Source organism: Poecile atricapillus, chromosome Z (assembly GCF_030490865.1).
Source record: "Poecile atricapillus isolate bPoeAtr1 chromosome Z, bPoeAtr1.hap1, whole genome shotgun sequence".
Classification (NCBI taxonomy): domain Eukaryota; kingdom Metazoa; phylum Chordata; class Aves; order Passeriformes; family Paridae; genus Poecile; species Poecile atricapillus.
Window position 1 is genome coordinate 51,474,383 of NC_081289.1, and position 72,089 is coordinate 51,546,471.

General features: G+C 38.7%; 1 protein-coding gene across 2 annotated transcripts; it reads left to right on the forward strand.

The window, feature by feature from the left end:
• The first annotated feature begins 11,958 nt into the window (after positions 1-11,958).
• Positions 11,959-56,613, forward strand: LOC131573770 (testin-like). Of its 2 annotated transcripts, XM_058828002.1 has the most exons (8): positions 11,959-12,061; positions 22,814-22,899; positions 31,665-31,914; positions 33,044-33,379; positions 36,676-36,891; positions 37,420-37,578; positions 53,784-53,925; positions 56,590-56,613. In XM_058828002.1, exons 1-7 carry the CDS (start codon positions 12,035-12,037, stop codon positions 53,880-53,882), a joined length of 1,173 nt encoding a protein of 390 aa, XP_058683985.1. In that variant the 5' UTR covers positions 11,959-12,034; the 3' UTR covers positions 53,883-53,925; positions 56,590-56,613. The 2 variants fall into 2 exon arrangements, with proteins under 2 accessions (XP_058683985.1, XP_058683984.1); XM_058828001.1 differs by lacking the exons at positions 53,784-53,925; positions 56,590-56,613 and adding an exon at positions 38,806-40,176.
• The last annotated feature ends 15,476 nt before the right edge of the window (positions 56,614-72,089 follow it).

A 72,089-nucleotide genomic window follows, 5' to 3' on the forward strand; every position in this document is an offset into this window, starting at 1 on the left:
ATTTGAATTGCAAATTGAATTTAAAGGAAAATTCAGCATTCTTCTGCCAAAACCAGTGGAATATGTATTTGCAGGGCTGAGCAGACCTTTAAAAGCATAGCAGCGCTTGATAAAAAAACTTCTTGTTGTTTGATGTAGCTGGCCATCAGATGCAAGGCACACTGGTGACAGAAAAACTTCTCATAATTATCTCAGTGGATCAAAATCTTAAATGAATTATCTGATTTAAACAAGGCATCCTCACAATAAGAAAGATAAGGTAATAAATAATAAATAAATAAATATAATTTATTTTACTTAAATCAGAAAATAAGAAATGTTGAAACCGAGTCTCTATTTAATTGCTCCAGAGCAAGGTGTCTATTTCAGATATTAATGAAGTTTGTCCCTTGCTGCATGTGAAGCTCTTGGATTCTTGATTTTTTTAATTCATTTTTTTTAAATATCATGGATTTAAGGAAGACTTGTTCTTAATATTTTAGACATGAATACTGAAAAACAGAAAAATCAGATTTTAAGAGATTAAGTTACGTGACTGTACTTCTTAAATTTTTTATCCCAAATGCATTATTCAGAGTCATGTATCCTTTGCAGGTTACTGAGCTTATGGTGAACGCTAAACTACATGGTATTGACAGGTTTCAAACTGTGACATGTTTTTGAGAGTACAATTTTTCAAGCGCTGTTACTATTATTATTATTATTATTATTATTATTATTATTATTGTTGTTGTTGTTGTTGTTGTTGTTCTTGTTCTTGTTGCTCTTGTTGTTATTATAGGCTTAAAAATTATAATTGTCTTAAGCACTGCTAAGACCACCAAAGGACTTTGCCCACTGCAGCAAACTGTGCAAAGAAGAAACTGCTCATCTACAACCACTGAAGCTCAACCCTGTGGATATACGCCTTGTGATTTCAGGAAACTGGACAGCGAGTTCAGCCACCTGACAGGCACTTGAGTTAAGATAAAGGCCGTACTGTTGTCCAAGTATCTCAGGTCTAAGGAGAGGTCCTGAGGCCTTCCACCAGAGGACCGCACTTGATTCAGGTGTTGCAACAGATTCATTGTTGCAAAAGACAGTGTAAAACATCCCCCACCTCAGGGGAGGTGCTTGGGCATTCCCACCTGTGCCCGAACTACATTAATCCAAGAACTCTGTGTTACAAGGGACCTCCAGCACCAACAAGCCCAGGGAGAAAAGGACCAACGGGATGCCACTGGATCCACAGGGATGGTGACTCTCTCTACTTAAGCTGTCTCTCCTACTCCCTCCTGCCCTCCCTTTCCTATTTCTTTCTCTCTTTCTCTATTTCATACTCACAGTTAAATAAAATCTGTACTATTGGCTTTGGCATACGGTCTTACTTGCATCTTAATTTGAGCAGAGGCATCTCTCTCTATTAATCATAATAATCGTATCATAACAATTATAAGATTATAATTAAATTCATTTGTTCTTTACTAAACATGAAAAGAGAAATCCCAGACTTATTTTCTGCAAAAAATTCGAGTATTCATTAAACAGATTAGAAATATTAGAATTACAGTTGGATGCACTTTTGGAGGGAATAATTGATTTAACAAAAAAGCAATTTTACATTCAACCCTAATGGCATCTATGATGCTGGGCTGAATCTGACAAATAGGCTTTATTAAAAAACCCAAACCAAAACAGCCATTTTCAGGGGTCATTTACAAAACCAGGAAAGAAAGGTTTATTTTCTTCTCAAACTTTACCCACTAGTGCATAATAAAGTTGCCAGGGAATATAGAAATGGCCCAGTTTATATATTCTAAGTGTGACTACACTCACAATTATTCCACATTAAATGCAATGGGTAATTATCCCAAAGCAGGAGTTGCTCCTTCACAGCAGGGATTCTGTACAGAAAGGGATATATTAGAAAAAGAACATTTCTTTGTCAAAGATGTTCTGTTCCATACAAAATATTTTAAGTACATACATGATGGGACAGATTGTTTCCTTACCTTAAAGGTTACAGGATTTGTGTGGGAGATGTGGTATAAAAATAAGAAGTATTAGACGAGGCTGTCCCATACTTCAAGAACAGCTGAAGGCCCTAAACACAAGACTATCCAAGAAGAGATCAGTACTTCCATTTAGGTTGTTTGCTGAATATAGCCATTGACTACTATTCAAAATGCCTTCAAAATGAGACTCTAGCTGCCAGAAAAATTTTCAGATAAAAAGGCACAAGAATTGTCAGCTCTTGCAAAAGAAGGAAAAATATTCTTCACTATTCATGTTCTAGGAAATACCCTAATTATCTGGCATTAACAAGAAATCAAATCAATTTCTTTCTCTCCTTTAATGTTAAAAAAAAAAAAAAAACCCAACCCAAAAGAAACCAGTCAACAAATGTTAGAAGAAGAATGGAATACTTATGCTATCATGATAGGTAGGATGTGAAGCCGTAAAGCTTTCATCTCAAATGGCTAATGCTTGATAAAATTATAACAAGCTGAAAATAGACCAGGAAGCATTGGATAGCCTTGGCTCCTGGTACTGTATTTTGTCACTGGTGGGAAAATAAGCAACAAAATGAATGAAAAAAGCATTTGAAAGGTAGGCACATACATGGGCACACTGAATTCTAACTTGCTCTTCTTGTGTACCTTTTTGTATATATTCCCTTAGTAACAGACAAATACAAGATGTTATCAAGTTATATTAAAATACTTTTTTTGAGAATGGAAGGCAAAACATGGATGAGAAAAGCAAACTAAGACTTCAGTCACTCCTTATAAGGGAGTGGGAAGAAGATGGAAACCAAATACAGAGCACAAAACATAGAAAAAAGGCATACATAGAGAAGGAGGGAAATATATGAAAAGCTCTAATCTGATGAACCATGTTGTTCATACAGTTTCTTTTCAATAATGTTTTGTGAATCCTTTAGTCTTTTCCAGTAAAGGAGTACAGTTGTTGCATACATAAAACAGCTGTGATAAATTGTGTTGTAATGTTTCATGCCTATTATACACAGAAAAGAAGAAATACACCATACAGGCAACGAAGAAGTGAAAAACTTTAAATGAGGTACAACATCAACAGTTTCTGTTTTCCTCGGCACTCATGCATCATATTCAGTCCAACAGCTTTTGAGACACAATATACCCATTGTTCATTAGTACTAAATGCTTGAACCATGATACAGTTTTCAGTTCTTAGCTAACATACCGTTGTAATTTTACTGCTTCCTACTGAACAAGCCAGAATCTAGACAGTACTGTATGTAGTTCAATATGTGCAAACATGCTGATAATCTTTGTGAATCAGATTTGTTTCTTGGTCTGTGGTATATACAACAGACAAGTTCCTCATGACACCATACAGAAGACATGAACTCTATCTAGAGTGTCTCCTGAAAAACTAGATGTTGTCCCATGCTTGCCTCCACCTACTCATCTTCAAGGGCCAATCCCTAATCCCTTCTGGACATAACTTTGTCATAAAGCTGTCTAACAGCTGTATTTAAGAGTCCTCTTAATTCTGGTTCTGCAATGACTTCTCCCATTATCAGTCTCCCTCACTTTGAAGTTCCATGAGAACTTCTCTGCTACCAGCCAGAATGCTCCTCTCCTCCTGCTCTCTCTGGTGTTTGATTTCTTCCACAGCCAGTTACAGTCCCTAAATTCAGCTCACTAAGAGCTGAAAATAAAATAATCACAAGATTAATACATTTCTTCTGGCTACAGAGTTGAACTGGCTACTCAAGGAATTAGGTAAGAACCAGAGATGGCAAGGTCATTAGACTGAGCAAAGGGCAGAAATGAAGGAAGAAAGAAAAATCAGAAGTGCTGCTTTAGCCAGAAATGGATGTTAGGACCAGATTCTTCTCTCATTGCTCCTCAGCTACACAGCCACCTTTACTGAATAATTTTTTAATCATGCAAAAATGTTTTTATTTCTCCCCAAAACACATTTTTTAATGGCATACAAGTCATTAAACCACTTAAAGTCAATTGCACCATATGGTTGTGTAAAGCTAAAAGCATAGGCAAACTACATGTAGGACAAGCCTTAAGACCAAATTCAGTAAACAAATACAAGCATCCAGCTGTGGCTGAACTTATGCCTCTGTAGGCTCTTTGTCACAGGAAAAGAAATCAGATTTTCAGAAAACTTTTAAAAAATGTTTTTATTGGCTGAAAAAGAAGTTTGCTCTGATTCTTGAGACATCAGCTGCAGTCCTGCATATTGAGCCATGCTTTTCACCTGTTTCAGACCTAGAAAACATCTACACTAAAGGCCTCCAAGCCAAACAGCAGAATAAAATGGCCAAAGTGAATTATATGCCACATATTTTCATTTTAAATGAAGGCACAGATGTAGGGAAATTACCTCTGTGACTGACTTATCACTCTCAGCTAGCATTTCCATCTGCTGGATCAGAGCCTAAACTTGTATTTCAATAGAGGCAGCAAATGCTAGACTCATATCAAGACCATATTATATTATGACATTATTATATGAAGAAGGATTAGAGTGCAGTATAAAGTCTTCCAGGACCGATAAAAACAGAAGTGGCAAGCCCAAGGAGGAAGTTTACTAGGTAGTTCAGATAATTGTCCTAATTTTAATTTTTCTTCCAGTATACCATATATACCATCTGAAACTATAAATCATATCCCCTGAGACTAGTCCTTTGACAACCTCTAAATTAGCGGGTAAGACCTCAAGTGGGTATCTTTTTGGCTGGGCTAAGAGTAGGTTTGATCAGTAGAAAAAGCAAGAGTTTTTGATCTATCAAAGTGACAGTTTGGAGACCTATGACCCTAATGACAACTTCAGTCCATTTAAGAGAAAAATTCATGCTTGCAGAGCAAAGCCAGGAAATTTTTTTGATTGCTCTAAAAGGAGTCTGGTATGCAGAAAGTCTGATCATCAAAGCCTGTTTCCTGAGACTTAAATTATTTGCTTGTCTCAGATGTGGGTGGCAAATATCACAAGATACATAATGAATTCAATTAGCTATTAATGTTCCTTGGCATCTGTAGTGATAAAAGCATGATCTCATATGCTGCAGCTACTTTCTTTCAATAGCATTAGACATCATCTCTTCAGCTTAGGCTGAAGTTATTAAATACAAATTATAGCAAAAGAGTTGCTATGATTCTATCCAGATGGTACTTAAATTATCCTTCTCTAGACGTATACAATCTCTATGTAAATTATTACAAATGGAAAATCTGAGAACCACAGAACCTTTGCAGGAGCTCTCTTGCATGGGAAAGAAGCCAAACAAGTGCTCATAACATTATAACAGCAGAGCTGTGTAGGAAATTAGTTCCTATTCCACAGTTTTTTTGAGAGTATAAATAAAAAATTGTCTCTCATTGCATTGGAAGAAAACCAAGAATGTTCCAAGTGAGAAACTTGTCAGAAACAGCCTTCACCTTTTATTGAACTAACTACTCCCATGGAAGTATTCCCCTTGGTTACAGTCTTCTACTCTGACCTAAGCAAAGCAGCATCAGACACTGCTCTTTGCAACTCATGTAAATACCATAGTCCTAATGAGATGGAAATTGCTTCTCTGTGTACTCTACTGTGACCAAATATTCTACTCCTAGTATTTGAATTCATGCAGAAATTTTTGATTTCAAAGAACTGCTCTGTTGTCATGACAAAATAAAAAACTCTTTGCCATAAAATTTCTAAATAATCATAATTTTCAAAATTTTGCCTCTGTATATTGAAAGACCTCTGACATAATTCATGACAAAAAAAATAAGATAAACTTATTGACTTAGATAAATTTCATGTAGCTTATAGATAAACATCAAATTTTTGATCTCTTATCAGATGGAAAACACAAGTATGTAGACACCTTTTAAAAGTAATCCTGTTTCTTTTGTCTCAGGGAGCCCAGATCTCAACACAATACTTCCCATAAGGCATCAACGTAGAGGGGAAGGATCACCTCCTTCAACCTGCAACTCAGGATATCGTATGTCTTCTTTGCCACAAAGTGCATGATCAACTTGGTGTCCACCAATACCCCCATGTCCTTTTCTGCAAAGCTGCTTTTCAGTGGCTCAGCCCCCAGCAGGTAATGGTGCCTGGGGTTGGTTGTTCCTCCCCAGCTGCAGGACTCTGAAATTCCTGTTGAATTTCATGAGGTTTCTGTCAGTCCATTTCTCCAGCATGTCCAGATCTCTCTAGATGGCAGTAGGACCCTCTGGTGTGTTACACCCACTTGTTTTGCATCTTCAGCGAGCTTGCTGTAGATACACTCTGCTCCATCACCCGGTAATGAGGATGCTACTCTCATCTACCGAGCCAGTTATCCCATGGAGGCACCTGAGGATCATATCAGATTGGTCAAGCATGACTTGGCAAATCCATGCTGACTACCTTTGTCCTTCATGTGCCTGGAAATGGTTTATGGGATTAGCTACTCTACCAATCATCACAGGGATAAGAGTGAGGGTGACCAGCCTGTAGTTCCCTTGCTCCTCCTTCTCCTGATTTTTTTGAAGATAAGAGTTACATTTACTTGTCTGCCATCTTCAGGCACTTCTCCCAGCCACCATTATGAAATCAAAATTATCAACTGGTCTCACAATGGCATCATCCAGCTTTCTTGGCAGTCCTGGATATCTCCCAGTAGGACCTGTAGACTTACATATGTCCAGTTTGCTTCTGTGTGCTCTGACCTCACCTTCTTCTACCAAAGGTTTTTCTTCTACCAAATGTTTTCCTTCCACTCTTTCCCACTAGTATCTGGGATTTCTGAAGGCAGGTCTTATTAGTAAAGACTGAGGTGAAGATGGCAATGCCTTTTGCATATCCCATGTCACCAGGGCCACTACCCCATTCAGCAATATGTCCCCATTTCCCCTACTCTTGCTTTTGCTACTTGTGTACTCAAGGACTTCACCTTGCTGCTTTTGGCATAATTTCTCAGATTCAACTACAAGTGGACTTTGCCTTTCATAGACATATCTTTGCATTCCAGACAATGCCTCAGTATGCCTCTCAGGCTACCCATCCTTGCTTCCACCTTCTATAAACTCCCTATTTATGTTTGAATTTTGCAAGGAGCTCCTTGTTCATTCATGAATTAAATATTTTTGGAAGCTTACTATACAATAAGCTTTTCAAAGAACAAGAAGTGCTTTACTTAGTATTTTTCTAATACCATACATTTAATTTCTTATAATTTATAATACATTTTGAGTAGGTGTTTGAGAAGGTGTTGAGTATGGTTTTTTGCCTGAGTAAATTTACCTCTATTAGAGATTTAATAATGCAGGAACCTTCTTTGGGTTGTAACTACTGATGTTGAGACTGGGACTTAAAACCAGAGAGGAAATAAAGAATTAGCTCTCTTCTCCAGTACATAATTTCTGAGTTATATCCAATAATTGACTTAGAAATCCAAAAGTGGGACATGTTTAGTTTCTATGCTAGGGGACCTAAGGCACATTAAGCTCTTGGAGTAGCCCCATGATTCAGAACAGGCTCCAAGCCAAGAAGCATATTGAGCAAAAAAGAAATGATAGTCAGTAAACAGCTGTCTCCTAACTTAGCTGAATCATGCATACTTGATAGAAAACATCTCTGCTTGTTGGGAAACAGAGACTCCTTTTGCAGTTCTTTCAAAGAACAGAGCACAGTTTATTCTTTCCTTTTAGAGGAGGTTGGTTGGTTTTTTTTTGTTTTTTTTGGTTTTTTTTATTGTTTTCTCTTCTGCTCTTTATGCCCCTAAAACTGTCTACAAAGAGGACAAGTTCAAGTTCCTCTTCTGGTTGAAGGAAGCTTTAATTTTCCCAGCAAGTGTTATAATCATCAAGCTACACCACATTTTTCCACCATTTTGCTTTGCCACTGTTTCAGTAACTGAAAAGTCACAGGGACAGTCAGGGAAAACAAGAGCAAACATGACTGCAGCCTGTGTTAAGGGTTCGTTGGATAACAAGCCCTCATTTCTAAAACTTTCAACACCTGGCTAGTGTAGGCCTTGGGACTGCATAGCCACGTAGACAGATCCACTCTGTCACTATTTCAGCAAACACTTTTTCTTTTCTGTACAGTGGTACTACTTTAAAAGCATAGTTAATACAATGTAGCCAAAGTCTGGCAGCTAATCCACAGTCCTAACAGATGGAAGCTGTAGTTTGATTCCCCATCATGCTGAGGAAAACTTAGGACCTTCTATTCCGACTTGGGGGAAGGTTCCTAACTATTCAGGCTTTATAGAAAAAGTGGAGCAGAACCCCTCTTCTTTCTACATTCTTTTTAAAAGGCAATAATTGTTACTAAACTTCACAAGGCTCTTAAATCAGCCTCTATTTCATACATGGTCATAATAAGCCTCTGTGTAGGGTGAAATACAGTGAAGTTTAGTTTCTAGATTTTGAATGGATCAAGCATGAAACAATTATCAAAATTACTGTGTCAAGATTAACACTCAAGGTATCTGAAATCTGAGACAGTAAAAAGCAGAAGAATTAAAGTACAGTGGAGAACCATGTATATGCTTACCTTGTAAACAGATTATCAGTAATGCCTCCAGACTTACAGCTTTTGATTTCTGCATCCAAATTCTCCTCTAGGTTTTTATTGGACCTGCCACAAGACATTTCATGTAACATTCCTTTGTTTTATTCAAATGGATACAGAAAGGCAAATGTTATTCCCTTCTTAAACTGATTTTTTTTTTAAACTAAATTAGTGTATTAAGCCACTTTGAGGCAAGACAGACTCCTTATATTTATATCACACTTCAGATTATATTTACTAAAGAAAGATCTTAAAAGCACAATGTCATTATTTCTAACATATAAAGCACTGAGTAAACAGCAAAACTAGAAGAATTTAACTGGAAGCTAGTCTCAAGTATTTGCTTGAAAAGTTTAAACAGAAGAACTGTTTATTAAATAACAGCTTTACTGGAAACAAATTTTCAGCATTGCTAAGTTATGATACCTTGCATCTGAGGATGGACATAAAAATCACCTTTACAATCTACATATCTAATGTTTGGAGAAATGCAGCTACATTTATCATTACAGTGTCTGAGTGAAAAGAAAATTGTAAAACCAGGGAAGTTATCTGACTGACCATCCACTCTGTGCTGTCCACGTTCCCAGAAATGTTTATGGTAAAAGTATTAGCCTTTTCCCATCTTCTGCCTGTTGGGTTTATGAACATTGCTGTGGGAAAGTTAGTGCTGGGATATATCATGCTCTTTCCTTACAAAATACTAATATTTAAAACAGGTATTGGATATTTCCCAGATAGTTATGATAAAGCCCAGCTCTGTGCCCCGGCATGTCAATGTTGTTCTCCTCGCAAGTTCAGAATCTTTAAAAAGAAGAGTCATACAGGATCACATTCACAGAATAGGAAATTATTTCTACCAGCCAAATTAAAGCCATAGAAAACACAGAAAACAGTTAGAATCTTAAAATGTATCCTGTATTGATCCAGGTCTCAGAGAAAGTGTGTTCCATCAGCAATCTGCTGGTTTGCAAAATAGAAGTTTTATATTACTGTCTGCATTTTCCATTTTATACATGAATTTGTAGGCTTCATATATGAATTTGTATATAGGAAAGTTGTTAGAAGATTACTACATTCTGGTACCAAATGACACAACTGAGATATGCACAAATCACAACCAGAGCATCTCCAACTCAAGAAGTTTAGGAAAAATATAAGGAAATGAGATAATTATTAACTAAGCAGTGCTATAGCTTAGTAGGGAAAAAAAATAAAAATTACATGATCAAAACCATTACTATGCTATTATACTCAGAGAGATAAGGATAAGCAAAATATGCTTAAACCATACAAGATTTTCTTTCTTTCTTTTTTTTTTTTTTTGTTTCCTAAAATGAAAATATGCTCCTACATCCATTCCCACATGAAAAGCATATAATTAGGACCATGATGGTTTCATTTCTCTGCTTACTATGGTCAAAAGTACCTATCTAGTCTTTGCAATTGCTGGCATTCGACAGCACATTTACTGAGCAGGAATAATCTCCTGCTTACTCCTTTGATCTTAAGTCTGAGGAAATTATGAGGCTTGATGGTATTCAAACTATAGGGTCCCAGGTATACCACCATCAGGCACTCTTAACTTCCCCTTGTCTTTCAACCCCCAAACCAGCAGGAAATAACCACTAAACCAAACAGACTGAGAACCAGAAATGAAAAACAAAAGTTCAAACCCAACCAAACAAAATACATGCAACAGCTCCTGTTGTTCACCTCTTTTAGGGAGACACTCTAAACACAGCAGCATTAGCTGGTGGACTGTGTTCTCTCATTTTATCTAATGATACAGCTTGAGCCCACCCTCTCTTAGCTTTTTACTGAACTTCTTGGCCAAGGTCTGCTGCACAGATTCACCTGTAGGAGCTGTTGACCCATAGCATACACCATGAGGCCAGTCCTAGCAGGAAAGTCAGTTTTACCTTTATCTGCTAACAGACAACAAACAGACCTGGTCTCATTTTTGCTTTGTTGCGAATATCTTTCAACGAGTGGTGTTAGACAAAACAATGAAACACTGAAAGATAAGTATCTCTGGCCTCTGGGGAAGAAAGAAAACGACCTAAGATCTACTTGAGAAAAGCTGGTATGTATGGAGAGAAAACATTAGATTCTGAAAATGAATAACAAAATTATCTACCAACTTATTCACCACCACTTCCTAGGGTAGCTATAAAGTCCGTATGAATGTTTGCTACTTTTTCCAAAGATAAATATGAAACATTAAAATATTTTACGTTAGTATTCAGTCTTTCAAACGCTTCATTTTTCAGTCATTTTGCATTACGTGTATATTATAGGTAAAATATATTTTGTATAGTCAGTGGCAGCCCAGGACCGAACACACGCATAAGAATTTGTAGGCTGGGATCAGTCTCAGTTTCGTTCCGCCAGCAGGCAGGTAGGTGGAGTCTGGAGCCAGCCCCCGCGGGCACGGCCTTGCCCGGGAAGCCGCTGACTATTCGGGAGCAATCTCGGCCAGGCGGGGCTCGGCAGGACCGTGCTCGCTGCCGCCTCCCGCTCCTCCTCAAGTCAATAAACCACTGAATCACAAAATTGTCAGGGGTCGTAGGGACCTCTGGTGATCATCTAGTTCAATTTCCCTGACAAGGCAGAGTCATCTAGAGAAGGCTGCATAGGAACCTGGCCAGGTGGGGTTTGAATGTCTCCAGAGACTCCACGACCTTCCTGGGCAGCCTGTTCAGTGCTCTGGCATTAGTAAGTTCTTCCTTACGTTGAGGTGAAACTTTTTATGTTGTAATTTATAGCCATTGTTCTTCGTTATGTCGCTGGGCACCGCTGAGAAGAGCCTGGTACCATCTGACACACGCTTTGAGCTATTTATATGCATTAATGTCATCCCCTGTCAGTTCTCTCTAGACTGAACAGGCCCAGCTGCTGCAGCCTCTCCTCATAAAAGAGATGCTCTGGACCCCAAATGATCTCTGTGGCCCTCCACTGGACCCTCTCTTTGTCTCTCTTGTTCTGAGGAGCCCAGAACTCAACACAGCGTTCCAGATGTCGCCTCACTAGGGCCGAGCAGAGGGGCAGGATCATCTCCCTTGACCTGCTGGCCATACCCTTCCCGATGCACCCCAGGTCACCACTGGTCCTCCTGGCCTCAAGACATTATAGCCCTCCCATTATAGCCCGAGATTTTCCCTTTTCTCAGGCTTCGGGAGGCTCCGCATTTGCAGGCGTCTGTACCTGCAGGCGAGAGGCCACACCATCCCCCCCGTCCCCGCGACCTCCTGCCCCGCCGGGGCTGACTCAGGGCGGGGCGGGGCGGGGCGGGGTGGGGTGGCGGGGATTGGCTGCGGGCCGGCAGCGGCTGGCGGGGATTGGCTGTCGGGCCGACAGCGGCTGGCGGGGATTGGCTGCCGCGCGGCCTTTGTTCGGCTGCAGCCACTGCCGCAGGGCAGCGGAAGTTTGAGCGTCGCGGAGCGCGCGAGCCGTGACTCCTCCGTGGGAGCTGCCTCACAGCCGGACCCGCCCCGCCATGAACCTGGAGAATAAAGTGAAGAAGGTAAGGAGGGCTGCTCTCCGCGTTGTCTGCCGCGCACGCCGGTGTCCGCTCTCTGGGGATCGGCGCACCCGTCTCGTCGCTGCAGCCCCCGCGGGGACTGCCCTGGGGTCCCCCGGGTGCCGGGATCAGCTCTTGCCGGCGCCCCGCGCTTCCCGCCCGGGCCCCGTGGCAGAGGTGGGAGGCAGGAGAGCTGTCTGCCGGGTACCCCGGAGCTGGGCTGCCTCGCTGCTCCCGCACCGTAGCTAGTCGCCGCAGCTGGTGCCCCAGGTGGGGACATACTGTCATGCAAGTAAAACATGTGTTCGGTCCCTCCTAGGAAAAGCCTGGGATCTGATAGTTGTTTCTATGTACGTGCGCTGTGTATGTTGGTATGAAACTTAAATTACAAACAGCCAAGTCGCTGTTTGTGGTTATGTTAGTGATTGATTTCAGACCTATGATGTGACTGACTCCTTAGAGCTGTGTTATCAGCGTTCTTATGGATTACCCCCTTGAGCGAGAAGCCTGAGCTTGAATTTGCATTCTTTTTAAAGGTATATTGACTACTTAGTTGTGTCAAACTGTCAAAAAACAAAAGGTAAGTAAAAGAAAGCAATAGGTAATCCAATTGTATTCAGTCTCTTTCAAAAACTCACTATTTAAAACTGGCTTCAGGTAGGAGGCTCACGTAAATCTTTGCTTCTAGTTCTTTCACAAATTATAGTGCTAAAGCACTGACCTTTTTTAAAAGTAAAAGCTTATTTGTATCACTTTTGATACTATTTGATAAGGGGAAAATGAGCTTTTTATGTGAATATGGGTTAAATCTATACATAACAACCTTCACTGATACCTGAAAAGTAGTCTTTTGAAATGCACGTTGTAATAATGTGTATGGGGTTTACTCCTGAATTATTTTATTTAAAGGTAGCAACTTGTTTTAAAATACACATATACACTTTGATGTACCTGTGTGCTTTTCCAGCTTGCAGACTACAATCTGAGTAGTTGTGTGTGTGGTGAGGAAGACTACCTGTTGAGGCTGAATCCTAGCAATGCCTTGAGGTGCAGCTTGCTTCAAGTGATGTCACCATGTGATAATGTCACTTGGGTGAGGATCCTGCTTTGGAGGAGCTGCCTATCTCAACCCCCGGTCATTAGGCCATCAGCATATAGAGTAGCTAAGTACTGTCGCTGTGTTTAGAAACTAGTTGTATGCACAGGGTCATTCCCCTTGTATGACTCTGATACAATGAAAATAAGCTTCTTAAGTACATTTGCTTATGTTTTCTAAGCACAATTTAAAACTTGATGGCATCACAGAGCTTGTTCGCTGGAAGTTTTTGAACTCCAGGAGGTGAGATGCATTTTTGTGGAAGATAACACATTCTAATTCAGATTTTATTCATCTAAAGAGAAAATAAATATGGGGTGTAAAATGACTGATAAAATTCTGCAGTTAATGGAGTCTTGGTTTGAGTGACCTTGCAGTTGCAGAACGTCTGCTTTAAATTGAACTGTAGTTATTGGGTAGTTGTGTGTGTTTTAAATTTATTTCACTATTTTTGTCGTATTTTTCTTTGATCATCTTTTACTTTTCTTCATCAACTTTGAAGATTCCTGAAGACTTTTCTGAATCTGCTTAGATAGACACAGAAGCTACTGCCACAAAAGAAACCAGCAAAGCTCCATTTAGTGAAAGTAATATTTCTATTCTGATCTGCTTTATTGTTAATATGCAAAGATGTCAGTGATTTGAAAAACTTCAAATATTCTCTGTTCCTACTATATGTATATTCAGAAAACTATTTCTGTTATTGTGCTGTTCCCTCTCCCCTGCTCACATTTTCTGCTCATCTTCTTTCTGTCTGTAATTCCGGTGAAGCTTATTTTCCAAGAGAAATGTGAATGTCCCTACAGGGAGAACTGGGAAGCTTTGCTAGGTACCAGCGAGTTTGGTACAAAATTCTTTTTTGACTATCGAGATTTATTTAATCAAAACTTCTTTGATTTTGTACGCTGAACAGAGTAACAGTTCATGTCAACTCTGGAGTAACTGTGTGTCTTCCTTTTCTGTCCTTTAATTCCAATTCTCAACCTGTTTATTTTCTTTTTGCTTCTGTCTTTTTTTCCAACTTCCTTCTTTGTTGAAGGGTGGAAGAAAATACTGAGAAGTTTCAAATCAAAGTTATTAAAACCAGTGAACTACTTGGCTTTTAGAAAAAACTTGTCCTGAGGTGGAGATGCCTGTGTCAGATTTTTAGTCCACCAGCAGCAATGGGTTGCTCAACCACATGCTGTAGTTCTCACCTATCTTTGTCTTGCAGCCTGAAGTGAAAATAGTTTGAGTTCCCTTACAAAATGTACTTTGTACTTTATGTAACTATTTATTTTGTAGTGACTTGTACGTATTTATTGCCTGGGGAATAACCTGGTAAACATTACAGACTGGTAAGTGGATATCCTGCCTGTTGGGCAGGAAGTTCTTAGAACACTGGGCAGAAGAAAGCAGGAATTGTCATGTTGTCCCCAGATCAGTAATTCCATTGCATTTTTGAACTCTGAGTTTAGATGTTGGCTGTTGTGTAGCCCTGGTGTTCAGCAGAGCAGAAGGAAATGAATGCCTGTTGGAGCAGCATGCCATGTGGAGGCTCAGACACTCAGCTGGTGGTGTAGAAAAGCTTCTTCCCCTACCTACAGCTGCTAATTTATAACTGTACTGGGTAATATATTGGGATGTTTTCTATTTCTGGAAAATTTGATAGATGAAGTTTCCAAAGTTGACATTCCTAAGATTTCTCTAAGTGTCAGTAATCCATGAGTCTATTCTTCAGTTTTGAGCTTCTGTATTGTCTCTTTGGAAAGCTGCTATGTACATTTTTATCTATATGCCTAGGTTTGTATGAAGAAAAAAAGCACTCAGAGAGAGTCTGTTTTCAGTGTTCATATCAGGTTTGGTGGGTTTTCTTTCTCCAAATGTAACAGTTGTAGCACAGTCTGTCTGACTGGAATTGCTTCCCTCCACTGCAAGACCACTAGGGCTCCAACAATGTACTTCAGCAGGAAGAACTACTGCCCCATCTACCACAATTGCTAACTTTTCATCCTTTTGGCAGTGGATACCTTACATATTTGCTGCCCGTGACAGAAAAGCAACAGTCCTGTTTAACATACCCTTCTTAAGGAATCTTAAGGGCACAATTGCTTTGGTTCAGACTTTTAATTTAGCTATTGTTTGGTTTCTTTCATGTGTTTTAAAACTCATCTTGCTGTCTTAACAAGTGGCCAAAGGAATCAGTACTGCCCTGTAGCCAGATGTCTCACTTGCTGTGAATCTTGGGCTCTGGACAACCACAGCCTGCCAGAAACAAATTTCAGCACTTTCTATACTGAGCAACAAACATGCAGAGCATATGCAAATGTGTGGAATAACGTGTAAATTTTTTAGTCAGTTCATCATGTTTTTTAAAGCTATTAATTAGCTGGCAAACATCTAGGCAGTGAATAGTGTCTTTTTGGCTGCATGTGAATACTGAGACTTTCCTGGTCTGTTACAATTTTCCTTTCAAGAGGATGGGGAGTTTAGGGAAAACTGTACAATTTTCTTTTTCTCAGGAGGAATTGGATTTGCTCTTGCATTTGAGGGTCATGAAGGTGGTGTTTGTATTAAACGATTGCACAACAGAGCTGAAGGGTAAAAACAGTAGCTCCAGCTTGAGAAGTACTTGTGAAAAAAACAGACCACAGTTTCTCCCAAATACAATATATGCTGTGTTCTCAAACCTTTCTTTGAGGCTATGAGGAAAATGAAGATTTAATGCTTTGTGTTGAATACTGTAGCAGAACTTTGTTTCAACAGCCTGGATTCCTGCCCTGTCTGCCACCTCTGTGAACTTGGTAAAATGAATCAGTAGGTCATGGTCCTGCTTTTCAGTTCTGCTGGCAGCATGGTCTCATGCTTCACTAGAGAAAATAATCTGGCAGTGAGTCTGTTCTATATAAACTTTCACAGTATAATACTTGCTTTATAAAAAGAACTTTGCCTGCGGTGGAGAAGGGTCAGGGCAGTTTGGGGGAAAGGGGTGCAACTTCTCTAATGTGGAATTTGTGTGTGGTTGTTTTTCAATGGTGTGAGACTTAGCAATGTCTAAATCACTCAGTGTTTGGTTTTCCAACTAACAGAAGAAACCAAATCAACAACCGTTGATCTTTGATAAATGAACGGTGAATAAAGTATGTATAGGAGCAAAGTCAACTTTTCTGTGTTTTGCAAAGCATGATTTAATGTCTGCTGGGCTGCACTTCCTGTTGAGGTCACTGTTTGTTTTGGTGTTACTGCTATGGAAACCCATTATAGCAGATCTTTTTTGCTGTTTCATGCATATAGTAAGATCAAGGAAATGTACTTTTATTCAGGGGTGAGTTTTGCCTGCAAGTGGAAGAATGAAAACATATTTGTAGGCATGAGAGGAACTACTTCAGGCTTGTTCACAAGAAAACTAAGTAACTGCTTCCTGCATATGCTAAGGGGTTTGAGGGTTTTTTCTCCCATCAAAGTTTAAAAAAAAAAAAAAAACAACAAACCATGTGAATAGTGTTTTGGAACATCTGTCTGAATCCACACCTTTAGTTATTTTTTGTCTGGCATCCCTGGATAGAAGCTTGGCAAATATGGCAAGGCTAAATTTAACAATTTAAACAGTCAAAATAAACATTTTGACTGTTTTGGGGTTTTTTTCCCTATGGTAAAAGTATTCCCCACGTGTCTGACAATAAAATATCATGAAATGCCTGAATAACAAGTCAAGAAACTCTTTAAATTCAGGACTCCATGACTTTTTAATATCAGATGAAACTTTCTTGGATAGGGTATAATTATTAGCTAAGTATTTTACAGCAAGAAGGAAAATTAACTTAGTTTGAGTTACAGTGTTCTGTCATAAAACACAGATCTGCTTCTGCAGTTGTTCCTGTAAAAAAAGAAAGAAATGTTTCTGTTTTCCACTAAGTAATTAATAGTAATGGTGAGTAGCAATTGTTAGTGAAATTTTATTGGTAAAAGTTGCTTAAAATGACCTTTTTTACTTAAAGAAAATATACTGAACATGTCATGCCAATTACTAGCTTCTTCCTGGCAGATACAAAGTTTTTCAGTTATAAGGGTGTAGATTTAAATATCTATAATGTAGTGTATTTTAAAATTGTATTTTATAATCTAAATAGACATACGTGTTTCATTTATATATAACTAATTCTTATGTGTATGGGTTGTGTATATATATATATATTTATATATATGCATGTTTTTTTATAGGAGTGTATGTGTACAAACCCCCCTAATATGTAGCTGTTGCTGATGATCAAAGTTGGTGTGGTTCTTTTAGGTCCTGGAGACCTTCAGGAAGAGCAGGGCTGTTAAGATGAAAGCATGTCACACCTGTTAGCTGCTGTCCTAAACTTGGTCAAATGAACAGGTCAGGGGAGTAAGGAGGCTTCTGTTGTGACTTTTCCAGAATGCACCAGACCTAACTGTACTCCAGTACTGCTGTGTGTGTGTTTCTGGTTTTGTTGGGGGATTTTTGGTTGTTTTTAAAGACTGCCTAACTCTTTACTTGTGCTTTGTTTTCAGTCTGAGGTTGTCTAGCTACAGCTTTTAAAAGCAGAAAAAAGCATGCACTTTCCTGCATGGCTAAAAATGAATGTGTAGGTGTGGAGGTCTGTTTCTCAAATCCTAGGTCCTAATGTTAGCAGACACAACTGGGTAAGAGTGCTGATGTCAAAACAAAATACATGGAGTATTGTGAAAATGCCTCTGCAGTACTGGAGGATGGATAGTGTTGTATTGGAGATTTACAGATATTGTTATAGTGTGTGTCAGGTGCATTCAAACTTAGCTAGTGTAATGCTGGACTTTGTGAAAAACAGCACTTGTTTTCTATCCAGCTGAGCTATCTTTAATAGCTGTTAGTCTTTTGAAGGTACACTATGTAGCAGTGTCTTAAATATTTAATTTCTGAGCTATTTGATATTTGCTAGAAGATATCACAATAAAATAAATTCCTGAGACTTGTATGGTCAGCCTACTGCAGCTACTTGATTTATCCCTCTGCCTGTCCTGCCTAAGTATTTTCTTGGATGCAACCACTTTTTGGCATCCTTTTTTTTTGTGCAAAATGGACTTCTGTATCCAGATTTCTTAATTCCAGTCAACCTTAATTCTTAATTCCAGTCAACTTTTCCCCAGATCAAGATGCATATTAAAAAAAACCAAGGTCACATTTGCCATCAATTTTAATAGACATGTTAAAAACAAATATAAAGTGGTTCGTGGGATACTGCTCTTTCTTACAGATCTGATTTTTTTTTTCCTTCTCATACAGTGTATGTCAAAGTTTATAAGAGCATTGTCCAGATATTCATATGTCTTTTGGAGTGGTTTGTTCTTTTTTTCATTCTGAAATCAAAAGAAGTATCATTCTTCTTCTGTTTTTAAAGTTTAAATGCTGTAACCTATTTTAATTTTCTATTTGTTGTGTTTCCCTGCTAAAGAGGACTTCTGATGGTACAGAATATAGTGAGACAAGATCAGGTCTCAGCAATAGAGCATGCACAGCAATGAGATTTCTCATGGTTTTTTGGGTTTTTTTGGTTTGTCCTTCCTGGTTTACCTTCCCTTCTTTAAAAGTGCCATCACATTAAGATCTACTAGAAATCTGCTCTGCTCTGCAAGTGCTTTCCCACTCAAACATCCAAATAGATCAGTAGTTAACTAATATTCAAACCAGAACATTCCTAGAATTTTATGGTAAATCCAAGAATAGCTTTAGCATGGATCACTTCAATTCTGTGCTTGGAGCACTGAAGAGCATAGGAGAGAGATCTGCAAAATGGATAGTGAAGAGGATTTAGTTTTAATCTGAGGCTCACTGATAATTGTTGCAGTCCCTTAATGACAATATTCTCACTGTATAGCCACATACTTTCAAATTCCAGAGGGATCTGTAACATTTGGATAGGTTTTTGATCTTTTGCAGAGGCTCAGTACTGTGTCTTACTGCCTGTGGCAGGGTGAAGTTTACCTGTCTGGTGGTACAGGAGTCCTCTTGGGATGAGGAAGGAAAAGAAGCTGAGGCCCGAGTTAATTCTGGTCTCCTGGTAGCACTGAGGAAATAAGAAATGTTCAATAAACTTAAGAGTAAATCCTTCTGATAAGCCAGATTTGAACTATTTCATAGGAACTGCTCTTTCTCTTACACTTCTGAACAAACTCTTAGACACTTGAATATGACCATTTGGGTTTTTAAGATGATGGTGTCTATACATGACTCCTCACTGTAAAGTCAGCCAGCTTTTGTCACTAGATTCCAGTGTGAATTGAAATGGGGAAATCTTTCATTAATTATCGCTTGGCTATAACCACTTAAAGCTTTTTGCCCTTGGGTACTGTGTAATCTTGAAAGCAGCATGCAACAGATGATGTCAGTCAGTTATATCACTTTCTGAACTCAGGCAATTTAAATCAGTACTGGGTATTTTGGTAATACCAGATGGGTTTAGTTAGCTTTTGTTGTAAAATGAAAATTAATGGTGGTAGACAGACAGGAACATTCTTCTGGCAGTATTTCTGCTGTCCTATCTGTACCATTTCTCCCATAACGCCATTTATGGGGAAAATGGGTTCCTTGCTGTTCTTAGGCACACATTACCTCTCCAGTGCTCAGCCTGCTCTGTATCTCTGGGTGCTTCTGCTTGGAGCTGGCCATCTTCTGCAGAAGACATGGGGACAGATATGGCTAGCAGTAAAGAAGGACTACACTGCAGTTTTAGACTTTATGAATTTCCTAAACTACAGCTGAATTGGCTGCTGAAGAAGAAAGTAATTTCTGAGGCTGATGCTTTCTTATATTTGAAGGATGTCCTGTTACAGGACTCTGGAGAAATATGTGTAATGCCCTGACTTCTGGATAGCAATAGCCTGCAGTGCTTTTGAGTTTGGCTATTTTATGTCTTAATTTTTGGCAAGCAGCCATGTAGATTCTCTGTCAGAACAAAGGCTGAGGCTGTGTGTGTATCTAGAATCACATCTATTTTGGTTTTTTTGTGTGCCTTTCAGTCTTGAGCCTAAACCTTTTCTATAAGATGCCCAGACATTATGTATAGAAAGGTAATTCCCTTCTTTCTGTTTCACAGAAAACTGAAAAACCTGTTTCAAAACAAATCTCTCTGATTTTCTAATTCAACTTATTAGTCTTGAGCTGCACAAGCATTTGCATAATGATGTGCTCTTTATTTCTTGGGAGGGAATGTAGAATGCTGTATTTCTGAAGAAGTCTGCACTAAGACTGCTGGCTGTGAAAGTACAAGTAGACTGGCTGGTTGTCATCCCTGGAGGGAGAGTATGTTCTGGGTGGAGCATTTAGATAGCACATATTTCCTCTCATTAATTTGTTTCTGAAGAGGTTTTTTTTTTAGCTTAAAAAAAACCCTTAAGTGTTAGGAGGCTTGGAAATGATAGTTAAAATGGTTTTTGCAATTTTTTAAAAATATTTCTTACTTGAATTTCAGATTCTGTTTTGGAAATTCTTGAAATGTCAAGCTTATTTCTCTGTAGTATAAAAGAGTACTCTCTAAACAAGTACTCCTATGTTTCTATGTCTTCTAATGACAATACTAATGAGTTTATCGTTATTTCCTTTTCTTCTTTTCATTCCACTTTTTGAAGGAAGGGAGAACCTGAGCATAAAGAAGCAATGCCAGCTGCTACCGAAGTAGCAGCAAGACAGAATGGGTTAATGTTATCTTTGTTTGGGGGGAGGGGGGAGATCAGGATTTTGTGGGAATTTAGTTTGTTTATTAGGGCAGTGCAATCATATTTTAACAACTTTTGGGAGAGGATGACTTTAAAAACAGGACAAGCAACACCAAATAAAAAACAACCTGTCTTTCCCTCCTCCCCACCCCGCCCCCCAAAAAAAAAAAAAAAAAAAAAAAAAAGTTGGTTTATGTTGCTTTAGCCTTCCTTTTTCCCTTTAGAAAACATCCTGGCCAACATCTTGAACATCTTGGTCTCTTGGGGTGTCAACTGGGAAGAGTGCTCAGTTTTCTTGTGGTTCGTGGTGTGGGGGTGTATGTTGGTGTGGGTGTGTACATATGGGAGATGTCTGGAAGACTCCTACAAATGCCCATCTTCGGTGAAGAAGAACTTTTATTAACCAGTTAGCTTATCAGAAATATAGCTGATGAAGAACCTGATCTTTAAATTTATGCTTATTTTACGTATCTACTGATAGACTTTAGGTTGGCACCTATAACGTGAACTTCTTGAGCCCTTAGGTTGATGAAGATGTCACCATGATCACAGCCAGCTTGTGTTTCATCTTCCAGATATGGAAGGAATAATGTTGTGTCCTGTCCATCCCTGTAGTAGTTTAATAGCTGCTAGCATACGTCTTTTCTCTAAATAGATCATTACTGTCTTCAGGGAAGGTTTCCTCAGGGATGTGTGATGACTGTTGAGGCAATGATCCTTTAAATTATAAAGTAGCTGAAAACATGGTGTTCCCTGCATTTTTCTGTGTGATTTGTATTAAACAAGTGGTTTGTGAATAATCTGTTCTTTATTTTGGACAGAAACAAGTTAAAAGTTGACCTGATTTATATACTTGTACATACAACAATAGTAGTATGATTTCTCTCAGTAAATGGCAAACTTAATAATAAAAATGTATCACTACATCTAATTAACTTTGGCATTGTGTTGTTGTTGCCAGAACTAAACTTAGTAGCAGAACTTGTCAGTAAAAGCTCAACTGCAGGTGAGTTGTTTCTACCTGCAGGTAGTTTTAAGTGCCCCTCCTGCATCAGGGTGTGGGGATGCGTTCCTCTCTGCATGTTGGTCATGGGCCTGCATACCCAGCTGTGGACACATTTCCATGGTCCTTCATCTGTCTGCTTTGAGAGCCATGTTCCTCAAAGGTTTAAAGTGCTGGAGTGAGACATTTTTATTTTACTGTGTTATATGAATGTGTAAGTTGTCATACTTCATATTTGTTTTTCACCTCAAATTTCAAGTGGCTGTTACTAGGTTAAACTTGCTGATGTGCTGATACATTGTGTGAATACCTTTACTCTGCACTGCTTTCTGTATTCTCTGATATTTCCTCTGCATTGTGAATTGGTCATCCATCCTTTTGAAACCCTTTGCATAATGCTTCTGGTCATTGATTTTGCTAACTGTGCTCTTTCTCTTTCCCCTCAGAAAGTAAGCTGGTATGAGGCCAGCTGAAATGTAATTATAAAGGGTATATGCTACTCTCAGTCATTATCAGAGTAGCCTCAAATATACTTGGAAATATTAGACAAACTTGATTGTTTTCTTTATTCCAGGTTAGTGCATATAAATGTGGGGTCTGTTTATTTCTTGATCTCTTGTATTTTGCCAAGCCATATACTGTGAATCACTTTGTCCAGACAGCTGGATTAAATGGCCTTTGACTTGAGGTCTTCTGGCCTCTCTTGATCTCATTTCACAGCCTTATCAAGGCTATCTCTGCCTGCTTAGCTCAACTCTGTGTACAGGCTTGTGTGGACACTGCTGCTTATATAGATACAATAGGAAGGTGAGTGGACCCCAAAATGCTGTCCTTATATCATCTTAGTCAAATGCTTAATCTTTTGTTTTAGCTGTTGATTGCAGATTATAAAGGCATCAGTAGGATCATTCATGCAGCATAATTCTTGAAGCTGACTGTAGTCATCTTTCTCTGTACACAGATGGGCTTGGGCCATGAGGAAGGATTTGGTGCCCCCTGCTTAAAATGCAAGGAAAAGTGTGAAGGATTTGAGCTTCATTACTGGAGGTAAGTGGCACCAAATGTATCCTAAGCTGTGACTCAGCACTGCAGACGTTGATGTATGTATGCAAATGTAATAAATAATTAAGTAACCTTTTTTGTTCTCTCTCTCAGTTAAACTATGATGTTTTTAAAAAGCTGACACGGTTCAGGGCCAGAACTTTTCAGCTGCATTACAGTGTAGTATCTAATCACCTGTGAATATACATTTCATCTGCCCTGAAGTGAATGGTAGTACTTCTACTGCAGCATTTGCTTTAGCTGACTAAACAAAAAAAATGTAGAAATATGTAAAAATTGTAATGCAGTAAGAGACATGACAGGGAAGAAGTGTGTTTTCTCTGTAATAAAATGATTTTTCAACTCCTGACCAAATATGTAAGCTTTGATCTGAGATGCTAGGTAAAATTATTTTGAAAATATTTGAAACTTTGAATACACCTACAGCTTACTTACATGGGGAAGAGGTGTCACTTGTGTGTGTGTCAAACAAATTCAGTTAGGTTGAATAATACTGAGCTTTGGATGGTGTACTGTTCCTAAATCAGAGAGTTGATGATAGCAGCAAATAGTATGTCATTACTGATGCAGAAACTTTGTATTACATTAAAACCTTTCTTGTTTTACTGAAACAAGATGTATATATGTATATTAATGTGTTTATGTATCATTGGCCCAGTTCATTCATAATACTGGTGATTAATTAGGGTGTGTTCTAAGATGTAGCTTAGTAATTCTGATTTTTTAGAAAAAAGGTCCCTCTCAAAGGGAAAAGAACAGAAAAATAGTAGCACTAGTGCATGCTGTCAGTGAAAATTCTTGCATTTAACCAATGCTAACTAGCTACAGTGAAAATTGCATTTGCAGTAGAATTTTATTTTGTTCTGTTTTATAAGGTAGCCTTTGTATCCCAGCCATAGTGGCATCAGGTGCTGATAAGGCCTAGAAGATTTTACTTGTTGCCCAAACATTTGACTGCAGATGAGAATGTTTAGAAAATAATCGGGCAAACAAAAATAAAACACAGCAAAAGCTTGTTATAAGTTGATACATAATCACAATAATTCAATATAAATATACATAATCATAATAATTCTACATAAATCTATATTCTTATCTGTAATATGTAGCTATTGAAACAACTTTAGAATAACGACATGGATCAAGAAATGGTAACGCACTAGTAAGTAAACGTGATCATCTGAAGATAAAAAATAATTTATGGAAAGACTTCTTCAATATGAGGGGTCGTGTGTAGAAGTGAAAGTAAAATAAAACAGAATAAATGTAAGTAATGCAATAAAAGAGAATTTTAAAAAGTGCAAGTGTCAATAGTGTTTATCCATGGTTAGATGAGAAATGGTATTACTTTCTGCTTAAAAGCTCTTTTGTTCATAGTCACGGTGCCAGATGGAGAAATTACAAGTGAAGGAGGAAAAGGTCCATTTAATCCATTTAACTTTCTCTCTTTTTCTTTTTTTTTTTTTACTTTAATTGCCAGTGTTACACATTGTAACTGCTAGAGTATTCTTTAACATAAAATAATTTGGAATAAAAAGAAATAAAATGGCTGAAGTGGTTTAGTCACATCATAGTGTGATTGCAAAGTTGTCTGCTTTGTCTGTAAAAGGTGTCTACTTCTGTGTGGGTATTGGGGTTTTCTGCCTGTATTTTTTTAATCCATATTTCATATTCTGTATCTTCCTGTGGTTAGGGGCTCATTGTGCCCTGTCCTGAATACATAGGTCATCAGAACACTTTCTCCTAGAAAGTAAGAGTTTGTAGACAGCACTGGATTAAAGAGCAAGTAATAAAAAAGATGTAAAAACATTTAGCTAAGATTTAATTTGGAAATTGAGTCCATATAGGATATACCAGATAAGTAAGGTGGCTGGAAGTAGTCTGAGAAGCTTCATATAAGTGTCAGACAAATGTGGTGTATACCTCTGAAACAGTCAAAAAGTTAGCAATTTGAAAGAATTCAAGAATGGGTTGGAAAATAGCTGCTACTAGGGGCAGTAAGAGTGTGAAACTGAAGTATTAATTCAGTTCTGTGTAAATAGTTTCAAAGGAAAAAAATATATTAATATGCTTTGCGTGATGCATATCTTTTGGTAGTCCACCACGTAAAAGGAAAGTGATGCATCCCAAATATCTGTTTATTTAGTTGTTAGCCTTTAAATCTGAAACTCGCTTTGAAATAGGAACAAACTGTAGCAGAAGTGGACAGTATATTGTCTTTATAACATGAATAATCAAAATCAATTCAAGTTTATTTCATTGCTACTCATCCATAAAAGACAAGACTTGAAATAAGAATTGTAACTAGAGAAATAGTTACACATTGGGAGAATTATTATGGGTAGGGCTTGATCCTGGTCAGCAAACACCAACATTGCTGCTCACTCCCTGTCCCAGACAGCAGGGTGTGGGACACAAAAAAGGAGAAACAAAAGTGAGGCAATTCATCGGTTTAAATAGCTTAATAGGTGAGGTGGTGGGTAAGTGATGCAAAGGGAATCAGCACCAGCACACTGATGCCCAGCTAGTAACTACTTAAGAAGTCAGAAACCCTGATTTCTTCATCCTCTATTTCTGTTTTATTGGTTAACATGACATTATATAGCGTTTAACCCCCACTGACCAATTTGAGTCAACTGTGCCCCTTCCCAGCTTCTGTACTTGCTGGAGTGGCAGCAGAGTTCAAAAACGGGAAAGCCTTGACTTTGTGCTAGTACTGCCCAGTAACAGCAAGTCCTGTGAAAGCTGTTTTAGCTACGAACCCAAAGCTCCGTAAGGGTGTTGTGAAGACTGTGACCTCCATACGAGGCAGCTGCAGCCCAGCAAGCCGGGCAGTAGCAGCCGCGTGTGCCGGGCGTGGTTCTGCTGCGGGCTGTGCAAGGCTGACACTGCCCTCTCCTGGGGACAGCCCAGGAGCTTCAGCACATCGTGCAGCTCTTGGCCTGATACGGGAAAACGCTGTTCCTGAAGAAGACAACTTGTAATTTCGTTTTGTATTTCCATTCAAAAGAGCCTCAATTCTTCCTCTGGGGAGTCAGATTGTAAAGTACACAAAAAACCCAAGTGTACCTATCTAGTACCAGGTCTTTACAAGGAGCTGCTACACACTTCTTCTCTATGCTTGGAGTATATCTCTTCTGAGGTGGCACATACAGTTTTATGACATTTGTGCTGTAAATCTTCACACAGTGTGTGGGTAGGTTTTACAGGTGCAGAACTTTAAATTGAAGCTAGTATAGAAATGGTGGTAAACCAAGCCTTCAGTAAAATTTATTTCTAAATTTAGAAGTTGTGGTAGCCTCAGTGTTGTGAGCTGGACACAAAATGGATAAAATGAGAGATGTAGTCTACAATGATAGTTGAATGGTTAGCAATGGTCTGGTTTATCTTAGTGTATTAATAGCTTTTGTTTTTAAAATTGCCCTCAGAATCATGCTTCTACCCAAGTGTAACAGCAGCAGAAGGTGCAAAACAGCCCTCACACATGTCCAATGGGTCAGGCTCGATGTACGAAATTCCTACTCAGTTACATTTTGCTCTTTGGGAATGTTCCCCACTAGAGGGAACTATGGGACAGGAGTAAGAAGTCGCTAAAAACAGGAGAGAAGGTTCTGATTTATCTTGGTTGCATATATACCAGAGAGTGGTAACTGTCTCTGATGTGACTTGCTAAGGTGTTAAAAAAACTTCTGAAAACAAGAGTCTTAGGTTTGGAAATTATCTTTTTCAGCATGTGGCTTCTCTGCACAGATACAGTATGTGGAAGGCAGGGTGAGCCTTAAGTTTGCTTTAAGATTTTCTGATAATACAGCTGGCAGGGAAGCACTGAGGTGTAGTTCAAAGCAGTTGCAATTACTTACAGCTGCATTAATAGCAAGAAAACATAACAGAAGGAATCAGAACATCATAGACTTGGATGAAGAGGCAAAGTGCCTTCTCAGTCATTTGACTGATGACGCAAAGCTGGGAGAAGTGGCCTACACGCCAGAGTGCTGTGCAGCCCTTCAGAAGGATTTTGACAGGTTGAAGAGATGGGCAGAGGTGAACCAACTGAAATTCAACAAAGGCAAATGCAGGGTCCTGCACCTGGGGAAGAATAACCCCAAGCACCAGCCCTGGCTGGAGGCTGACCTGGTGGAAGGCAGCTCTGTGGAGAAGGCCCTGGGGATCCTGTGGAAAACAACCTCTCCCTGAGCCAGCAGTGGGCCCTGGGAGTCAAGGCCAGTGGTATTCTGGGGTGCATTCTGTATGTGGAGTCCTGTGTCCTGTTCTGTGCTCCTCAGTACAAGAGAGATACAGAGCTCCTGCAGTGGGTTCAGTGGAGGACAGCAAAGATGATTAAGGGACTGGAGGGACTTCCTTTCTTAAGAGGAAAGGCTGAGGGAGCTGGGCTTGTTCAGCCTTGAGAAGAGATAAATGGGTGAGGACCCCATCATTGTCTATCAGTATCTGAAGGGAGGGTGTCAAAACAAGCAATAGGACAAATGACAATGGCAGAAACTGATGCACAGGAAATTCTGCCTGAATATGAGGAAGAACTTCTTTACTGTGCAGGTGACTGAGCACTGGAACAGATTGCTCAGAGAGGCTGTGTAATCTCCCTCACTGGAGATATTCAAGAACATCTGGATTTCTGTAATAGGGAACAGTCATTCTGCATGGAGGGCACAAGCTTCAGGACTTGCCAGGTCTTTGTTGAGGATTTCTCTATGCTTGGAGCTGCTACCTCCTGTCACTAGGAGCCAGCATAGGAAGGACCATGATCAGTCTTATTTTTCCTCTCCATACACCAAAACATAGACAATCAGGAGGGTGGCTAACATTTGATTTTGGAGAAGAAAGTGGAAGTCTTTGATCCTTCCTGTCAGTAGACATTCAGGACAAGAATTCATCACTTGAGAGGATGGAATCTCTATACCTTTCTTCCTCGTTCTTTCTAACTACTCAAGACCTGCTAGCAAGACACTATCTAATAAAAAACCTGTCTTTACCTGTGATATGCCACTTCTCATTCCACAAACTTTGAAGTTTCCTTCATATCTTCCATGTTCTGAGTGGGAAAAGCTTTTCAAATTGCTAAGATGTGTGTGGAGGAACCTTGCTCTGCTTTGATGAGGTCCTGAGAGCTGTGAAGACAAACAGAACACCTCCTTCAGCAGGTATCTTGCTGAATGTCCTCAAGTGAAGAGAAAATGTTTGCAACAATGCAGATGGGGAGAACAAGAATTTTTCAACTGCCTGTCCTCTTCATGGAGTCAAAGGAGATAAAATTGTCTAAGCATATACATTTTTATATGTTTATATGTCTGTGGGTGTATATAATGACAGTTGTTTTTTCTTGCACATGAGGTGTTCACTTTAACAGCAAAGATCAAGTGTCAATTGTCAGACAGACTTGTGAAATACAAACTTGAGGTAGGGGAATGGGGTCACTTCAGTGAGATAGCTGTGTTAAACAAATTACCAGCTAATCTATTCTAAAGAGATAATTGGCCATATGCCTTCTGCAGAAGGGACAGTGAGTGACTAATGAGCAGGACTGTGCTGTGGCAACTAGTGAAAGATGTTAGGAGTAAATTGTAAACCATACTATTCAAGAATAGTTACATGTGTAAATATCAACTGGATATCTTTTAGTACTGGAAATTACTCAAGAGGAAAGGTTATAAATCAGGACAGGATACTTTTTGGGCAGTTAGCAGCTGTATGGATATCTTCATGTGGCTGAGAGCCAGGGGGAGGGTTGGGGAGCATGGGAAATGGCAACAGCCATGGGGATTTTCCTTCAATTTACTGAGATATGCTGACATCAGGTATGACTCAGCATTCTCCACATTCTTTCTGTATTGTTTTGTCCTTTATCCAGAGGCATAATGGAACATGAATTCTAATGCCAAGGCCACTATTACACTTGTAACATAGGCCCTGTAACAGCTTCTTGCAAACTGTTGGCAAGGAATTATTCACTTAACTTTGAAGGCGCAAGTAGATTAAACTGAAATGTACACAGTCAAATTCTTAATTTCGGTGGGTGCAGGGACAGGGAAGATTAGTGAGTACCTCATTATTTTCAGTGCAAACACAAAGTGCAGTAGTTCTGGCCAGTTTTCCAGGAAGGACCTAAGGACAAATTGCATGCTTTCACTTCTGCTTAACTACCTATTTATGAGGAAAGCAAAAAAAATCTCTCACAGATACTGCAGTCAGTGAAACATGTTAAGCCTGCAAGAATAATGACAGCAGCTGAATCAGTGTGTTCATCTAATTGAAGGTAGAAACAGGATCTCTGAGCTATTCTGCATTCTGAAGGAATTCTGTTAGGAGAAAGATACACAATTTCATGGCATAATGTGAGTAAAAATAAGGTGCTCTTACAGTTTTTCCAGCACATGTGAGAGTCTTAGGATAAATTCCACTACAGCTTGTGGAGGGTCGGCTGGTCTGACTGCTGTCAATGCTGCTTTACTGTAATTGGCGTCTGTAGAGTGGGGAGAGTGCACAGCCTGTCATGTGGCATTTGTGACCACACAGCAATACAGCAGTATGAACTGTCCTTACTGAGGTGTGTCTTGCAAGCGGAGTGGTTCTGGACAGCTTGATGATATTGTGTAAATCTCTGTAGGGAACCCCAGAACAGCTGGTCTTCACCAATATTATTAAATCACATCCTATCAAGACACGAGACTAAAACCTTGGGTTACTATTTCTAGAGTAAATAAAGTTCTAAGAGTAAATAAAGTGTTTGGTGTCATTGTTTGGATGGACAAACTGCTTCAGTTCCAGTAGCATGTGTGCTGTGAAGCATTAACTGCATGTGATTATGATATAAATTATTAAATCTGCAAAACACAAGGTCTGATTCTGTCACCTGTTATTAGATCTCAAAAAAGATATGGCTGAGAACTGGTAATAAGGTATGATCACATGCGTGCCATAAAAGATGAGCAAAGTGAATATGAATTGCTTTGTTAGTATATTAAATAGTCTCTAAGTATAACCTACATAAAGGACTTGTGTAGACAGATGCTGAAGATCTTGCAAAATTTTATGTTTAGAGTGCTTGAGGTGCATAGTAAAGCTTTTAGGCTTAATGGGCAGTGCTAGCTCATGCTTGAATGTTTTGGTAAACTGAGAGATTATAAAGTGATTAGTGTTTAGTAGCTATCCAGGTAAGTATCGGCTTTAAATTCTGCACAACTTTCCTGTTGTGGAAATGAGTTGGAAACTGTCAGTCTACACTTCAACGAGTGATATCTTTAAGCATTTGTGTTGCAAAGTGGAGTCACTTCTGTTTAATATTCGTATTTTGCATGAGTGTCTCATTTTTATTGCAGAGTTAGGTGTTTTTATTTGGAGTGGGCTTTATAACTTCAGTTGCCATTAAATTAATGTATGGTTTCTGTATAAAACCACATGACCAGGGCAGATTCCACCACACACTGAAATGTTAGTACCCCTCATCCAAACTGGTGTACATATATACAGCATATGTTTGGACCTGGCTGTGTATCACTTCAGGTAGCCAATTGAAGATCCTCCTTCCTTTCCTATTACCTCAGGGGCTTGCTGAGTCATGGCATGTTTTTGTTGTTTTCCTGTGATGTACCTTATCTTAAGGCACCTAACTTGCCTTCAAGACTATATAAAGGAAGATGCAGAACTATGTTAGATTTTGATGGGTTTTGGCAAGCAGGGTTCAGAAGCATTTTATAACTAATAGTTCATGCTATTTGCTGTATGAAGGATAAAAACTGGGATAAAACACTGCTCATTCCTCTTCAAACTGTAGAGATCCAGAAGGCTGATATGTTTTCTTAGTCTATAATAAGAACCTTTAGTTAACATCTAGTTTCACTAATTTCTGTATGCTGTGGCTGACTGCTTTGAGCTGAAGTTCTGGAGACACCTTTAATAAATAATGAACTAGATTGTCTAATCCAAGGTTCTGTTTATTATATGTGAATTGTTTAATTATGCTTAAGATAACAAATTGCTTTCTAATATTCGTTAGCCAAAGCAGTTGAAATGTGTTGTATATGAAATAATATAATTTATATCCAAGTAAGTAGATATACTTCTACCTTTTAAGGCTATTTTCTGTGAAAATTGTCTACAGCATGTGCCAGAGTATCTCTGAGTTTGTTCAGGGATATTTTGAAAGGCTTTGTCCATATAAGCCTTTAACTTTTCTTTCACCTTCTGCTTAAATGCTGTGCTTTGAACAGAACTTGGTGCAGTTACACTCTTTGTATGTCTGTATGCATTTTCTTCCTTTCTAGGAAATATTTGTTTGCACATGATAGCAACCTGGTGATAATCAAACATCATGCATACAATGAAATGCATATGAAGAAAATAGTATAATATGTGTATCTTTGAATGTATGAAGAGCAACTGAAAAACTAAAAGCTCAAGGAAGTGATTGCTGGGGGAATTGTGTTGAAGGTTATAATAAATCTGGTTGGTGACTGATAATGGATATGTGTGTTTGATCACTACTGAGATGTAACTAAAGAAATGGCATAGCTTCATGTTAGAAATGCATTAGTGTAGTTGACTGATATCTATCTGATAAAAATACCTGTAGATAGACAACTTGAATAATACAACAGGACACATAAGGAGATGTTTGACATATTACAGAAAAACATGTATATTTCCTAAACAAAGCACTGAAAACAAGGGTTTGAGTTCCTACACACCCAGATGGTGCGAGATTGTAATTTTGTTGCTGTTTCCATGATTTTCAGGAAAATATGCCGCAACTGCAAATGTGGCCAGGAGGAGCATGATATCCCGTCAAGCAATGAGGAAGATCGGAAAGTGGGGAAACTCTTTGAAGATACAAAATACACAACCCTCATTGCAAAGCTGAAAAATGATGGCAATCCCATGTATAAACGCAATGTAATGATACTGACCAGCCCAGTGCCAGCCAAGAACATAACCATCGATACCTTGACTTATGAGTGGGCTCCTCCTGTTCAGAATCAGACACTTGTAAGTCCAACTCACATTTTTTCATATTCGAGGCAGGAGTTGGAAGATAAAGTAATAGAGCTTATTGGAAAGATAACTTTGCCTCTTGTAGTCTTCCTTTCTTTCTCCTCAAAACTGAAAATATGGTGCCTGTTTAATAAATCTTGCTTTATGGATGTTTGTGTGTAGAAATTCTTAAAATCCTGGGGAGATTAGGTGGTTTTTAATACATAGGATTAAGAGTTATCTACTAAGTCCCTGGAGACCAGTTTCTGTATCCTGCCTTTTTTTTCCCTTTTTTCCTTTTTTTTTTTTCTTTTCTTTTTTTTTTTTTTTAATAAACTTGAAAAATTTTCATGGAGTGTGGGCTTAAAGGAAAAAAACCAAACCCAACACCACATCAGTTTAAACTTAAGGGGAACACTTAGTCTTGCTTGCAACTTTTACTGTATATGGTAAGAACAAGGTCAGTGTTAACATCTAAAAGAGCAGCTCACTTCCAGTATATTTTCAGCTGAAGTAGATGAGATAGTAGATAGCCTTCTGAGGATCTTGCTTCACTTTTCAAATTTTGATTATTAATTTATTGTACCAAAATGTTGTGCAATCCATGTCAGAATGACATTATCTCAAATTATTCCTTTTCAGTGAATTAATCAAACCTTGTGCATCTAAGACTTATTTAATATTCAGTTACCAATTTGATTTTTAGCCTTTTCATTGCTTTATTAAAATCAGGGCTTTTTTATTTTTCCATTATTTAGCTAGAGTTATTTCTTCAATGGGCTGTATGACCCAAGCAGGTTATTTCAGATTCTACTTTTCTAAGACCATACTCATGATCAGTATTTATAGATAGAGACAAGGTGCTGTGTAAATGTTATTTATTCAGAGAAGTAATAACTCTTTTCTGTATGTTGTAAAAGGCTTAAAAAGGAGCCTGTCTCTTACTCTGGGAAGAAGCCAATTAATGCATCTGCTGTATTTTATCTCTATTACTGTTTCAGGAGCTTAATGTTTATGGAAAGAACCTTGTTTTTGACAAATTTGACTGTCACTAAAAACAGTAGAGATTATTTTAGTTGTGTTTGCTTATGAGAATGGGTCTGTAGTTGAAGTGCCATCTGATATCTAATTCCTTCTGATTCAGGCTAGACAGTACATGCAGATGTTACCAAAGGAGAAGCAGCCTGTTGCTGGCTCGGAAGGCGCGCAATACAGGAAGAAGCAGTTGGCAAAGCAGCTGCCTGCTCACGATCAGGATCCTTCAAAATGCCACGAGCTTTCCCCCAGTGAAGTCAGGCATATGGAACAATTTGTGAAGAAGTACAAAAAAGAGGCACTTGGTGTAGGAGATGTCAAGCTCCCTGGTGAGGTGGAAGTGAGAGCTTCTGATGAGAATAACTTGAAAAATGGTCGTGACAGAGGTACCTCATCTGCTGTTGGAGCAATGGAGAAGTCCCAAAATCAGAAAGCATCTCAATATGTAAGTATAAAAAGGGAAAGATAAAGCAATAAGGTATATTATCATCTGAGTGCTCTATTTGGTCATTTTAACCCAATTAAATTTGTTAATTTGGAACAGCAAAAATCTGGGGAGGGGAAGAAAGAAGGGGAACTGGAAAATGTTGTGCATGTCTGCATAGAGCCCTGTTTTTTGACAGTATTCAATGCATTGCAGCAAATAACTTCCAAGGTGATACTTTCATCCTCAGTGCAAAAACATGTTTGCTTGGAGATAGTGTATTAGGATGGCTTTTACAGAATAATAATCAAAATGCTTGTGTCATCTTACAGACTAATTGTTACATTCTTCTCCTCTTGAAGAGTTAGTTTTATTTTAGAAACTTGTTTTCTCCTTCTTGGAAGAGCGCTGAAATTACCCCCTTGACAAATTGTGCTTAAAAAGAAAAGAAATTAAGGAATAATGAGGTAACATGTTTCCATCCTGTGTCCAAGTTGAGCCATACAATGGCTCTTTTGACTAGCTTTCTTTTCATATTCAGCTCCATTTTCATCTATTTTTTTTCTGATTTCTCCTTGTAGTAGCTCAATGAAAAACAAGGTATATGAAACGACCCATTTTTCATTGATATTTCAAAAATTATAGCCTTAATCAAGTGTTTTTGACCATAACTACTGCTGTGCTTGTCTCAACTACCAATTACAAATAAAAAATAGGGGTAGGACTACTGAAGGAACATTGAATCAATTTAGTGGAGGTAGACATTATTTAGGAGTGTGAAAAGCTCTACTAAAAGATGGTTTCTAGAAATGTTGTTATTATATATATGAATCCTTAAAATTTTATGCAGGTTGCCTACAGAAAATTAATATACAAGTTCTAGATGGAGAAAAAGGTTTGCTTAACATTGTAGAATATGGCTTTTCGTGTTATTGTGGGGTGTGGTGTGCTTTTTTGTTGTTTGTTTCTGACAGTATATATGACTACTGGTGTGAAATATAAAATCAACACTTAGGTTTCAGCTTTGGACATGGCCACGTACCCTAAAAATTTTTAAGCTCTGCCATTTGATTACCTATAGATGTTTTCTAATATTTTATTTTTTTTTTTTTAGGAGGGGAGAAGGAGGGGATTGGGGGTGGTTTTTAGAGTTTTTTGTTACTGTCTTGTTATGCAGAACCTAAGAAACTAAAAAGTTATTTTTCCATGGCTTGATTATGTTACTGTTATTTTGTCTTAAATCAGCCTTTCCTGACAGTTTACTTTGATTTCACAACAGCAGTTCTTAACTTACCTCCTTCTCAAGGAAGACCCACAGAAAAACACATCTTGTACTGTCCCCTGCTGACCAGCTGCCTTGGACTATAAATAAATCAAAAGCAGGAGGTACTCTATCCTCTTGAGTAATTGTATCAGAAGGTGCTTTGATTTTATATGACGCCTGTTTATCACTATCCAGCTTTCCTTACTCCGGCACCTGAGTATTCTTCCTGCAGTTTAAGCCAAGCATCTATTATCACTGTGGGCTGTGATTGAGAAAGAGGCTTGTAGGTGCTTAATAGCATAAGTGAACATTTGGGTTTCTTGTCTGTTGTTAGGTACTGAGTGTACACTGGGTTAAATAATCAGGATTTACATATGTTATTTTTAAGTATTTTGTGGGGGGGTCTGATTTCTGCAATAAGAATTTGTTTCAGCTGTATGGTTTAGCATTATCTCAGCTGCTTTTTAACAGTATAATATGAACTGATGAAAGAAGAGCTCTTAAATACTTAGCAAAAGAAATGCCATCCTTTTTTTACTGGTTCTGCATTTTTGCTCATCTGATGTTCTTGTACATTGTCTTTCAGACTGTATTTGAAAGCTTTATTCCTGTAGCTGTGGTAAAAAGAATCTCTTGAAAAATTAATTTTTATTATCAGAATAGACTTCACTTCTTTGAAACCTGATAAAAATTTTAAAAAAAGCAAACCCAACACTAACAATCATGTCTCCACTATTAAACATACCTATAATAATTGTCTCTGTGTTTACAAATATAACACCATTTTACACCATTACTGAAAGCTGAATTAAAGAAAAATAAGTAGTCAGCATATTTTCCTGCTGTAAAGAAGGAAATTTTTATATACCTTTTAACCACCAAAGCTGGAGATGTTGGACATGGTAGGCAAGGGAATCACATTGCCTCAGACCCGGGTCTAGGCAGCTACTTGATCTTCCAGTGTACTTCTCTTGGAGTATGAGGTCTAAAGTAGAAAGGTCAGAAACCTTTATATACATATATATTTGAACTTTCCCTTCCGTTAGTTTCCCTACATTCTGCATTCTGTTTCTGTTGCAAGTTGTTCTTCCATTTTTGTTGCCTTTCTGTATATCATTTGAAATTGTCTGGTATCTAGGATCTGATCAATATGCCTTACAGCTGAGGCACTTTATATGTATTTTATTTTTATATGCACACACAAAGCCATTTGTGGCTGATGTGAGTCATAGAGGAAAACCTTCCCAGGATGTTCAGCCCAGTCCACAGACCAGCTGGAGTGCAGGAAATGCCAGACTGGTGATTAAACTGTAGATAAAAAAAATTTTGATTCAGTAACATAAATCATCTGTGTTTTTTTACTTGATGGCAAAGCCCTCTCTGTGAGCAGCTATAGGGCAAAAGACTGAACTCTCTGGAACTATTTGTAGTGTAGCTGTGTATGTACGCTTTGTAGTTTATCCATAGTCATTCTCCCTGTCCTAGAATTATTAATCACAGGCTGTTGGACACCAGCCATGTGCGACTAGTTTCTCTAGAATATAGCTTTAAACAGAATCAGTTTGAAATGCTCACTTATTTTATATTTCCCCCACCAGTTATGCAGATACTGCTTGGTCTTCTCATGATATATAAGTACAGCCATTTCCTTGTCATGTGTTCTGGTCATAGTTGATTAGCTTAGATGGATGCTCATTATTCTCTCCTTGTTCCTAAGCATGTAAAGTTTATAGAGCATAACATGAATTTTAATTGCTTGTTGTGTTTTTAAGCACTAGTCTGCAACTGCAGAATATGAATACAGCGAAGTACAACAATCCTTTTAAGGAGCACCAATGCTATGTCAGTAGAATGTGCATCATCCTGAATTGGTTAGTTAAACCTCAAGTATGGTACAGGTATATCCTGAACCATTACTGTCTACTCATGGAACTAAACTAATGCTTTAATTTCAGTCTGGAAAGATTGAATTTATTAAATGTATCAATAGCATGTAATTTTTATAAATGTAGTTCTCAAAGACTTAATTAACTTGGTAATAATGTCTTTCCAGTCCTGCTATCACTGCAAACTGAAGATGGAGGAAGGTGACCCAGCTGTCTATGCAGAACGTGCTGGATATGACAAATTGTGGCATCCAGGTTGTTTCGTCTGTTGCACCTGCAGTGAACTTCTAGTAGACATGATCTATTTCTGGAAGAATGGTAACCTGTATTGTGGAAGACATTATTGTGATAGTGAAAGACCCCGATGTGCTGGATGTGATGAGGTAGGAAATATCCGAGTCTTTTCTTCTAGCACATAAGTTTGTTCCCCTGAGAAGTGATTAGGAGTTTTAGTAAAACACTTCAGTGCAGAAAAATGATGTGCTTTCACCAGTTTAGTTGATATTTTAGTTGCAAAGAACTGAAACCAGTATGGACACTGCACATTCAGGAAGATCCATAGTTTGTTTTGGATTTGGTGGTGATTTTGCACAATCTGTGGGGACATAGGCTGTGATATGTGAGGGAAAATTCTTACAACAAGTTCGACTTTCACAGTTGTCTCCTTACCAGGGGCAATAGGGGCCAAATTGACTCTGAGCAGCAACAGGGAACAAGTCCTTCTGGGCCCTCTGGCATCTGCAGACTCTTGGGAGCAGCATGGAGGCTTTTGGGAAACAGTTAAACAACGGTTGAACCACCGGGAGTTCCTTGCAAATCACAAAACATCCAGAGGCTGTATTTATTAAAAGGTACACTGTTCAAATGAATCTACTTGTTTACTTGTATATTTGTTTATATCTTCCTCGTAGCTAATATTCAGCAATGAATACACCCTTGCGGAAGGGCAAAACTGGCATCTGAAACACTTCTGCTGTTTTGATTGTGATTGTGTTTTGGCTGGGATAACCTATATAACAGTGAATGACAAGCCAGTCTGCAAATCCTGCTACATGAAGAACCATGCTCCGGTAAGGCCCTTACAGATGTCTTGGTGTTGTGAAGGAAGGGAATGTAAGTCTATGGAGCTTCAAACTCTTACTTTTTCTCAGTCTGGGAAGTATCTAAAGAGTACAAATTGAATGTGTGTTTAGGCCTGAGTCACTCATCTTCTTCTCCTTCAGAAAAAAAAAACCAACAAAACCCACAACTTTAGACAGGCAATTGTTTGTCACTTCATAAACTTGAACAAAAGCCATTGCCAGGGGGGTGGGGGGGGCGGGGAGGGAACCTGTTGGAAAAACACCTTGAACTTAACCAGTGGTTGAGCAGGATTTGGTAACAGAAGAAGTAGGTGAAGATGAGTGACGGTGCTAAATGTTTAGTTCTTGTCAATTGTAGTTCATTGAGCCTGGTGGGAATCAACTTCAGCTGATCTGGTAAAAGTCTGTAGTGATAACTGCAATCTAGGGACTTCTGTTTCGTTTATTTCTAACCACAGGTGTTAAAAAAAGAGAGTGATTGACAGGATAAAGCTAGAAGTTTGGAAAAGAATGGTAGTTCTTGATTCGTCGTTCTGCTGGAAACTAATCTGAGAGGATGGTGCAGTCATATCTATAAGTTAGCTAGCTACTAGTTGGGGGCTCAGTCTAATGTGCACCAGATGGTTTATATAGTGAATGGACAAAATGTGGTCATCTCTAGTTGGCAGTTAATAATATTCTGAGGTGGGTGTGAGGAATTGTTTTTTTGGAGAGACTTTTTTTTTTTCATCTTAAAACATTAACTTTCTCTATCTAAATTATAGTTTGTGAACAACCAGATTTTAAGATGAATTGCATTCAAGACATTCTAATAACTTCTAATAACCTTTAATTATTTGACATTGCCACAGAGCTGTCAATGCAAAGGAAGATTTGTAGCTATATATGAATGAATATATGAAGATCTGTGCTGTTTGACAGAAAAGGTTTTTATGGTTGTTTGGATATTGGGAAATACTAACCATCATAACTGTCTAAGCTTAGTTCCAGCAGAAAATAAGTTGTGTGTCCATTTTATTATTCTGTGCCCTCAGCTGAATTCTAATCAAAACACTTTAAAAATAAAGAAAAAAAATCAAAAGCTGGAGACTTTTTAAAAAAGCTTCTTTTAACACCTGTCTCTCTTTTCCAAAAACATTTAAGAGTTCCAGGTTTTATTGCACTTGAAGAGAGCATGCGTGTGCTTCATTTCAGTGTTGTTTTATTTCTAAACAGATCTGCCAAGGCTGTCATAATGCTATAGATCCAGAGGTTCAGCGCGTAACATACAACAGCTTCAACTGGCATGCTACACAGGAGTGCTTCTTGTGCTCCTGTTGCAGCAAGTGTCTGATTGGGCAGAAGTTCATATCTGTGGAAGGGATGCTTTTCTGCTCAGTGCAGTGTAAGGAAAAGATGATGTCATAAAAGAAGATACGCACAGAACTAATCAAGTATTGCTGAGTTCCAAAGGCGCTTGCATTTCTACTGTAAAATATATAGTGGCAGGGCATTTAAAATTATTGAAAGTATTAAATAGCATTTCCCAAAGATTTTTTTTTTTTTTTTTTTTTTAATGTCTAAAGCTTCCTATGTAATCTTCATTTCTTAGCTGTAATGATACTTTCTGGTTTGGAATACTGTTTCTGAGTCTTATTTCAAATTACTTCATATCACAGAAATGTAAAAAAAAATTGTTGCAAGCTCTATACATTCTAAGGGAGCTCTTCACTGTGAAGAATTGTTTTGCTGTATCTTGTCTAATGGAACAAGAAAACGTGAAAATGCTCCAATTTATCTTGTTTTGTATGATAAATGTAACTCTTCCACCTCTGGTTTCACTAATTTATAATTTTTGTAGTTTTTCTGCTTTCATCAAGCACTTTAGACAAAAGGATCAGTTTTACTGCCATGTACAGCTTTATTTTCCTGACTTCAAGTAGGCAGGAATAATGATACTTACAAAAAAATTTGTCTTTAGTAATTTCTTTGGTTTTGACACAAGGGCTCTTGGGGGATAGTGACTACTCTTATGTCTAGTTTTGAAAGTAACTCCACCAGAAGAAAAATGTTGGCTCATATTCCTTTCTTGCAACTGTTCATGCCTGGAAAAGCTTTAATTTTACACATGCTGAAGTTATTTTATAGGTTGGGGAGTGTTGGTGTTAGAAAATAAGAGCAGGTCTTGCTTAGATTAAAAAAAAACCCACCAGAAGTAGTGGGTGTCACTGTTAGCCTTTCAGAACTTGCTTCTGTTTTATATCATGAATGTTCCTTTCATAAGTTGTGCCTTCTATCAAGAGGGATGTGGCACACAGTATTGTATGCATTTCCAAGAATGTATTTTGCAAATGGATCCTGCTTATGATTTCTAAGTTCTGAACCAAAGCACGAAGAAGTCTTTCCTGGAAACTTCCAGTATTTGAGTGAAAAAATTCACAGCTGTGTATTAGCTTTGCTTACTAGATAAACCAAATATGTGGCTCTTTTTTTTTTAATAATTATAGACCTAGAGTGAAGCTTCTTAGATCTTTGTGCCAAACACTGAATGGTGAGTTTTTGGCCTGAAAAAAATAATAAAATAATTATTTTTTAAAGAAAAGTCTATGCAAGTCTAATGTTCAGTTCTTGTAAGTTTTATGGTGATTGTATTGTAACAATTATAAATAAAATTAGGTTTTTCGCCTAAGTTGTCTACTAATTCTGTTTGTGTTCAATCCCCTTCAGGGGAGGCAAGGAGGAAGGAAAATGTTCCTATATTTTACTCTAGCTTTGACATTATTTCCTAAAAACTGAAGGCCTGTATTACTGTGCAGTGGTTACTATCTTGTGTAACATTGTTAATGTGCTTATAGGTGCAAAACAGTGTGTATTGTTCCGACAAATGCTCAACTTCAGAACTTAGTGTTATTTTTTATTCACATAAACTATTTTAAGATATCAAATGGGAAGTTTTGAATTCATACACGTGAGGTAGTGTGTTGAGAAAATAAAATGCATTGTGATCCTTTGAGTGCTGTGAAAATAAGACCCACTGGGGTACTTTTGGATTTTAGATGTTGTCTAAGTTGTAAACTTTACATGCATGTTCCTGAAGCCTCAGAGATCCTCAGGAAGTACCAAAAAGTAGATATATTTCAGCTCATACCAATAACTGTATCATTGCTAGATTTGCAGGTTTAAATCAAGGAACATCAGAATGTCTCAGTAAGAGAAGGTTTTTCCATATAAGTGCTACTTAACCTGTAGCAGGTTATGTACTTTAACCTGTACAGGACATGCTGTGAGAACACTGTTTGGGAATGGGATAATGTCTGATTTAATGATTATCCATAAGGATGGCTTAATAATGACTGGGTTTTATGTGTCTTGAGCACATCTGTCCTCAGCCACTCACTAACATCTCTTCTGGAAGATGCAGCTGACCTTATAAAGAACTGAAAAGATCTTTTGCACCTTTCCCTGCCCTGCCTTCCCCTGCCACGTTGTGTAAAAGCTTTCACATTGATGTGATTACTTGGACTGATAGCAATCATACTTTTCACTTTAAACCTTGTTTTGAACAGTTTTGTTTATTAAACTTTATTATTGTGTGACCTTCATTTACAAGGCTGAGTAAGAGAGGGCTTATTTTATCCACCAAGACACAATTGCTAAGGAAATTTATGTCAAACCAAACAATTTAAATAGTCCATCGACTAGGACTGACTTTTCCCATGCCTCTTTTGAAGCATGTTGGCTTGCTGGCTTTAGCTGGCCTTCTTGAGTATCTTCCTTTGCCTGCTTGATTCCTCTGGCTCTACTCCCTGGAACCTGATGTATCTAGGTGTTTCTTCTATGGGGTATCCGAAGTTTAATTTCTGTTCATGCAGTAATTGGAAAGGATTGTGTCTTAAGAACTTCAAGTGTAACATGCAGGTGATACAGAGAGTAGACAAAGATACTGTTGTGTGACTTCATGATAGGTCGGAGATGATTAGGAGTGCTGAACTATTCTTGTAATGAGCTAGGAAGGAGTTTGTGTTCCTCCAGATAATGTTTTTTGTGTAAGCTGAAAGATATGTCAACATAGTGGAGCTAGAAAACAAGCATTAAGGAGATTTCATTCTGTCACTGTCATAATAAAAATACTGGCAGTAAAATGTTGGGATTTTTTTTCTTTTGCATTTTTTGGCTATTTTATTAGAAGTCCCTTTGGACCTATTTCTCTTAATAAGCTAAGAATAGAAGCTGGAAGCTTTTGCATGCTTCAGTAATAAAAATATATACTTTCCAGATGAAATTTTGACCCCTCTTGAACGTTGAAGTTCTTCCTTTAAGATTAGAACTTTGTTGGTAAGAAAGAGTAAGCAGTCATTTTAACAACTAAATCTTTTTATTTAAGGAAGAGCTATGCTGTGGGTCTGTAAAATTGAAGCTGGTAAAAGCTTTGCAAAAACTTTGAAGGAACAAAGCTAAAGCAGTGCATCTTTGAGTTAGTAATATATGTATGGTAGGAATAATCTGTAACTTTTGCTGAGATTTGGATTACATTTCAAACTTAGTGTGATTATACATATGCTAGAAATAAAAGAAAAACATTTTAATCAGGTCTTACATATATTTTTTACCTCTTAAAATCTAAAGTTTGTGCATTAAAAGACATGCTATCAATACATATCAATACATATCAATACAATCAATACAGCAGCTTCCCATTAGCTTCCAGAATCATAGATTTTGAGTCTTAAGAAACACAGTTAATGGTGTGAAGCAAAATTTTCTGACTTTGTTGTAGTAGTGACCATTAGCAGAGAAGTATTTGCTTGCAGAACTAGAAGTACTTGGGACACTCTAAACCCTCTGTTCCCATAAGAATAGGTGAGGTAGGGGTGGCAGAATGGTAACATTTTGCTCAATAGCCTCTGCTAAATTTAGCATGGGTTTGGGATGTTAGAGCTAGGAATGGGTAGCAAGAAGGAGGTTGGCAGTCCAGGGAAGGCTCTGCAATTCACCTAGCAGTAAGTTCTCCAAGGGAACAGGGACACAATGGCTGTACTAAGAGCAGGATGAAGGGAGCTGGTCAAGGGCAGAAATTCAGAGTTCAGGTAGGGTGTAGGCATGTCCTGGGCATGCTCTCTCACCACAGCAGCATCCCATACCTTGGTGAATCTCCATGGAAAGCCATCTTGAAAATCACCTCCACAAGAGCAGTCCTCTGCTCCCAAGTAGTCCTTTCTCAGCCCAAGCAAAAAGCAAAACACTGTCAGAGAAGATTCCAGTCTGATTCACATCAATATATATAAATGCTTTTGTGTGGTGAAAAAGGATAGGAGAGGCCAGTAGAAAACCTTTTACTAGGCCTCCGCATTTCTTCATGTGTCAGGAGTGTGGAGTGCCCTGTTTTGTCCTAGAACTGACAGGAACCCACTCCAGCTGCTCCTCACATACCCGTCAGTCTCCACTGAGTACAAATGTTATTTTCTTTACAGTTTTCAGTATGAAACACAGGGAAAGTTTGTTCACCTTTTCTGTGTCTCTGAATGAGTGAAGTGGGCTTCCAGAAGCGAGAAGTCTGGATTCAAGGCTGTCCTCAAGCATTTCAGCTTCAAATTCTCCCTCACCTTCTGGGAGAATGTCCCAGCCATCAAGCTCCAAGTAGGCACCCTTCATATCATCTGTTGTAGGTAGACCAAAGAAATTAAGAATTTCTTAGTCAACCTAAACTACACATGACACAGCTAATGATTTTTAATGTTAACTGAAATACACCATTGAAGTTGTATTGCTGTGTTGTTAGCACTCAGCAGCAAGTAGGATCACACACAAGTAGATTTGATGGTTTTTATCTTGCAAAGAGCTGTTTGTTAACAGTGTAAAGTTGGAGGCCATCTGCACTCATTGCGTCTACTACCTTATTGCTTCAAAGTGCTGAGGCTGAAGAAGTCTATGGGCCAGCACCTCCTACTTCTGCCTTTTCTCAATCCTTCAGTAAAAAAGTAAATTCAGTTTATTAATTGAGCATAAGGCCAGAGAATGGTACTTAGTAAGTGTACTACCAAAGAGGTCCTAGAATTAAGTGCTAAATGGAAAACATGTCCTCTGATTATCATCAAGTACTGAAAAAAGTGTTGATTTTTTTCCATGTCCTTATTAACATAAATGATGGGTAAAGGAGCTTTAGGGAACTAAAGTCCAAGATCATTTGAGCCAGGACTAGGCTCAGATTGTAGACTGCCACCCTGTGTTCACTGCTTAACTCACAAAAAATGAGCCAGATAGGCTTTGCCTCTGGCAAGCACTGAGGCAATACCTGCATCACGGTGCCACCACCAGAGCAGCAATGCCAGGTGGCTGCTATGAACAATCAACAAAGTGTTACAGATCAGTTTCCCCTCTTTGCCTCCCCCCTAAACAAGTGAAAAAAGAAACAAATAAGAGGATGTTTCTGCTACAAATTAAGCCCAGCATTGTTCAGATTTGGATTCATGCCCAGCATTGTCATAGAAAACTTTTGCACCCAGTTTATGAGAAACTAGCTTTATAAATTTGTTAACATTTCATTTGTTTAAAAAAAAAAAAAAAGTGTCACAATAAAGCATCGAGGCTATTTATTGTTTGCCCTGAATGAGTTGTTTGCATGAGTCAAGAGTTGATTTTCATGTTGGCAGTAACTGAGCTCTTGGAAGCAGGCGCCTGATGTTCCTCAGTTCCCCAGCAGATGCCGTCTGTGCTGCGCTCAGCGCACGGGCTGCTGCATCCGCGGGGCTGGGCTCTGGGAAACAGCAGGAAAATAAGTTTTGAGCTGAAAGAGATGTTCTGAAGGCTTTAGGAAAGAGTAAGCTGAGGACAGGGCTCTAAGTCCAGGAGGCAGTGCAGAAATGGAAAACACCATGACGAGAAATTTGGATAGGAGACAGAGGCACAAAGAAGATATTTTAGAATGAACATGAGTGGGAAAATAGAGGGAAATGTGTAATAACCCAGGGCATAATGCTGAATCGTGGAACCACTGTGAAATAGTTTTGACTTACTATTGAAAGGTGAAAAACAGGAAGTGCTGAAGTTCAATTGCTCTAGAAAAGGAAAATTGATGATGCTGCTTAATTGCTATGGGTAGAAATCAGGCCTTGAGGGTAAGAAACAGGCTGCAATAACCAAGGTTGTGAGATAAGAAGGGAACTTCAAGATGACAGGTGGTGAGGAAAGGTTGTTCTTCAGCCCTGACGAGGTGTATCTGGAGTGCTGTGTCCAGTTTTGGGCTCACCAGTACAAAACTGACCTGGAGCTTCTGGAGCGGGCTCAGCAGAGGACAACAAAGTGATTGGGGGACTAGAGCATCTCTTATGAGGAAAGCCTGAGGGTGCTGGGCCTGTTCAGCCTTGAGAAGAGACAACTGAGACTTATCAATGTCTATCACTATTGAAGGGAGGGTGTCAAGGGGATGGGAGCCAGACTCTACTCAGTGGTCCCAAGCAGTAGCACAAAAGGCAACAGGCAGAAACTGATGCACGGGAAGTGCATCCTATATTCACCTGTATATAAGAAAGAAATTTACTGGGCAGGTGACCGTGCACTGGAACAGTTTGCCCAGAGAGGTTGTAGAGTCTGCCTCACTGGAGATATTCAAGAACCACCTGACCACAATTCTGTGCCATGTGGTCTGGGATGACTCTGCTTGAGCAGGGAAGTCAGGCCAGATGACCCTCTGTGGTCCTTTCCAGTCTTACCCATTCAGTGATTCTGTGATTCAGCAGTAATCCATGCTCCTAATGTTCCACACTTAGATAGAAGTTTTTGTGTGCTAATGATCTGATGCACTGTGCTGAAGTCTGCTGCCTGAGGTTAGCTTTATGACTCTTCCTAGCAAGGAGATCTGATTCTGAGGAATTTCACTTCTCATTCTGAGAAATTAGAGCAGAAGTGAAACACAGGAATAGTATTTGGAAGGCATTTGGAAAAGTTTGAAGCAATCCCTATGTTCCTAAACAAGCAGGACATTGATGTCCATTTAAATTTTCCAAAAGCTAAGGGCATCCAGGCCAGATATTCATGCAATGGTAACAGCTAAGAAAGATAAAAGAAAAATCAACTACCCATCTTTTAACTGTGGAATCAGTGTTTTAGGGTCCATAGCATCACAGAGAGACTTAAACTGAAGAGTTTACTCTAGGAGTAAACTCTAGGAGTCATCCAGTTCAATCCTCTGCTGAAAACGGGGTAAAATTTGTGGATCCATTGTTACTCAGAACCTTGTCTAGCCAAGTCATAGTCACAACCTGCTTTTTCCAATGATGGTTGTAATTTAGTTCTTTTTATCTCCTGGCCTGCTCTGGTTTTCGCTGTCACACATCACTGAAAAGGTGCCTACTAGCTGCCATTTCTCCCTCTAGATAAGATCATTGCTCCATAGTGTTTTCCTTATGAAAGTCAAAGCATTTCCAAGAACCTGAACCAAAGCAGCTTAGCTCCCAGAAGTTTTGTGATTGACAATCTAATTGCATTATATTAGTTTGCAGCAAGAGTTTCTCCTTTAGAGACTTCAAAGAATCTAATTGGGAAACCATACTTATAAATGCATTTATGACTTTTATCATCATCTACATTTACTAGGTAGCAGAGACTCCATACAGGCAAGAACTCTGAGGTTTTCTGTGGATTAATACGTAACCTCTGACTAATGCATTTCTCATGATTAGGGAGTTCATTAGATCTTATTTGCCCATGTGAAATTTCTGTTGTCTTTTAAGAGGCTGAGGCTCAGCAGAGGTTCAGCATTAATAGACAAAACTTGTTTTGCAAGTTTTTTAAAACTTTTGGGAACTTAATATTAGATGTCTATCCCTCTGCCAAGTTTGGCTAAGGTTACAGGAGAAGAGGCTCCTCTGTCTCACACACAGACCACCTACATGGAAAGCACATGACTCAGTCTGAAGAGTCTTTCCAAAAGTACCTTAACACTTCAGTGTGGTCTGCACCCATTTCTATCTGACACTGGCAAGCTTCAGAACAGGCAGAAAAATCCCTGTCCAGAATTTGCAGCATTTCCTACTGATGTGTTTTGGTGGGGTGACCCTCTGTTCAGCATTTTGGCTCTAACCTTTACTGCATTTCAAGTTCTGGACCCAAAAGTGGCACATTCTGACAGACAAGTTTTAGGTACTGGCATCTTTTACTTAGATTGTGTAGAAAATTGACTCAATGGCAGCTATTGAGGCTTATCTTGTTTCAATTGGACACATATTCATCAAAGAAAATATGGAAAAAAGCCAACAACATAGCTTAAAGTTCCAACTGAAACAAGCTGGGAGGTATTTTTAATTAGTAAGTTTGGTGGTGTATTCAGGAGACAAATGAAGAATAATCAGTAAGAATAAAACCAGTAAACAGTTGATCAGTTCTTAGAAAACATTTTAATGACCTTCCAGAATAGGGAGTCAGAACACTGTGGGCAGAATACAAACAGCATCTCTCTCATTCCAGGAATTCAATGCACTTTTTTTCACTTCAAAAACTCTCAATATGATAGGCATTCAGAAGTTTTTCAGGCCACTTTTGTGGAATTGCATCTATTCCATTGCTTCTCTTTTTAAAAATCTGGTTTTTTGTTGTTGTTGGGTTTTTTTTTTTTTAGTAAGTCAGGAAATTATCTCTAAAACTGAATATTCCTCTACAAATTTCTAAATTGCAGCAAACAAAAAGGTCCTTAGGCCACTCTAATTTAATTGTAATGCATGGAAAGTATCAATATATGGTGTTTGAAAACCTCTTTATGTAATATTTCTTTCTTGTCTAAAAGCATAAGGAGTTGGCATAGTTTAGTAGACTGCAGATTGTGACTGCAAAGCAGAAACATCCAACATCTAATTCCAGTCGCCATCTGAATGCAACGGGACATTGTCTAAATTCCTTGGGCATTCTGTTCCTCAGTTCCCATCCTATGTGGGATGGGTGTAATAACAACTTCACGGTGATATTTTGAGGCCTGGTTCACTCTAACCAATAAAGTTTATTGAATCTGTAAACTGTATAATTGCAGTGCAGTTCTACAAATGGTCTTAACAATCTTTTCTGAAATACTTTCTTTTCTTCATTTTGAGATTCCCATGCAAAACTGCCAAACAGAATCTGAGCTTTATATTCAGGAGGCCTGTAATCATTCCATGAAGTTTAAGAAATCTGGCAGTGATCTGGAAAATTTAGGAGGTAATGAAAGGTTACCAGGAGGAATGCAGAAGTGCCTTGTATGGTAGTGGAGAGTAGAACCAGTACATATTTTGATAATACAGCACAGCTCTTGTCTTTGGGGTGGGCCTTGGTTGTATAGCTCTGCCTGCATCTGAAATACATGGCAGTGTAAACATCACACAGAGATTCTCTTAAACATTTGTAAATAGTTCAGCAATTTTGAGAAGCGGGGTGGAGCCTGCAGATGGCTAAAGAAAGAAGCATTATTCTCATGCTTGCTGAACTCACTGTCCCAAGCCCAGTTCTGATCCTAATGTAAACCACTGCCACTTGCCTTCAGGCACAGTTGTACAACGTGTGTCTGACCAGACTTGGAAGGCACATGCTGTTCCAGAGAGGGCAGTGCTGCATCCAAACCCAACCCAAATGTGGTACCCCAAATTGAGGATTTCTTTCTGCTTAGCAAGAAAAGGTGCAGTATTGGGCATATTGTTGGTGGCTTGGAGGAGATGCAACGTTTTAAACTGAAAGTCAGTTCTGAAAACCAGAAATTCTGAGGTATCATCTTGAGGCTGGGTTTTCTTTCTCTCACTGCTAACCACTTAGAGAAAGCCATTACCTTTTCTAATTCTGTGGTTTAATTTTTTAAATGAGGATAGCAGCACCAATGTTTCTGGAACCTTCTGGAGACAGTAATTTTAAAATAACTTGAAGGTGAAAGGTGGTAAATGTTTACTCAGGTGACTGTTCTCAACATTCCAGTTTCACTGGACTCAATATAGAAATTTTCTTGGCCAGCAATACCTGGCTATTACATGTAGGCTTTGAGGCTTTAAGTGTATGCAGCCACTCAGCTCCCTTGCTCTGAATCTTGGCTCAAGGTGTGGTATCTTGTATTTTAGATATACCCAGGTGAATTTTAATTCTTAGTTCAACCAATTGAACTTGTATACTGAGTTAACTACAGTTATTTATTTACTTAGCAGAAGACAACATCTAAATAAAGAACCAAATAAAATAAAATTTAAAAAAGAAGCCAACATCCTTTAATCCCAAATGGTCTCATTCGGATTGCATGATTAGAAGTATTGTTTGCTGTAGCAGCACTATGCTAGTCTGCACTACTGATCATTCAGAGAACATCTATGGGGTGGGAAATTCTCATTAGTGCAGGGAAACGTGGTGTCAGCAAATGCTTCATCTTTCAAATTGATAAGAACAGGTCCCTGCTGACAGAAGTCTGGAAAGGGAATAGGATGTGGAATTTTAGACTCCCATCTCAGAGGAGCTTGCCAGCGTTCCTCATACGTGGTGGTACACAGGTCTCAGTCCCATTAGCAGAGGTAATAGGAAGACAGAACTCTTTGGGAGGGGTTCTCTAGGGACTCCAGGACAGGAATTAGAAGCCTCTGAGGAATGTCAGAGTCCCACCCCATTAGTTAACCCATATCCTTCACTTTACATTCACAGTGATAGGGCTGACATCCACAAGTACGGCAACACTGAGTCATCAGAGTCGTCTAATCTAGCAAATTACTTTCACAGGATTCCCCACATCTCATAAAGTGGACAAGAAATGTGGAGATATCATTTTTTGGTTGAGCGTGGTTCTTTTGTCCCAAGCCACTGACTTTTGCCTGTTCTATTGCTAATAGTGACCCCTACAAGAAACCTGCCAGAGGGAAGGTACAGAAGCGAGACCTGGCCAGCTGCCTGCTCATACCAATTTGCAGCCAATTCAGCTGACTGATAGAATCATAGAATGATCACAGTTGGAAGAGATCTTAAGATCTTAAGCTTTTCCAGTCTGACTATACACCCAGCGCTACCATTGTAACCACTAAACCACATCACTCAGCGCCAATGCAGATGCCTCTTAAACATCTCCAGGTATGATGAGTCAAGCACCTCCCTGGGAAACTCATCCCAATGCTTGACCACCCCAGCAGTGATTTTTTTTTCTAATATCTAACCTGAATCTCCTGTCTCAGCTTAAGGCAATTTCCTCTGGTCCTCTCACTGTGGGCACAGTAGAAGAGACCGACCCCCACCTCATGGCAGTCTCATGTAGTTGTGGAGAGTGGTGAGCTCCTCCCTGAGTGCCCTCTGCTTGAGACTAAACAAACCCAGTTCCTTCAGGCACTCCTCATAAAACAAGTTTTCTAGACCTTTCACCTTATTGCCCTTCACTGGACACGCTCCAGTGTCTCCGTGACCTTTTTGAAGTGAGGGGCCCACTACTGAACTGTATTAAAGATGTGGCATCACCAATGCTGAATACAGGAGGGAAGTTCTTAGATTTTGGAGGGGCTCTTTTCTATTGGGGGGTTGTGTTTTTTACCCCAGCCAACAACCAAGCCCCACACAGCTGCTCACTCACTGCCCCACCACCACTGGGGGTAAAATTGGAATGGTAAACTTGTGGATTGAGATAAAGACAGTTTAATAGGAAAAGCAAAAGCTGTGCACACAAACAAAGCAAAACAAGGCATTAATTCACTGCTTCCCATGGACAGGCAGCTGTTCAGCCATCTCCAGGAGAGCAGAGCCCCATCACCTGTAATGGTGACTTGGGAAGTCAAGCACCATCACCCCGAACATCCCCCCCTTCCCCTTTCATCCCCCCAGTTTACACACTGAACATGATGTTATGTGGTAATATATGGAATATCGATTTGGTCCTGCCCTGGCTGTGTCTCCTCCCAACTTGCCATGCATGCCCAATCTTCTCACCAGAGCTGCTCAGCAATAACAAAAACATCTCAATATTACTGGGACTGTTTTCAGCACAAATCCAAAGCACAGCCCCTCAGTCCGCTGTACCTCAGTTCAAGCCAGTACACGGGCTTAAATCAGAAAATATTGTGGGGGAAGAATTTGCTTTGATAAGGGCAAAAGGAAAAGAAGTGTATTATCCAGAGCATCTGCATGCAGCAGACACTTTCTCTAGTGTTAAAAAAAAAGCTTTATAGATGTTCTCATTATCAGGGTTGTGCAACAACTTCTTTGAGCATAACATCGAGGCTCTATGCACTCTATGCCTAGAAAAGTAGCATGGGACAACTTGTAGGTAAGGAATGATGTGAAGTCTGGAGAATAATAATAGAAAACTGAATTTGGAGGAAGACAAAAATAATTTCCTTTGGAAAATGTTGCTTTTGGGTCTCCAAACTATCTCAGTCCACCGGATTGTGCTAGATGTTGTCTTAGACTGAGCTATTAGAAAATCCACATTTTACCTTACTAAGCATGTAAGAGTAAGGTAACTTCTTTAGAGAAATAAATGATTCTTCACATCAAGGGAGTAATTTCTCTTCCCCTTTGTGTAAAAAATTGGTTCATCCTTTACAAAATTTCCTTTTTTGTGGAGCACATCTAGCACACTGATCAGTCAACATCTGCCAACTTAAGCAGATACTTCACTTCCCATTATGGGTGGAAGAGTGAAGATTTAGGCCACCATCTTAGACAAGACTTTTCTCAGAGTGAAGCTATTTGCAGTAGAGCCTCACAAAATATGTGAGTCCATCTTGAATGAGCAGCAATGGTAAGCATGCATTGTGGCAACTAGAGTAGGAGAAGAAAACACAAAGTCCTGTTTTATGTTAGTTGTAAATAAGCCAGTATGTAATAATCTTCAAAATATGAAATGTTTTCTTTCCTTTGTTTTGACTAGATTTGTAATGAGTCAAACAATATAATAAAAGTCAGAGTGGGTCTGCTAAAGCCAATCCTCTCTGTGGCCTAAAACAACAGTAATGCAGGCAAGATAAGTGTTTTACTCTTTCAGTCATTTTGGAAACTAAACTGGATGGCTAATAGAGTCAGAGTTTAATTTCCTGAATATTTGTCAAAAATTCAATGTTTTTTTTTTGATGCATGATAATGTGCTATACTCACCATGTTCAAAGTCAAGGCATAACATTCTTTAGTAGCTTCTATTTTATCTTTGTGATATGTACACGAATAGAATTCGGCCTCTCACACTGCAACACAGTTTATGCAAGCCACTTATCTAGGCTGCTGTGAAATAGTGCTGTAAAATATGGTAAATACCACATGAAAAACATTTTTCTGTTGCTTAGACACAAAACTTCAGTGAAAGCAGGGTTTGCTTGCCAACTTGCAGGGGAGTTAAATGGGCTCAAAAAGGTGCTCTCTGTTCTTGCACTATCTAGTTTTTCCATGTGTACTTTATACCTTGCCAGGAAACAACCAGGCAATAATGTTGCAATAAAATAGCAAAATAGGTAACATTGGAGGTTATGGGCAGCTAATGCTGATGTTCCCACTGTCCCATTGAGTGTCTCATTCCATTGACTGTAAAGGGAATCTGGATTCCTAAACTTGCATTTCCTTAATTGCACCTAAGGTAGATGCCTAAAGTAAGCATAGTATATCACTAAGTAAACATAATAATTGTATGTTAAATCTATTCCCACTTCAGTGTTCCTGCTTTACCCTTTTCCTGCTTTTTTTAAGATAACAAAAGAAAATAACTTTCAGATGCTTAGTAATCAGCCAGATGTGATATGTGCAAGCTCTTTTTCTTACCTTCTTTTACCTTCACTTCCCTCTGGTAAAGGCAGATTAGACAAGTGGTAAACAAATCCTTTCAAATGTGGTCCTCACATTTTAAAGCTGTAACTGCAAATTAGACCAATGATTTTGATAGGAATTTCAAGTGCTAAACACCATTAGAAATGCACTACTTAATCCTGCAAACTGATGAGCACTCTTGACCTGATCCAGCAATACACTTAAAAAGATTCATGGCAATTTTTTACATAAGATTGCTATTAAATGCTTTGCTGCATTGGGTGAAAATAGATAATGGCAAGATGAAGTTCATGTCACCTAATTTTAGCCATTTAACAGTAAGATGTCAATCTGAAGCTAATGATCAAAACTCAGCCTGTTACTAAAGAGAGGAGGTAAAATCATCTCCACAGAGTGATTTTATTTTAGACATTTATATATGAATGACTGAATTTTTCCCACTCATTCCTCTCTTTCTCACTCTCTCTTGATGGTAGCCCTCTGGCTTAGACTACACATGTGACTTTCTGAGAGTCAAAGTAATTCAGTTTAATTACCTATTCATTTCTGCAGAATTTGTAGTGTTTTCATTTAATCTATGTATCAGCTAAAAATACTGATATAATTTGAATGCAATTATATGGTCTGTGTCCTTCTGTTGTTATATGTAAGCAGAAAGAGAAAATAAATGCTACCTCTCGAACTCTATTTTTTTTTTTTTTTTAATATTACACAAGACTAAAATCACTTGGCCACAAAATTTTCAGAGAGAAATAATTTATTCTCTTTTTATCTATTACTGAATCTGCAGATTGCTGTCACACCCACGGTGATAAATTTATACCTAGTTCTCTGATGGAAAGAATTCAGGCAATGAGAAGTAACTGCCTGTTAGGAGTGGAGCTCTTATCTAGATGTGGAGTCTCAGCTAAAAGTGAATTAATAACTTGTTGAAAAAAAAAAGCACAGCACTTCTGTTCTGACATACTTAAAAGTTTTTTCAGCAAGTGGACCTCAACTAAAGCTAAAGATCATCAAAAGGCAGCCACACAGCATTGTGGAAAACTCTGTAGTTGAGATTTGCCAAAGACCTCCTTGTGTGGTCTTGAGATCCTCTGAATTCTGATATAAACCACAAAAAAACTGATACTATCTAAGTGCACTTAGTACTGAAAGGAAGAAATTAAAACCTTGATCATAAAAATGTAGAATGAGTAAAATCTGGATAGAAGATTTAAACTTTTGCACAGTACCTGACTTTATTTTGCTTTCCATGCAGAATCAATAAATAAAACTTTCATCACAAGCTTGACACAACATATTTTTGAGTGCAGTGAAGGCATTTTAATGGTAGGTTCTCACAAGCTCAAATTAACACATCTTAATTGTCTGTCAGTCAAATGTCAGTGGCTGGATGTGCATGTGGTCCCAGCCCATTGCAAACAGGCAGATGACCAATCTTCATGGGTGACTGCTCATAAACCCAGGTTCCTTTGCACTTGCAACAGGCCAGGAGCAAGCTTGGAGCAGTCAGTCTCCACCAGATCACTGAAAGCCAGCAATACCTTGCAATCAAGAAGGCAAATGGAATTAGAGCTGGAGCCTGAGGAGCTACTGATTCTGTCGCCAGTGGATTTTGGGGGGGAAATGGTAAGATTTTCCCATTGACTGCATTTTTCTTTTTTTTTCCTTGCAAATGAATATATTACAGTGTAAGTCTGAGCCACAGTTTGATTAAATTTTTGTGACTTTTTCCCCAGAAATCTGGGCTATATTTCTACAAATCATTGAAATTCACACATATTTCTTCTTAAGAAATTATTACAGTGGGGCTGATTTATGAACTATTCCAAACTGTCTACATCACTTCCAGGTCTTTCTTTTAACCACACAGAAATGCTTTTTTTTAAAAATAAATCTATTGAGGTACCTTTGTTTTCAAGACATGTATTTCTACATCTGATTTGAGCTTATGTGGATACTTGACACTTTTTCATTTAAATCACCTTTGTACATTTCATTTTATTCATCAATGCAAATTTAAACGTAATTTTTGTGTTGGGAGAAATGACAAAGTTGAAGTATACTCATTGAAAACCATACTGTACTAATTCTAAAAGGTAATGCATTGCCCTGCAGTCTGGTTAGCCTGTTTGGACCCAGAGAGGTCACTGGGGCTCCTTGTGAATGCAGGAGTCAGTGTGGGATGCAGGGCTGGGGCAGAAGTATCTGTTTGCTTTACCTGGAAAATGGATTTGAAATATTCCTGGGAGAGCTTTCAGGATCTGCCCAGATGAATGTGTTCCATCTCCAAGATGGATAATACTGATAACACACAGATGTTGTTTATTTGTAGAAACCCATTTATTAGATTTTAGAAGTGTCAGGGGTATACTGAGGGAAAATTTTTCCAGTGTGGTGCAGCCTACTCTTGGTAACAAGGCATTTGATGCCTTCCATAAGCTGCAGCCCCAACAACTGAATCACAGAGAGTCTAAAGCAGATAGAACCATGCAGAATTGCTTTATTTGCAGGGCCAAGAGATTCTGGGAAAAGGCATCTCTGGAAACTACTTAATAGCCACAAAACCCACACAGCATCTAAGAAAACTTCCATGTTTTCTTAGCTCATGGTTAGATCTTCAACTGCTGTCAGAACATGCTCCTCATAACATTATAACCTTGGGACAGTAGTAGTAGGTCACAACAAAACTCCATTTACACCAACATCCTGCCTCCAGCAGCAACCACAAGTCAGTGTCTGAGGAAGAGTGTGGGAACAAGGAAAACCTAAGACATATCACTAAACTGCGTTCTCACCCTTGAGTAATTTTCAAATAAAAGTAAATCCTAAGAACAATACGGGTATGTTGTAGGCTTCAGTTTGTTTTTTATTGTATGTTTTTTAATTTGGTGCTATTTACTAATTTCTTACCCATGGGCTTGTCCAGTTTCCTTTTAATGCTCTGTAAACTTTTAGCATTCACAGCATCATGTGATAAGCAGTTCCCAAGCTGAGCTATTTCATGAAGGACAATAATTGTGCTCTTTGTTACTTATCGATATCCCTTAACCTAGAGACAAAAACATGGATAATTGTGGCAGTCCATTGAGATTTTTCACAGTGACACTCATTAAGAGAGTACTAAGCTCTGCAGCTGTTTTATCACTGTTGGGCCTTGGAGTTTTTTGTTTGTTTTTTTTTACTGATGCCACTTGTGTCCCCTCCCAAGGAGTAGCTGGGGTCAGTTCTCAGCTCTCCTGAAGGCTGCCTCTGTGCCCTCTTGGGCTGTGACCTTATCTGTATAACCAAGTGTTGAAAGTACTGGCAGTTTAATCCCTTAAGCTTAAATTCCACATTCTTAACAATAGTTTGCTTCCCCTACCCTTTGCTTATCTTGTATATATACACAGAATGGTTCACTGGAAGTGAGTCTGCTTTTTTCTTAGTATACAGAAACCCCAAATCCAGAGGAAGGACAAATAAACTTTTAGGTTAACTTTGAAATTGTAATACTTAAATGAAAAAGAAAAACAATCTGTCTTCTTTCTATTATTCATCTGGTTATGAACTCTCAAGGTCTTTCTTCATGTTATGTGGATTAGAATATTTTTATTTTTTGAGCAATAGTAGAGCCTATCACATGGCACAATAAAAAAGGGGGAAAAGAAGGCTTGAAGAACACTAAAAATCTTGAAAGTCACAATCAAGTAATGAATATCACTAACTTCAATTACTGTATATTTACACAAATACTATGTATTATTTTTACTGATTTATTTTTGACAGTTGCTGGTCTCAAGAGTATTATGCTTCTGAATAAAAGAAACTGGAAGAATAAAGTACAGTTGTGTGTCTGCAAGTGATTTTCTCCTTGGTCTAGTAGTATTCATTATCATTTTACTGCAAGATAGTTAACACTGTGAAATTCAAGAGCATTTTCTTTGGGAGTATTTCAGGTGAAGCCACACTAGAATTGTGGTCACAGTGGCGTGTCACAGTATTATCGGGGTCAGAGTAAAGAATCTTGGAATGTGCCATAAGTACTTTTTCAATGTAAGTAATCCTTCAATATAAGCTCTTCTTTATGTCTTCTCTTAAGTCAACACTATAGCTTGGAGAATAAATTGGGGTCTATTCAGAGATGCATTGTCTTCCAACAGAAATGGAATCAATCTTCTTTCATGTCAAATTATGCATCTCTGAATTCGGACAAACAACCATGGTTTCCATCTTTTTATCTTTCCCTTAATAGATAAAAACAGAGTGGTGAAAGAGCTCTCAAGATATCACTGACTCACCTTCCACTGAAAGCATTCCCCGCAGGTGATTGTTTATCCTGTCTGCAGATCCCAGTGAGGAAGAACCTGTAGCATCCCTTGGTCATCTGATGTCACTCATTGACCGTACACTGCTAAGCAAAGCATGCTGTTTGCTGGAAAACACTCTCAGCTTGGGAATTTGGTAAGTGAGAACTGCTAATTAAGGAGGAAGATCCTTCCTAATAAAGAAATTGTTCGTGGAAGCTCTTACTGTAATGCCTCTAGCCCAGCTAAACCCATTGGGCAGTCATGCCTTATTTATAACTAACGCAGGTTTTTTTCCCCATCTCAAACTTGAAGATGTTTACTACCCTAGAAAGTGCTGATTTAGAGGAAACATAGGTTACTTTGCAATGTACCTTTTCAAGTACTTAACTTGAAGAACTACTGTTTTTCTAACTTTTCTTCCTAGCATACCCTTACTTAGCCAAGGCTCTTAATAAACTAGCACATTTATAACCTTCACAGCATGGCAGCACAGAAACACAGTGAGGACAAGCAGCTGTCTCCTCACAGGTGCAATGTTCAGAGCCCCACCAACACCAGGGAGGCCAGTGCCCCCTTCATGGGGAGGGCACACCACCCACTGCCAGCCCACCCTGCAGGGCCCCATTGCAGCATCCCTTGGTACCAAGGGTTTTCACGGCATGTGAAACCTTCTGCTGGCTAAATGCACGAGGGAAAAACATTTAGAAATAGCCAGCTTAGAAAACTATGTAACAAATGCAGCTCTAGTGAGGAATAATGTTTGTTGGCATTCCCTGAACATGTTGCAGATCATTTACAGGTCTCAGCAAAATTCCAATAGAGCGCCAGGCCCAAAGAGTGAATTAGTATGCTTCGTGCTGGTGAAGCCATTTTCTTTAAACAAAATACAAAGTTTAGAAATTGCATGAGCTTTCCAAATGGCATTATCTCCTTATCTGGATAAGGAGCAGTAACCAATTCATCATTTCTGGTTAGTTAAACTTTGCTTTTTCTAATTTCTTTCAGCTCCAATGTCATTGAGCAATTTCTAAATGTATTTTAGGTCTGTTACCAAAATTGCAGTCCTTGAGTTGCTTACCAGAGTCCCTGACTGCCATCTGAATTTTTTTTTTCTTGTAATTTGCATGAGATATGTCTGTAATCTGGCAGGATGTACTCGATCCAATAGCCAGGCATGCTGCAAAAGCCTCTTGTTATTTTCATGCAGCTTAGCAAAGTTATTCGAGGAACTTTCAGTGCCTTAATGTTAAATGGTTATCTAGCTATCTGTCAAAAGGGAACAATGTTTCCTGACTGACTCTAAAGCTTATGGATTCTACTTTATTTGTCATAAATAGCTTGTTTCTGCTCATGTAAAAGAGTTCCTCAGACCAACTGGAATAATAATGTGGCATGCAGCTACTGTCCGAGCAGCCAGCCAACCAGAGCATGATCCTTTATCATAGTTTTGCATTGTTCTACTAACTGCATGATGCCAAAAAATAATAATAATAAAGAGAAATTCTTTGTTCCCTTTCACTAACCTAGAAGGTCACAAAACAGACAGTTCCTTCTTGATTACACTAAATAAATAGAAGTCTGATTCATAGAGGGGAAACAATCATCTGCCAACTGCCAAACCCTATAAAGGGTAAATCTGTTTTTACTTTGTGAGCCAGATTGATGAGTCATCAAGGCTGTGACTACTACCAGCAAGAATTAAAACGCACCCAAAAATATAACCTCCCTTTGTACTTCACAAGGGTACCTCGACAGCAGACTCCACTCTGGGGCAGGGACCACCCCAGCATTTGCTCTCCAGAACCAGGGGCCCTCCCTGTCACAGCTACTGAAATGCATTTGCTTTATTCACAGGCATAAACTCACCAAGGGAGATGAATAATTAGGTTCTTCATTTGGGAAATCAGCCACTATGGAAATAAACACCCACCTCTCCTCCCTCCTCCCTGCCCTGGGCGAGCTGCCTTCAGAACATGCCATAACCAGAGGTTCCTCCCGGAGCCCAGTGACGTGTACTTGGATGCAGACAGGAGGGTTCTCAATAGGGAAACCCGAGCAGGCTGGTCCAGAGAAAGACAGAGATAAAGACTGGGTGTTTTTTTGGATCTTCTTGCAAAGTGTACTCTCCAAGAGGCTCGAGAAAACAGGATGAAATAAACTGGTCAATTAGTATTTTGAAAATTATGCAAGAAAAATGTTTAAAAAATGGCAACAAGAATAAAAAGGATTTGTTCATTTATTTCGTTTCATGAAACGGGTGAATTTGCACGTCCGCTATAGTCACTGACAAAATTCCTGTTGAAGGTAACTGCCAGAATTTCACCAACTGCACTTATCCACTAAATGCATGTTTTAGTAACTCACCAAAACTAATGCTGTAAGACTTTCGTTTTTAAGTACAGCTCTTTCCACTGAGACACATCACAACCCAACAGAAACTGTCTTCAAAGAGATAAGGTAAATCTTTGTCATTCCTTAATTCAGCTAAGTTTTATTCCAAAAGTTAACTCCTGCATCCTCAGCCATGCATGCTCAGGGTCCACAGACAATCCTTAGAAATTACATAAGAGTCGCCTGATGTGAACTAAAATTAAATTATTTAAAAATAGCTCTTGCCTATGAATAAAAGTAATTGTCAATTCCCAGGTAAACATCTCTATTGTCAGCCTGGCATTTGGGACCATTTGCAGCAAGATCTATCATGGATCTGAGCCCCTAAATTTGGGTGCTGCTTATTAAAAGTAAAAAGTAGAATATGACCATATATTAACTCTCCAGTTACCTGGCTAGAAATCATTTTGGTGAAGAAATGATTCTTCATAAAGAAGTGAGAAAAATAAAAAGAATGACAAATGATTCAAACACTGAATCATTAATAGTGAAGAAAGCAAACACCTGCACACTTCTTTTAGGCCGTTCATGAATCTAAACAGCAGAATGGCTTCAACATTTCCCAGACTAGAAGAACTGCAATTGATACTCAAGCTGTTCAGAGAAGGTACTTTTTTGTTATTTACTCCACAGTAACCTTTGGAGAGCAAGGTTACCAGTGCTGAACTGGAAAAGGGTACCCTATTTTTATTGAATTTTATTTGGTTTTATTTAAAATTCCATAAATTATTAATTTTTCTAATCCAACAAAGTGTTTACTTTTATTTCAATATTTGAAATTAACATTACTTTTATTGCCATTTAAAGCATGAGCCTGTTAAAGGTAGTGGGATTTTATGATTAGATTTGGTAATTCAGCCTTTTAAAAAAATTATATGCACAGCTCCATACATTTGGTAGATTTTTCTTGAGACACTTTTCTAGGAAACCCAAAAACTTAATATTAAAACTACTTTATTTTTTGTAGTGCTTTGATCTTTAGACTGATGGGAATGGAGTTAAAAAGTAGATAATTCCACTTTTTATCCATAATCTCAATCTTTCACAGTTATTGTAACAATGACAATTGGATATGTAATGAAATATTAAGAAATTTGCAAAAAACAACAGAAACATATTTAGCCAATGTAGTCACAAAAAGACAGGGGAAGTTCAGATACCAAACCCACCTGTCTTGCCAGCACCAGTTTAGCTATAAATATCTACTTTTTTTCCTGGTGGTTCCATCAGAGCACATTAGCATATATCCCTTGGGAGAGCAGAGTTATAAACTGCATTCATATTCCTGTCTATGAAACCTCTGAATAATACATGTAATTTGTGACTCATACGCCAAGAATCCCAACTCAATGTATCTATCAGCAGTACTAAGTGTTCTAATTTTTTTTTTAATAAATTAGTGACACGCTCTTAGTCTGTCATTTAAGTAATAAGATTCTCAAAAGCACAAAAGATTTTATACACATATTTTTATATGTATTATATATATATATTTATTTATAAACCTGTAAAAATGGAGGAGGAAAGTCAGTGAACTGGGGCAGAGTCTGAAAATCCCTCCCTAATCCTGTGTGTGAGGCTAATTTTTCTGCAACTCAGTTTTCTATGCACAACAAGCTCATAATCATTCTCTGCCTTGGAGAGGTGTTGTGATGACAAACCATGTTTATTTGAGAGGTTTACATATACAATAAAGAAGGCAACCATAAAAATAAGTAGGTAGATAAAATTAATTCACTGGCTGAAATAAAATGATGCTTTTTAAATTAATTTCAAATTTCATCTTCTTGTCTATGTATAGAGACCTAAGGCATAGGAAATAAACCATGGGTTTACTGCTGAAGAGTTGACCTGAAAAGAAATAGTTGGCATCTTTTTCTGGTTTCCATTATTCTGTTCACCTTTCTTGATCTCAATTGCTTAATTTTTCCATGTCTCTTTGGAAATTTCAAAATTGTTTCTGCCCCATCCTCTCCTCCCAAACTAAATATCTGGACAGATATGTGGGCATGGGCTGCTCAGAGAGCTGAGTGACAGAGCAGGATGGAGCATGACAAGGCTGTGAGTCTTTAAAGGAGCAGGGCTGTGCCCCAAACTCAGAGCATTTGCAGAGGCAAGATCACAGATGGATGGAGGAATCTGACTTGAACTTAGAAAAGACCTAGGAGTGGGGAGAGATAAAACCCAAAATGGCAGTAACAGAGAAGGTTGTGTCCAGTCCTACAGCTTTGTGTGAGCAGTGACATACTCCTGTGTTATTTACAGTGAGGAATAAAGCTTAGGGTTTAGAACTTTTTTGGCTACTATTTGTTTCAGATATGAGAAGCCTCTAAAGAGCTGCACTGTAAATCCAAATGCACAAGGCTGGAGGACTTCAAGCTTGATGTTGAGCTTGGCACCTGAATAACACTAAATTTCTGTGGCTGAGAAGCCCCCAGCTTCCACCAAGAAGCAAACATGCGACCAATGTCTAAATGAGAAGAGCAGGAGAGCACTGTGGATCAAGGGAAGATGAGGATTGGTCTCTGTATGCAATAACCAAAGAGAAGCAGCCTGAAGGTTAATACAAGCAGATTAATGGTTTCTTTCCAGCTACTGCAGCAGATATAAAGGAAAAAGAAATAACAAATAAATGGGGACACAAACAAACAAACAAAAAAATAAAAATAGTTCCCCCAATGAAATCATGGTAAACAAAAATTTACCTAGAATAGTCCTCTGTCTGCAGAACTGTAAATTGCACCTCTGTGTGTGTGACACAGCAAGGTCCCAGAAACCAAAATAAAACTCAGTAACCAGAGAGGAGAGCTTGAAGTAATATTCACTAGTGGTAACAGTGTAAAATGTACAGCTAGCACTGAACTGATTGACTGATTGCTTGATGACACATGGTTTTGTCCAAGCCAAGAGAGATTGTAAAGGTGACAAGATTTTATGTCCTTCAAGCTTTATGCAGGTGTGGTATAGAGACTTTGAGAACTGCCTCCAAGACCGAGAGGGCGAGGTGCAGGGAGGCAGCAACAGTACTGCTATTGTGCATAAAACACCTAAAGCTGCTATATGAAAAATATAAAAGATGAGAAAAGTGCTGTCTTAACATTCTGTGAATATCTCCCACAAAGTTACCACATCTCCCTACAGTCTGGTCTCACTTAGGAGAAGGATAACCCTGCATAAAGCCTTGAAGTTTCTTTCTCTTGGTGCTTTTGCTTCTCCCTTTCCTTTGAACAGTATGTTGAGACATGAGATAGGGATGCTTAGAAAATGAAATAGGGATGGAAAGGGGAAAACACAGTGGGGCATATCATATTCCTGGCTTAAGCAAATGAAATGGAAACAGGGACATTAGTTCTCTGAATTGCTCTATAGCATGAGTTGTGAAATTGCAATGGAAGTGAAAAGAGAGGTAACAAAATGAAGAGCTGTCACACCTTAGTTGAAGGGTCTAGCAGGAGAGAAAAGCCATATGTCTTTAATGTGTTCTTAAAAAAAATAAATGCAAAGACTCTTTTATGAGAAAAGCAGATTCCTACAAATGTGGGGAAGAACATGGAGATCAGCATGATGCCAAACTGAATCAAACTACTTCTATAAGCAACCATTATATGTGATTCATTCTTTTTTTATACGTAACAGTAGTGGGATGAAAGTTAAAGCACATTTAGAGTAAGAATAGAACTGTAGCTGTAGGTCAAGAGAGTGGAATGGAGTATTCAAATTATGGTCTACATGTGAGAAAACATGAGGGCTGAAAACATATTGCAAGGGCTCATTTGAATGGACACTACCAGAGACATAATGCTGAAAACACAAAGGAGAAAACTGACCACACCAAGGGAAAAGAAAAAGAAAAAAAAAGAGCAGAGGTTGCGGAGTTGAAATTTTCATGCCCAATAGTGTTTTATTGTGTAGCAGGAAAAAAGACTGATTAATAAGGTTTAGATTAGGGCCTGGCACAAGAAGAGGGCAGTGGCAAGGAAAGAAAAAGGAAATTATAAAGCAAACAGAAGGAGAAGAAACAGCAGTGTTGAAGTACTAACAATTTGCCTTGAGCAAATCTCTTAAGAGAAGAAAAGAAAATGCAATTAATTAAAGCCAACTTTAAATAACATGATGACAAGGCCAATTACTAATAGAATAAAATAAGCTTACATATTACTGATTTTATTGCTGTTTTTAGTTGGGCTGACTCCTACCAAGTCTATTTTCCTACTTGATATTGGATTTTTGCATATTTGATACCTAATATAATTTTCAAGTCCAGATTATAGTGGCAGGCGAAGAAGAGCAGAAAGATCAGATCCTGAGCATATTTCTGCTTTTCACTCTGACAGGTACTTTTAAGAACAAGAGCAAACTCTGAACAAGGGCAAGCAACTTCTGGGGGAAGAAGCTGAGTGAATGGCTTCTGCCGGGGAAGCACTGGCATTGATTACTGGGGTCATATGTGTTCAAAAACCACGTCTGTACAGCAGAAATGGCCAGGATTAGAGAGGTGAGCAAGCCATTAGAGCGTGACTTAGGGGGAAAGGCCAGAAGAGGCTTCTTTTAGAGAAGCTGCACACTTTAAAGAGAGAAATCTGGCCTCTCTTGTTCCTCAGTGATTTCAGGATAACAGGATTTTTCATACATTCTTTCAACCAAACCAGATTTCCATTAGTAGGTACCTGACTTTCCAAAGGCAATAACCTAGAGAGGTCTCTAAATATGTAAAATCTGGAGCAATATAATTTATTGGCTCAAATGCTGCATGTAATGCTGCAAAACACTGTGTAAATATATGAGAAGACCATCTACATGGAATTTGTTCTCTGCAAGGAACATCTCTCACCTATGTGTGATACAGTTTTAGCAGTATCATGTCAGTTTTGAAGACTTATGCACAGTTTATAGATTCAATTGTGAGTTCTCAGCCTCTGCCCATAAGAGCTAAACCAAGGACCTATACCTAAATCAGGGAAACAATCTGGAGTTCCTGATTAATGAGAATCATGTTTCAATACTTTTTTTCATTTGTGTAAGCCACTGGTGCATGTGTGTGTAACTGCTCCCAAATAACAAAGAATGCAAGCCTGGAAAAACTATTAATTTAACAGCTCTTCAGTTTAAGGAATAAAGATTTCTGTCTCTACTTGAAAAAGACATGGGCTTATTTTCTAACATAACCAAGGTAAGATTCATACAGCCCTGACCGAAATCTAGTGTTCTTTTTGCAGAGGAGAACGACAAATCACTGGAGATGGATTATACATGAAAAGCCAGAGCCTTCACCCTATTATGAAAAGTGTTCTGTAGAACGAGCCTTGTCACAAGCACTTCACAGAAATCTCGCCCAGCTGAAAAATGACACTGACAGCCTTTTGCCACTCTTTGAAGAACTTTGTTCTTTATGTGCTTTTTTTCAATAACCTCTAAATGTGAATAAAGCCACAGACAGTCATTCTGAGGCATACATTTGACCACATATTGTGTGGAGAGGAGCAAAATTAGGTGCTGATCAAAAAAAGGCAACATGGAGAATGGAAGTAAATATTCTACAAAGGAAGGACACTGCAGTGTGGGAATTCCAGCAACAGTTTTTATTCTTTGCCTTCATCTCCAAGTTATTTGATTTTTGTTGGAGGAAATCTTTCCCCTAGTCTCACCATGTGCTTTCTGTTCTGTTTCAGAACAAGAGAGATTCAAACCTTGGCGAAGAAACATAAGAAAGGAAAGTTGCAAAGTTGTCTAAGCAAGAGCTTAGAGCTTAGACAACAATGAAAACTTTTATTCTAGGACAAGAAATAAAACAGGCTCAACTGCTTTGGTATTTGTTGTAAAACTCTGGCCTAAGTATTTTTCCTATTAGTCCATCTGGCAGCCTTCAGTAACTGTTCCTCCACCTTGACTCAGCCAGCAAGGGTGAGTCAGCGACCCACAGAGCAGGAACATGAGCGAGGAGCTGAGCGCGTACCAAGCGCACTTGTAGCCAGAACTGAACTGAAACCAGGCAGAAAAGAAAATCTCTTCACCTAACATGGTCTTCTCTTTTCAGCTAATTTAAACATCCCTCTGGGAAAAGCTCTACCTGTGAGTCAGCAAAATGCCTTAAGCACAGTGCACTGGAGAAGCCCTATTTAAGTAACAACAGAAAAATACACACAGGTATTAGAAAATAATATATATAAGAGTGATGGTGGAAATTCTGTAGTTAAGTACCACAGGATGAATTGGAGAAGAATGGTTTTGTTCTCATAACTGATATATGGGTTATAAGCTACCAGCCAGCAAAGCCAGCCTTGGGATCAGTGAGGGCCCAAGCTGTTGGTAATGGGACAAAATCCTGAGCTGTCTTCTCTGGTCTCTGGCCAGTGGTGGGACAGTCATACAGAAAACTTCTCTCAGCTGTCAGAAAGTGAGCTCAGCTGGCAACCTGCACTTGTCTCTGACCATGGTTATGTGGTAAATTGTGCATTAGTCAGACCACGTCCTCCATGAGAACCAGCTGTTGCAGCTTCACTGCTGCCACTTGCACCAGCTTGGGATATAGCACTTTACAAGCAATTTACAAGGTACCACTACACCCAGAATTTTTAATGATCACCACAGAAGGAGTTTCAATAGAATTATAAAAATTCCATGAGAAGATGAAAATTGATCTCAAGATCCAGGTGTTGGTGTATATTTCTTATGGAGAGATACATTATTTCTTGTCAGGTGCCATAGTACTATTTTTTCCTCTTGATTACAACATATATATTCAAATAATAGTGTAATTCACAGCATAGAAATAAAAAAAACAAAAGGGACAAGTAGTAACAGAGGCAGCTGAATTAATAAAGCCCTAATTACAGGTATCAGAAAAATTGTTAAGGGAAGAAACATCCTAGCCGTCCCTGAGGCCCCTTTCTTCCTCAGGGTATGGCTTACAGGGCTCTGGGCAACACCTCAGGTGTCGCTCAGCCCCTGCAGCTCGTCATGGCCAGGACGAAGGACCTGAGCACCTACAGACTGAGCCTTCCCTGAACACAGGGCTGTGCCTTCCCAGGGTATTTGTGTGAGCAGAGCACTTGTGTTCTCCTCCCGAAGGGTGGTGCCAGTGCACCTCCCACCCAAACCCCACCTCAAGGACACTGGATGGAGATGGAGAGGACAAAAGTGTCAGCCAGTGCCCTAAGCACATCTATAAATCCTGGTCACACCAGAGGAGAGATAACAGTTCTACTTTATCACCAAAGGCACTTGGTTTTTGGGGAGATAAAATGTTTTTAAAGCTCCAAAAGGGCAAACCCTGTAACATTTCCATTTTCCTATTTTTCATTAAATCTCCTCCACTTTCTAATCACATTCCAAATGAACAGAAACAAGAAGATATTAGTAAACAGTATCTTTAACCAAAATGCAATTTCCTCTCATGTCAAAATGAAAGATAATCTGTGCAACTTTGGGGATTTGGAGGCCTTTCTATCAGAAAACGTATTTTCCTTGCATTAGCTAATTCAAGAGAACCTTCTAAATAGTCCTCCAGAGACAGCAGTTCCCTTTTATTGCATTCATCTGTCTTTTATGGCCTTGCTCTCATGAAAGATTAATAGCTGCAAAGGTCAGGGGCCAATATGAACATTTAGTCTGACCTGCATAGCATAGGCTATCAAATTTTACCCAGTAATTCTTGCATTGAATCCCATTAATTGGAGATAAAGCATCATATGTCTTTTAGTGAAAAATGTTTTCTTGATTTAAAGGCTGCAAATTATGAGAAGCCTGCTCCATAAATTTGTTCCATGGTTTATTTACCCTGACCTGCAAATTTTCACTAGAGCTTATTAAGATTTTTTTCAATGAAATATTTTACACTGGAGAAATTCATGTCTTATTAAAGGAGTGTAGTCCTTGAGCTTTATCCCACCATTTTAATTCCACAAAAGAAAAGAAAAAACAACAAACAGAAAGTGTCATATTCCTCAACATATTAGACTCTTTATTCTGATTTTCTTTCTGGATGTTTCTCTTTCCTTAGTATCAGGACGACTGGGGAACCAGGCTACTCATGTTTTCTGTGTAGTGCTAGGCAGTGGCAATGCCTCCTGTGATGTCTCAGCCAGACCAGATGTTCTCAGACACCCTGAGCTGGTAACCTCATCCTCGTCCTGTGCATGTTCCCAAAACCCTGCAATTTCTATCAGTTCTGTGGTCCTACTTAAAAATGCCATAAATCCCATTTGTGCCTCCTGTGTTTAGAATATGGCTCTGGCCTCAGGAAACTCATCCATTGCTTTCAAATAAAGCACACAAAGTAAATTAATCTGGCAGAAGGCTATAGGTTCATAGGGGCAATCCGTTAACTTTCTGGAGAAGGATTTGGTCTCAGCCTGCTGACAGATCGATGGCAAGCCTGAGAGCCTCGGGTGATGCACAGCCTGAGCTACACAGATCAGTCTGACCTGCAAAACAGTGTAACATACAGACACTGAAGTGATGATGGTAGTCATAGGTTTGGATAACTTTTCATCCTTTCCCAACAGATTCTCTTTCCCATGGACTAAAATTCAGTAACAAGAATTTATCAGAGTGGCTCTGACATGGTTTTCTAACTAATTTCTTCCCTCTCTGTAAAATAAGCCATAGGCTTCTAGATATAAGAAGCTGAAAGTCTTGAAGGAATTTTTTTTTTCCCAACAGATGATTCAGTTTCTATAAGCTGAAGTTTAAAATAAAAAATATATATTTTGCATCAAATAATTTTCAATACAATTAGCATAATTTCCTCTTTCAAAATAGCAAAAATTGTTTATGTATTTTTAAGATTTTTAATTTTGTAAATTAATTTTTATACAGTCAATAACAAAATACTTTTTCAAAGAAATATACCAAGCTGCTTTGCATTAAAACATTCTCTTATTGAAAGTTTTTAAAATTTCTAATTTATACAGCAATGTCAAAGTTCCAAATATTACAGTCACAATTTCTCACCTCACCATGACTATATTTATGTATTCATAGAAATCTGGAAACAGCATAAATCTCACAAACTATATCACTGTGGTGTAGGATAATGGAAGCCATTTCCTCAGATTCTTGCTCAGAGATTTTCAGACAGGCATGAGAACTCGAGCAGGCTCTTCACCACTCCCCATTGTACAAGGATCTCGGGGAAGACGCTCTCCTAATCTTGTCACCTCTGCTCATTGGCTGGCAGAGGCAGAATGAGTCCAGGTCCAAGCACCCACAGTAATGCCGGATGCAACAGCAGAATGAGACAAAGAACCTGTGAGTTCAGGAATACAGGCATAAAATTAGAAAGTTCACATTTAAAAATACCAACTCATATGAATTTTAAGCAATGCTTTATTTTTGCATTTGATGCAATATTTCTTTTTCTTCTTTCTCTGGTAATAAAACATTAAGAAACCAAAGATTTTGTGAAGTGCTGTGCAAACATGATAAATGAAAGTATCATGCCAAAAACATTCACAGTTCAATCACACAGAGCAAAAGCAGATTACAAATGATGACAGCAAACCACAAGAATGAGGTCTGGTGAGCCAGTAAACACATTTTGGTTACAGCCACAAACACACCAGACTTGTTTAGCCTTTCAGTTACATTGGCTCTTCAGATGACTTTGAATGGAAATATTCCTTTATGACATAGGCATCAATAACAAGAATACTATGTTCACTGTTTTTCAGATTGGAAGATAGGAGGTGATCTTTGCAGATATCAAGCAATGGTGACCAAATGGTGAGCAAAACTGAACACTGAAATGAAATCTCTGGCTTGCAGAAAATTGCTGGGATAGACCTTCCATTCAGCAGCAGATTTTCTTTTCTGTATCTGATACTCCTAACAGCTATTATACTGGGCACATTCTCACAGTCTATTGTTAAATTTGAATAGTAGTTACAAATACAAGCATTTTCAAGAACTTCCTGGTTTTTTGGCAGTTCAATTTTTTTTTCCTTTTGTAAATGAGTTCTGTGATTATTTTTATGGTGCTCATTGTCTCAACTTTTTAGCATCCTATTTGAAAAGAGTAAATGGTTAGGCTTCATGCCCCATTCTGAAAACTTGTCATTCATGTATGTGTGCTGTGGGATCTGGAATCCATAATATTCTGTTGGAAGAGCAAAAGCCTATGTAGCTGCCATCAATTTATTTAGAAGGCAGTGTTTGGCTGAGCCAGAAAAATGCTTCTTTTGATTATCAAAGTACCAGATAGAAGACTGCTCCACTCCAGAAACACAATTTTGAATTACAATGCCTTGACACTGGTCTTGGAGATGGTTTAATAATGGGCTTCACATGGCAGTAAGACTCCAGAACCTTCTTTGAGTATTTCACCTTACTGACACACGGTGTTTTACACAAATAATATCAGGGTGGACCTGCTGGGCACAGATAGAACATGGGTGTTACAGCAAAGCCCACCACTGCCACTGCTCTCATTTATTCAGTTTGATTTGGGGAACTTTTTACACCACTTCATACAAACCTGGCTTTCTGACGTAATCCAAGAACTTGAAACTGAGAGGTGAAGGTGCTGCTGAAACATATAATTTATCCATGTAAATCACTGCTTTAGTCACAAAGATGACAATTATAAATCAAAACTAACCATTTGACTTACATATCTTACCAGATGATCACAATTATTTAGCAGATAATTGTTCCTCATTTTTTCTGTAATGTTCAGATCAGTATTACACTTGTCTTGAGTCAGGTACCATTTTTATAAGTGCAATGGCAACAGCCTATAATCAAAATGTCATTTTCTTAGTCTTTCTTTTATGATATTTAGATTTAAGCCATCCATAAGATTTTTACTTCTACTACTGCAACGTACAGCACTAAATAGCAGATCTGGCTCAAACCTTGATGATGCTTCTCTGTGCTGTGGCATGGACTGTTTCTATTTAAGGCTACATTACATCCTCATCGCAATTGCTTGTACAAAGAAATGCTATTCAAAAATTGTTCCACTCATTTCAGTTGACTTTTAACATATTTTTAGATCTGCAGAAGTACTTGACACTGGATTGTTAAAAACTTACATACAAAATAACGAGGCTCCATGCAACATTTGATTTGAGAACATTGGTTGAATCACAGAAATAGTATAAAAAAACCTGTCAAACACAACAATTTTGTTTGTTTGTTTGTTCAGCTTAGAGAAAAGAAGACTGAGAGAAGGCCTCATTGTGATCTTCAACACCTTCACAAGGGGAAGCAGAGGGGCAGGTACCTATCTCTTCACTCTCATGACCTGTGACAGGACTCAAGGAAAAGGCATGAAGCTGAGTCAGGAGAGGTTTTCACGCAGAGGGTGGTTGAATAATGAAACAGGATCCCCAGGGATGTGGTCATAGCAGCAGCCTGACAGAGCTGAAGAAGTGCTAGGACAATGCTCTTGGGCACATGGTGTGACTCATGGGATTGTTCTGTGCTCTCTGGCCAGGAGTTCAACCTTGATGATTGTTGCTATATTTTATATATTAGTAAAGGCCTGTCTGCACAAACCAGCCTTTGACATAAGTCGTGATATTAAAGGCTAAAGTCCTTGAAACCTTCCTGCAGAAGAGAGAGTAAAGCAAAACAATATCCTTGTGTGTAGGAGAAAAAACGTAAACTGTGTGTGTTAACCAATGGTAATTTGCTCTGCCTGCGGACCCTGTAGAACCCTATAAAAGGTGTGCTAAAGATAGAAATAAACGGCGTTCACGTTTATTCTGTGAAGGCTGGTGAATAAACTGGCGGACTCTCAATAGATGATTCTTGTGGGTCCACTCCAACTCAGCATATTCTGTGATTCTATGACCTCTGACAACCAGGCAGTTTGGTCAACAGATCTCTGTATCTTGCAGAAGGCATTTAATCTGTTTTCAATCCATGAAGACACGGGTTCTGAATGATACAACCACTGATTAAATAATAAACATACACATCTTCTGTGCTGGTTTAGGGTTTATATTTTCTAGAGCTGAAAGAGGCAGGAAGATTATTATTCATACATGACACAGAAGGCTCCTCACAACAGGTTTGTTCAATCCAATACAAAATTACTTATTTTCTATTTTTTTCCCTGAGAAAAACACTAGCCTTGAAAAAACAGCATGTTTTTGCCACACATGGGCATAAACATCTTACTGAAAGACATTCCTGGTACTAAGAAGCCAAACACAACAAGAGCCAACAGAAGAAGGTCAGACAAGTCAAAAGAAAAATGTAGCTTTTAAAAAAGATATTTTAAAATCAGGACTCATAATTATTTAAAGAAGTCATCACATCAAGTGATGGATTATCTGTCTGTTAACATCTGTAATCAAGATTGTTTCCTTTTTCATATGCTTTCATATTCTTCAACCAAAGAAAAGCTGTAGGATCAGTTGCAAAACAATGAGACAGAGCACTTCATCCTGTGTTAAGGAGGACAGGTTTTCTGGGGCTTTCTTCTGTCCTAAAATACTCATTATTTCTTAAAAATCTGCTCAGTCTTTTATTTTCATGTTTTGTAATTTTAAATAGAACGGTGCTTGTTCAAAATTTTGGGTACCAGCCATCACTCATAAACAATATTGCACAATAAATAAATAAAATTCCCAACTTAAATGCCACCAAGTAAAGCTATAAACTAATGTCTCATCCTTTTTTGACTTTATGAATACAGCTGTTTATTTGTTTTGTGCTCATGTCTCTTGGATTGGTAATATGGCACCGTTTAACACCTAGCTGGTGAAAGGACAGTGGGGTTGAGTGCACGTTCAGTAATCTGTGGATGACACTGAGCTGTGTGGTGCCATTGACACACTGGAAGGAGGGGATGCCATGCAGGGAGACCCAGATAAGCTTCAGAGGTGGTCCCATGTGAAGCTGGTGAAGACCAACAAGGCCAAGTGTAAGGTGCTGCACCTGGGTGAATGCAATCCCAAGCACAAGCACAGGCTGAGCAGAGAAGGAATTGAGAGTAGTCCTGAGGAGAAGGACTTGTGGGCACTGATGGCCAAGAAGCTCAGCATGACCCAGCAATCTGCAGCAGTTCAGAACGCCAACCATATCCTGGTCTGCATCAGAAGCGGACTGACCAGAAGGTTGAGGATTCTGGGATTCTGTCCCACTGCTCCACTCTAGTGAGAC

Excerpts from the sequence above, each read along its gene's own strand:
- LOC131573770 (XM_058828001.1), top strand. The coding sequence starts at position 12,035 with ATGAACCTGGAGAATAAAGTGAAGAAG. Across the intron at positions 12,062-22,813 it reads TGGAGAATAAAGTGAAGAAG|ATGGGCTTGGGCCATGAGGA; the intron begins GTAAGGAGGGCT and ends CTCTGTACACAG. Across the intron at positions 33,380-36,675 it reads ATCAGAAAGCATCTCAATAT|TCCTGCTATCACTGCAAACT; the intron begins GTAAGTATAAAA and ends ATGTCTTTCCAG.